The sequence below is a fragment of the Lissotriton vulgaris genome, chromosome 4_1 (assembly GCF_964263255.1).
Source record: "Lissotriton vulgaris chromosome 4_1, aLisVul1.2, whole genome shotgun sequence".
Taxonomy (NCBI): Eukaryota; Metazoa; Chordata; class Amphibia; order Caudata; family Salamandridae; genus Lissotriton; species Lissotriton vulgaris.
This window is the reverse complement of record NC_141691.1, coordinates 1888909309-1888981113: the sequence shown is the minus strand read 5'-3', so window position 1 is coordinate 1888981113 and position 71805 is coordinate 1888909309. Positions and strand designations below refer to the sequence as shown.

The window sequence follows — 71805 nt, the reverse complement described above, 5'->3', positions numbered from 1 at the left end:
CACCACATCTCAGCAGGTGCTGCAGCAAGCAGATGGGATCAGGAGCGACTCGCTGACAGCGTCAAACTAGGAGGGGGTCCTTAGGCTACCCGACTGGCGTTCATGAGCAGTCCCCGGCTTCCGCTGGAGATGATCTGTCTCCACCTGTGAGATCCATGCTCTGCTGAGCAAGGTGCAGCCTGAAGTTAATCTACATGGAGGAGCCCTGGTAGACCTGCAGCAACTGTGACCCAGGTGGTAACTGGCCAAGATCACCTGGGTTACTACCTTGACCAGTGCAGTTTCCGACACCGGGTGGCTTTGGGAACACTCAAGGAGGGGAGGAGAATAGGGGCAAGCAGCTGGAAACCTGACATCTGCAGGGTGTCTGCTTTATTTCTAGTGCACAGGCAGCAGTGAGTAAAGCAGAGCAGCATACCTCTTATCTCCCCTTCCCTTACTATTGAGCCCAGAACCAGTCACAGAGGCCCTATTATGGCCCAAGGAAGATGACTGGGGGTGTGGGGGGAGGGGGGTGTAACAGGAGCACACCAGATAGAATTGGACAAATACCCGGTCCCCCAAAGATTCACCCATGGGTGGGGGTGTAGGAGAGTAGGGTCTGCAATCCTATGATCGCCCCAGATTTTTGCTTCACTGGTTTACGACTTCCCTGGCTGTGGGCCTGCTAATCAGACCCACAGCCTAGCTGTTCTCTCACTAAATTGACACGTGTACCTTAGGTGCATTTACCAATTGGTACTGGGCCACCTTATCAGTCCCTGTACACAGGGCATAGGTGTGCCCAGGGCCTACCAGGGGCTGCAGCATGTATTATGCCACCCCTGGCTGGCCATCTAAATCTGACAACTGGCTGCACGACAGCTGGGGCAAGGTGGTGTAATCACCCTTTGCTTTAGATATAGTATACCTATATCTAACCCTAAAATGGACACATGTATTCCTATCAGTCACTCCTATGGCAGGCCTTATCAATCCTGAAGGCAGAGTGCTTGGAATCATGTGAGATGGTGCTCTGGCATGAGCTGAGCCCGTTTGCAGCTTGCGGAACCAAGTCCTAATAGCTGTTCCATGATAACGCGTACCATATACTCTTAAGTGCATTATAATCCTCGCGGTTATTTGCCAACTTTGGTATCGCTTTATCAAAACATGTCGAGTAAGAGGTCATACGAATTGGAATACTAACCCCTCGCCAATTCTGGCAACGGGGTTAGCATTCCACCCTTCTAGAGGGACACGACATGTATGTAACTGAACCCCGGTTAAAGTTAACTCAAGCCTCAGCATCACAAAATGGATGCTGCCACCACAGACACAAGTCTGACCTGCTGCTGGGAGTCCTTCCAGCGAGGAGAGCTTGGACAAAGGGTTTCCTGTCAGGGGCGGTGCTAGCACCATCCCAGACAGGGTTTTGTGTATCCCAGGTAGGCCGGGCTGAGAGGAAGGCGACTGCAAGTGGCACCCCGGTGCTCACTGTACATATGCCGGCTTGAACCAGTTCCAGGGGCACACCAGCCCCTGAGCTGGGGAAAGTCCGGAGAGGGGTGTAACCACCCCCTTCCTGGCCCCACCCATGGGCAGGACCTAGTCGCATGCCAGACCCTTTCTTTAGAATAAAAGTAGGAGCGGGGAGCCTTCCAAATTAGACCTTTGAATCCTGAAACTACTTTCCACGAAAGGAACTCGACTTCTCAAGATTTCTCCCTTGTGACTAAGGAGTAGTCACCCTGTATCAGCAGGCACCAACTAAGTATCTTGCGGTTTTGCTGCTCGTCCTTCCTCCGGAACCAGACCGACCAGCACGACGAGACCCAGACTCTCTGCCATCTCCGACCTCTACAGCACAGCTGAGAACCGTGGGTGCGACGAGACCAGAGGAACCGGCTATCATCAGATCCAAGCACGACCGCCGAGGGACCCTCGAGTGGGTGCGCTGGGGTAAGAGAAGCCCCAAGCAGCACGAGCACCGAAGTCCGACCCCCCCCCAGCATCCACCAGATCTGCGTGGGGCCCTTTTGCTCCTGGGTTGCTTGCCACGTTGTCAGTCACTTGCCCGTTGGCTAGTGACTCTCCAGACGACGTCCTACGTTTGTTTTACTGCTGGTCTAGCTCCTCTAATCTGAAAGAGACACGTTAGTGATAGATTCCTTACCTTAGAATATCCCCAGGCGTCAGACTGGATCCGGAAATTTTTGCGTAGCAATACCCCTGCGCGCTGGTAGGCGTCGTCTGCGGCTCCGCGTCCGTCGTCGGCGTCGTGAGCGCCGGGATGACGTCATCGGAGTATATAGACGGCGCCCATGCGCGCTGACGTCAGTTCTTCTTTTTTCCGCGCCAGCTAGCGCAGATCCGGAAGAAGCTCTACCCCCAGTCACTTTTTGACTGAAAACTTTTTCGATCTTTTTGATCCTCTATTTAGTCGATCCTCGACTATCGGTGCCAGGGATGCCCGGGTTCAAGCCTTGCTCGAAGTGCGGCCGACTCATGTCGGTCACGGACCCCCATCGCCGGTGCCTGAAGTGCTTAGGCCTCGACCACGACGATCGGACCTGCTCCGACTGCCGGGCCCTGACGTCGAAGGCTAGGCGGGAGCGGTCCCGCAAGCGTCTCGAGCTGAGGCAGTCGGCCCCGCGCCGCTCCAGGTCCCGGTCCCACGGGAGGTCGAGGGATAGGTCGCGAGGTCGGAGTCATCGACGTTCCGGGAGTGGACACCGATCGTCTGGTTCCAAGTCCTCAGGTAAGAGGCATGAGAGGTCGGAGCGACACCATCGATCCTCCGACCCGCCCCGTCGCTCGCACGATGCGACCGGGGACTCGGGCGACACCGCCCACGCGGCTCCGCGGGAGTCGCAAGCGTCGCCGCCTGCCCCACACCTTCGGGTCCCTGGGCACGGCGCGTCGCAGGAGGAGGTCGAGAGGTACCTCATGGCCATGAGGGCCCTCCCTCCTCAGTCGGTTCCCGTGGCGCCTTCGGGCCGATCGGCTCCGTCTGGAGGTCCTTCCGGGTCGGGCGCTTCGGCCCCGACGACGTCGGGTGCTTCGGGCCCGGCGCCGCTGGCGACTTCGGTCCCGGCGCCGCGCGACCTCGCTGGATCCGGACCCGGATCCGGGACCCCGCCGGTCGACCTTACGACCTCGCCGGCGCCGTCCCTTCAGGTGTCGTCCCCGGCAGCCGATGTGGTTGCCGACCCCAATGCTTCCTACGGTCCTGCTCAGGAGTCGGAGGGGCGCCGCTGGGCGCCGATTCCGTCGGCCTTCGGAGAGTTCTATCTCCACGAGGAGGCCCTGGCTGTTAATCCTGGTCTTCAGGAGCCGGGTGACGAGGAGCAATGGGAGGGGTCCGAGGACCCTCTGGCACGTGATTGCCAGTCACATCAGGACTGGACATATGAGCTTGGGGAGGCCAGTGGTATTGACACCTCGCCAGACACTGGATTTACGTCGCCCCCGACTGTGGCTTCGGAGGCGGGTTCTGCTTACAGTGTAGTGTTGACGAAGGCAGCTAAGGCCTTAAACCTTCAGCTCCCCGTCGCGGCCGTGAGGACTAATCTCCTCACTGAGGTCCTCAAACAGCAGTCCGGCTCCGCGGAGCCCCTCCTGCCGTTCAACGAGGCCTTGTGTGACGTTCTTCTGGGCACTTGGTCCAAGCCCGCCACAGGCCCCCCTGTGGACAGGAACGTGGCCAGACGCTACCGCCCGGCACCGGGCGACCCTTGCTTTTTGTCCACCCACCCCACCCCCGAGAGTCTGGTCATCCAGGCCTCCAACTCCCAGACCGCATTCCCGTCGGCCCCGCCCGACAGGGAATCCAAGAGATATGAGCAGTTCGGGAAGAAGGTCTTCTCGTCTGTGAGCCTAGGGCTACGGTCAGTAAACACCAACTGTCTCTTGGGCCGCTACACCCACACTCTGTGGGACACGGTTGCGGAGGTGCTGCCACAATGCCCTGAGGAGGTCAGGGCTAAACTCAGCCAAACCCTTGCGGACGGCCGAGATGCAGCACGTTTTTCTATCCGGTGTGGGCTGGATACCACGGACTCACTGGGCAGGGCGATGGCAACGACGGTGGCGGTTCGACGCCACGCCTGGTTGAGGTCCGCCAACTTCTCGGCCGATGTCCAGGCCACCCTCCTGGACATGCCGTTTGATGGCCGTCGCCTCTTCGGCGACAAGGCAGACCATGCGCTGGAGCGTTTCAAGGACTCCAGGGCCACGGCCAAGTCCTTGGGCCTTACGGCCCCACGCCAGCAATCGGGTGCCTTTCGCTCCTTTCGTGGCCACGGAAGGGGCGCCCCACCACGTACCGTCAGCCACGCGCCGCAGAATGTACAGCAACGCGGTGGCGGACGTGGGAACCGCCGTGGCGGTGGTCGGAGACAGCGGCGAGCCCAGTCCACACCTCCCTCAGCAGCCCCTGCCTCAAAACCTTCCTAGTCCGAGTTTTCAGGCCCATGTGACGCCTGTGGGAGGCAGGGTTCGTCATCACCTCTCCCACTGGCATACAGTCACTTCGGACAGGTGGGTGCTGCAAATTGTCCGGAGGGGTTTCTCCCTCCCCTTCGAGTCTTCCCCTCCATCCATGCCACCTCAATGCCACCGTGTGTCGGGGGATCACTTGCGACTTCTGCAAGAGGAAGTTTCGGCCCTCTTGGCCAAGAGGGCCATCGAGCGCGTTCCTGGGCCAGAAGTAGGACGTGGCTGTTACTCCCACTACTTTCTGGTACCCAAGAAGGGCAAAGGGGGCCTACGCCCTATCTTGGATCTGCGGAACGTCAACGGCTTCCTCCGTACGGAGAAGTTCAAGATGCTCACTTTGGCTCAGGTCCTGGCTGCCCTGGACCCAGGAGACTGGATGGTAGCGTTGGACTTGCAGGACGCCTATTTCCACATCCCCGTCCTGCCGGCCCACCGGCGTTACCTGCGGTTCACGGTAGGCCACGAGCACTTTCAGTTTACCGTGCTCCCCTTCAGCCTTACCAGCGCCCCACGGGTGTTCACGAAGGTGATGGCGGTGGTCGCAGCCCATCTGCGCAGGCAAGGGGTGTCAGTCTTCCCCTACCTCGACGACTGGTTGTTGAAGGCGGGCTCGCCCCAGACAGTCGTCAGCCACCTCCAGACTACGGCCGACCTCCTGCACTTGCTGGGGTTCTCCATCAATGTGCCGAAGTCACACCTGTGTCCCTCTCAGAAGCTCCTCTTCATCGGAGCGGTTCTCGACTCGGCGCAGTTTCGGGTTTACCCACCCGAGCAGCGGGTCCGGGATATTCAGGCTCTGATTCCTGTCTTCCGGCCGTTATCCCGGGTCTCGGTCAGGTTGACGCTGCGGCTTCTGGGACTGATGGCCTCCTGCATCCTTCTGGTGCGTCACGCCAGGTGGCGGATGCGGGCTCTGCAGTGGGACCTGAAGTTTCAGTGGGCCCAGCATCAGGGCAACCTGTCCGATCATGTCCTGATCTCGGAGGGCACTGCGAAGCAACTGCAGTGGTGGCTCACGGACCGCGACTGGGTCAGTGGCAGACCCCTCTCCCTACCCCAGCCGGAGCACGTAGTTGTGACGGACGCGTCCCTCCAAGGCTGGGGAGGCCACATGGGAGAGGCGGAGATCAGAGGCCTCTGGTCTCCGGCGGAGTCCCGGCTCCATATCAACCTTCTGGAGCTGCGGGCGATTCGTCTAGCACTGAAGGCATTCCTCCCCTCTGTCCGAGGGAGCGTAGTGCAAGTGTTCACCGACAACACCACCGCCATGTGGTACTGCAACAAACAGGGCGGTGTGAGGTCGTGGACCCTTTGCCAGGAGGCTCTGCGCCTCTGGCAGTGGCTGGAACATCAGGGCGTGACCCTGGTGGTTCAACACCTGGCAGGCTCTCTGAATGCCAGGGCGGACGAACTCAGCCGCCGGTGCATGATGGATCACGAATGGCGTCTGAACTCGGATGTGGCGCAAGGTCTCTTTCGACAGTGGGGAGAGCCTTGGTTAGATCTATTCGCCACAGAAGAGAACGCGCAATGTCAGCAGTTCTGCGCGTTGGAGTTTCCAAGGCGGCACTCGCTCGGAGACGCTTTTCGTCGCGAGTGGAGCTGCGGTCTGTTGTACGCCTTTCCGCCTATACCACTTCTGCCCAGAGTGCTGAAGAAGATCAGGCGCGACCGGGCCCAGGTCGTCCTTGTGGCTCCGGACTGGGCACGAAGGTACTGGTATCCCGAGCTACTCAGCATGTCAGTCGATCCCCCGATTCGTCTGCCTCTTCGGGAGGACCTTCTGTCGCAGCAGCAGGGGACGGTCCTGCACCCGAACCTGTCCAGTCTCCACCTACAAGCTTGGAGATTGAGCGGCGGCAGTTGAGGCCATTTGACTTGCCTCCCGAAGTCTGTGATATCATTCTGGCAGCCAGGCGTCCCTCCACAAAGTCGGTATACGCCTGCCGGTGGAACAAATTTGTGGCATGGTGCACAGCAAAGGCTGTGGATCCTCTCTCTGCACCCCTTTCGGAAGTGCTGCTCTTTCTCCTTTCCCTTGCCCAGCAGGGCTCTGCTCTGGGCACTCTTAAAGGGTACCTTTCTGCTCTATCAGCCTTCTTGAGGCTACCAGATCAACCTTCTTTATTCAAGTCCCCTATTGTGAGTAGATTTCTGAAGGGCATCACACACATGTTCCCTCCTGTCCCCTTCGTGATGCCCCAGTGGGACTTGAATCTGGTTCTCACCTATCTGATGTGTGCTCCCTTTGAGCCACTTCATAACTGCCCTCTTCGTCTCCTTACTCTAAAGACGGCCTTCCTGGTTGCCATCACCTCTGCCAGGAGGGTGAGTGAGCTCCAGGCTCTTTCTTCTTCTCCACCTTTCCTGTCTGTTCATCCTGATAAGGTGGTGTTACGTACACGTCCTTCCTTTCTGCCCAAGGTTGTCACGGCCTTCCACATCGGGCAGTCCATCACCTTGCCCACCTTCTTTCCGCCTCCGCACCCCTCGAAAGAGGAGGAGAGGCTCCACCGTCTGGATCCAAAACGTGCGCTCTCCTACTACCTAGACCGCACTCGCCAATTCCGGGTGGATGACCAACTCTTCGTTGGTTACGTGGGCGCGAAGAAGGGAAAGGCTGTACACAAGAGGACCATCTCCAGGTGGATCATCTTGTGCATCCAAGCATGCTACTCCATGGCGAGGAAGGAGCCCCCGGCTGGATTGCGGGCTCACTCCACTCGGGCCACGGCAACGACAACTGCCCTGGGCCGCGGTGTCCCCCTGCAGGACATCTGTCAGGCAGCCACGTGGGCCTCGCTGCACACGTTCGCAAGACACTACTGCCTGGACAGTCAAGTCCGGAGGGATGGCTTCTTTGGCCGTTCCGTCCTCCAGGACTTTCTGGTGTGATATTGGTTCGCAGACCCACCACCGGGGTTGGTATTGCTGGGGTATCTATTCTAAGGTAAGGAATCTATCACTAACGTGTCTCTTTCAGATGCACAAGTTACTACTTGTGTAACAATATATCTGTAAGAGACATTAGTTAGTGATAGATTCCTTACCGCCCTCCCATCCTCCCCGTTCTGCGAACCGATATTTAGGGTTAAGGTCATCCCCTTTCAGGGCCCTAGTTTCATGGCACCAGTGTTAGTTCTATCATGGCTCTGCGTATCTGGCGCGGAAAAGCTGTTTTATCAGAACTGACGTCAGCGCGCATGGGCGCCATCTATATACTCCGATGACGTCATCCCGGCGCTCACGACGCCGACGACGGACGCGGAGCCGCAGACGACGCCTACCAGCGCGCAGGGGTATTGCTACGCAAAAATTTCCGGATCCAGTCTGACGCCTGGGGATATTCTAAGGTAAGGAATCTATCACTAACTAATGTCTCTTACAGATATATCGTTACACAAGTAGTAACTTGTGCGACTAGCCCTTGTCTCCTCTTGAAGGGAAACTTCCTCGGACCCTCCTGGTCCACTCCAGACGCCATTTTGTGTCACCACGTGGGCTTGCCTTAGCCAAGGCTTGTTGCCTCCTTCAACGGATCCAGCATCGCCAGCAGCAGACATCTGACGTGGGACAGCTTGCAGACCTCCAGCCTGGTCGACATCAGCGCCCTGGTCCGTGCAGCAGCAGAATCAAGTGTCACCTCTTCACCTGGCGTATGACCTCGACCGGTGCCATCCTGGTGCCCACCTAATCACTGGCTAGTGATTTAGAACTCGGTCCCCTCTGCTTACAGGTATCCTTCTTCACTGATCCATCCTTGGATCAGCCCGGAAGATCTTCACTGGTCACCTGCCAGCAACTTTTACTTCAGGCTCCTGGTTCATCAACGAGGATTCCCGATGTCACTTGAACCCTATGCAGCCACAGCCCCTGGGCTAGGTAAACCAAGTACCATGGTGCTCCAGCGTAGGACCACTCTAAGTGTCTAGATCCACTTTCGTTTTTGACCTAGTCAGGTTCACCCGAGAACACTAACTTTGCATTTACTAGCATCCATAGACTTTGTCCCGCATGAGAGTGCACACTCTGCACGTGCACACTCTGCACCCGATCCCCCTAGGCCTCCTGCTCCTAACCTGAAGGTTCAGTAGTGTAGTCCTAGCGATCCTAAAGCCTCTGGATCCAGTTACTTACCTGCTAGTATTTTGCATTCCACTTTTGTAGTATATGGTTTTGTGCCCCTCGGGCATTTGTGCGACTTTCAGTATTTCTTTAAAAGCTTTGTATTGTACTTAGCACCCTGTCCTCATAAAGAGGACAGGGTTGTTGTGTTATAAATAAATATCCTTTTATTTTCATAACAACTTGTGTGGTGTCCTTTCACTTGGCGTTCAAGGGGTATATGTGATGGTATAACATCTGGCTTAACACGCCCTCTAGAGTTTAGCCTAAAGACTGCTCTTGTCCATGCTACTAGGATGCTGGTCTATAAGGTTGATTTACAACCAATCAATAAGGGTCGTTTGGACTGATACATAGTGATCACTAGAGTAGTGAGCACTGCATATCAGGCCAACTTCTCACAGGGGGTGTGAAGGGGAATTCCGATGCTCCCACTGACTGCAATTCAAGGCCTGTGCAACTCCCTCAAACCCAGAATTGACTAAGTCACCGCAGAAGTGGTGTTCATGAGAGCCATTCCACATAACATGGACTCACGTGTAAAGGAAATGGAGAATACCAAGACTGCCCCAAAGGTTTACAAAACAGCCTCGAAATCACAGATCACTGAACTGCATGCCACCACAGTCGCCCTGTAGGCTCAATTGGAGAACTATGAAGGCTGCTCCAGAACAAACATTCGCATAATTGGGGTGCCTGAGCTGGAAGGGCCAGGAGGGACCTGCTAGTTAAAGACCTAATTCTGAAACCGCTGCAGACCAATGACCTTTGCAGTTACTTCTAGGTGGATCAGGCCCACCAACTCCCAGGGATCCAGTCGAAGCTAGGGTCAGAAACCTGCCCAAACCTAGCTAGAATAATCAACTACCAAGGCCATGAGGTCATACTCCAAAGAGCCCACAGAACCCACCACTAACCTACAAAAATGCCACCATTACTTTTTTCCTGGATGTGCAGAGAGATCAAAGAGACCCTTATTGGTTTACAGAGTTAAGTAGATAATACTAATGCTTTGTTGTGGGTGTGTGGGCGAGGAATTAGGCTTATCAGAAAGTAGTGTTAAGCATTTGTTGTACTCCGTGGCAATAAATGGAACACAAGAATGAAGTCGCAACCGATTTGTACAAAAATAGCGAGTCTTTACATGTATTTTGAATGAAGAACTACAGTTAAAAGGTAAGCATGTAATACATTTTAGGACTAAGTAAGGCAAGTACAAGCACTATACAGTTGTGTGCAATTATGCACAAGATTGTCCTAGGGAGAAAAACATAGTATGCAGTAAGATTTAGGGGTTCACCTTCTAGAATTAGAGTGTTAGGGAACCAGGGTTCTATGAGCAGTTTCTTGGGAGCATCCCGGATTCATCTGCAAGCAGGGTGCTGGGAGAGCAAGTACCTGGCACGCTACAAAGGAGGGGGCAACCTAAAAATAGGCTGCATGGGGAGGGGGGAATTGTAGGCAATTCTGAGGGCACTCAAACTAGTGTAGGTCGCAAGGGCCTTGGAACCACGGCAGCACAAAGGTTTCAGAGATTCCTCTGCCAATAGGGCTGGGTGCAGACCAAACCGGTGATCTGTCTGGTGCCCACACCGAGGTGCTAGGGCAGGATTGCTGGGCCACTTAAAGAGTAACTCAGGGCTGCAGACGTCTCAACCGGTGATTGGTCCTCAGGCAGTTGGGAATCCAGCTTTGACTTCTGTAGTCAGTCTTGGGTTGCAGGGCTTGTGATACCTTTGGGTTGGTGCCAGAAGATACTAGAGCCTCCAAATTGGGTTAGAAGGAAGAGTTGATCCTTCAGGGCCGCTGTGCCTTCTCCTGGGCAGTTGCAGCATGGGCTGGGAAGCTGCAAGTTAAGTGTTCGGACTCTGCAATTGCAGTGCCTGCAATGCAGGGGAGTAGCTCCTCTACTCCAAGGGAGTTCTTAGACAATTTACCAAAGTGCTGGAGGGCCCCAGCTGTTTGTAGACGTCTCACGGCAGCAGGATTACTCAGTGTTCTGAGATTGTCGTGCCTTTGGGCTGAAAGTAGGGTTTCGCACCAAAATCTAGTCCAGGCTGTCTTCTCTGGGACCAGCTGTTTTGTCCTGGTGTTCATAGAATCAGAAATTCAAGGCTCAGGGGTGCCATCTAAATACTACATTTAGGGGTGTTAAAGGGAGGTCCCAGGTAGTAGCCAATGGGCTACCTACCTTTAGAATAACTACAACCTCTAAATGCTCACCCCACAGGGGTGGGCATGACCCAGATACGGAATTTTCTCCATCTTCAAGATGGTGGAAAAATGAGCTGGGGAACCACATTGCCTGCCCACCTTAAGGGTGGTGTAGGTTGGCTTGTGACCCTTCTCATCCAACTAATTTTCCTGCCCGTCTTCCTGCTGACAGTGGGGTCAGGACGAGGGGGGTGTGGGGTACCATTTGCTGCTTGCAGGAGAGGTTCTGAGTTTAAAGGCGGCATTGCCTTTGACACTTTCCGCCCTGGCATGCTGTCCCCGTTTGGAGGTCTGCAGCACCACCGCCTAGGACAGCTATTGTTTCTGGCCCTAGAGACCAGAGGCTCTCACTCCATGGGTCTAGAAACCGGTCTAGTAGTGTTAGGCTGGTGAAGACCAGTCAGGACTCACTACAAGTTAGGTTTAAGGGGATCCTTCTAGAGTCCTCTGGGTGCAAATACTAATAAATCTGACACCCGAATCAGTGCAGGTTTTTTTTTTTTAAGACTAGATGATTGGTACCAAACATCCCATAATACAGTGAAGCCATCATGGGTCTGGGGAACAGGTCATGAAGAGTGGCCAGCTCATGCACTCTGTGGCTACCTTTACATTATCCAATAATCAACATGATATTGTAGGGGCATATCATATCTGCTCATGCAGGTACATCCTCACAGGAGACATAGTGCACCCTTCCTTAGGGCCAAGGCCTAGTATAGGGGTGGCTTACCTAAATCCCATGCAGTGTTTGTGGGCATGGCACACAGGGATGTGTGTCATGTCAACTCTTGGGTTCTGTCTTCACCAAGGCATGCAGTCTGCAATGGCAGCATGCATGGTCTTGGTGAGAGGACCCTAAGGTGGCACAGTTTGTCCTGCTACCCTCGGGGGTTCCTCTTCAGTGCCAATGGCTTAGGTACCACAGTACCATTTACTAGGGTCTTACACAGAGTAGTGAAGGGATGCCAATTGGAAAGCAAATGTACCATTTAGGGAAAGAGCTTTGGCTCAGGGGACTTGGTTGGCAAGGACCCTGTGCACTGCTAGAGGAAATTGCATAATTTTCTAGGCAAAAACTAGGGCTAACCATGTCCAAAAGAGGCACTTTCCTACAAGAAAACCCCTCCCAAATGTAAGAGGGTGAGACTAACCTTTCCCTAGAGAACCTAATTCGTCCATGTCCAAGAACATAGAAAGGCCATCTACATTGGCATGGGCAGTCCCAGGTCTGTGTTTCTCTTCAAAGTCAATTCCCTGTAGGTTTAAGGACCACCTTAGCAGTTTAAAATGTCAGTCTGTGATTTACATTAACAGACTGAGAGGCATGTGGTTGGTTTGAACAAGGTAGAGAGTCTGCTTCTTCAGGGACCAAACCACAGTAAAGGCTTCCCTCAATGGCACTCCAATGCTGTTCCTGTGGAGTAGCTTTCTACTGATTAAAGCCACTGGCTGGTTTGGACCTTTGTCATTTATTTGGTATATGCCTCTATCCCATGTTCAGAGAAATCAGTCTGCTCAATAAATTGCTTAGCTTAATCTGTAGCTTTCAGAACAGGTGGAGAGCACATAGTTTCTTGGAATTGTCAAAAGCCCTTTGACAGCTCATTGTCCAGTTCGCCTTCTTGGCCATCATTTTGGAAGCAGATTCTCAGAGGTGTCACAATGGTGCCATAATACAAAACAAACCTCCTATAGTACCAAGTCAATTCAAGGAAGGGTACGACTTAAAACTGGCTTGTTAGAGCCACCTAGTCCAAAATGCTCTGGATCCGGGGCTGGAAGGGTTGTACCAGGCCTCCACCAACAAATTGGCTCAAGTCCATGCCCTATCTGGCACTTGCTTGCCAGGATAGTGAGGTCTGCAGCTCTCAAAGCCTGTGGTATTTTTTCCAAGTTGGATCAGGTAATTCTGCTAGGTGGAGCTAAAGACAGCAATATCAGCCAAATATGCTGCACTAAAGAATTACATTCCAGCAAGGGATTTCTTCACCAACCAGTGGCAGGTACACTTTCCAAACCAAAGGGAATCAGTGAACTGATTATGACCATCTGGGTTGAAAACGCAGATTTGTTTTTTGCTCCTGGAGACAGGCCTATCTGCCAGTATCCCGATATGAGATCAAAAGTACTCATACTTCGCTGCTCCCAACCTGTCAATCAGTATCTGCCCTAGCAATTGGGTGTGCATTGGTTTTAGTCACAGCACTATGGCCTCTACAGTCTACAAAGAACCTCATCAGGGCTCGGCCTACGTCCCACGAAGTGGGCGAGGCTTAAGAGTCCTTTTCTGAGGGCTTCGAAAATTGTACCTACCGAATTCCTGAAAGCTCGTGATTTTTTGCTGGTTTTTTTGCCCGCTGCATGGCAATTGGCCCTCGCATGCGTGTTTTTACAAGAGAGCACGCAATAGGCCACAGGCGTTAAGAGTTACTCCTCCTAGTGCATATTCTGTGCCGACACGCGCAGCAGGAGGGCATATTTCTTCAATTACCAGTCAGGGCCCACGGTAATTGAAGACAGATGCTGGGCGCACGTGCAAGTGGATGGTCTTTTTTGATATAAGGTTCAGCCAAGGGCAACTTGGCTGATCTTTAACAAAGTGAACAAAGACACCTGTGCGCAGCTGACCTCCCAGATTCATGTGAAGGTCAAGGGAAAAGGTTCTAGGGGCATTTTGATTACATTAAGAATCAAATAATGAACACTTTATAAAATCGTAGAAGTGCAGTCTCTGCTTCTGGTAGCAGAGAGGAAATGTTATTCGTTCACTTACAGCAGCAGGAACACAGCAGTACCCATTCAAATCTCTGGAACGTGGAGATCCCGGACTCTAGGCACTGTGGACCGCAGGCAGCGTCAGAGGCAACACCACAGCCTGGGCAGAAGTGTTGGTCTATCAGAGTGCCGGGGCACCAGCTGGCCGTGCACTCCGCAGTTGCTCTGGGGAGGGGCAGTGCCATTAGAAGCGGTCATTGGGTTTCTCCTAAACTGATACAATACCACTCCCTAATTAATCTGTGGCATGAGAGCTCGGCTCGCAAGTAGTGTCTGAAAGGCCTGCGCTCCTAGAACGTGCCTTCACTTGCAGCAAGATGCGGCCCCATGGACTTGAGTGGAGGTGGGTGTAGGAGAGTAGGGTCTGCAATCCTATGGTCACCCCAGATTTTTGCTGCACAACTTTCCCTGGCTGTGGGCCTGCTAATCAGACCCACAGCCTAGCTGTTCTCTCTAAATTGACATCCATGCACTTTAGGTGCACTTACCAATTGGTATTGGGTCACTCTAAGTCCAAATACAGTGTACCATAGGTACCTAGGGCATAAGTGCACTCAAGGCCTACCAGGGGCTGCAGCATGTATTGTGCCACCCGTGGCTGGCCATCTAAACACACAACTGGCTGGTAACACAGCTGGGGCAAGGTGGTGTAATCACCCTTTGCTTTAGATATAGTATACCTATATCTAAACTTAAAATGGACACACATACTCCTATTTCACTCCTATGGCAGGCCTTAACAATCCTGGAGGCAGAGTGCTTGGAATTATGCGAGATGGTGTTCTAGCATGAGCTGAGCCTGTCTGCAGCTTTCGGAACTAAGTCCTTTAGCTGTTTCCATGATAATGCTATACCATATACTCTTGCATTATAATCCTCGCGGTTATTGCTAACTTTGGCATAGCATTATCAAAACATGTCGAGTAAGGTGTCATACGAATTGGAATACTACCCCCTCACCAATTCTGGTGACGGGGGTAGCATTCCACCCTTTTAGAGGGACATGACATGTATGTAACTGTGAACCCCAGTTAAAGTTAACTCGAGCCTCAGCATCACAAAATGGATGCTGCCACCACAGACACTAGTATGACCTCCTGCTGCTGGGAGTCCTTCCAGCGAGGGAGGCTTGGACAAAGGGTTTGCTGCCTTGGGAGGTGCTAGACGGGATTTTGCGTTTTGAGGTAGGACAGACTGAAAGGAATGAGACATGCCTGGGGCACACAAGGTGTCCCTGTGCATACCCTGGTTCAAACCAGTTGCTGGGGCACTCCAGCCCGAAACCGAACAACGCTCAGGTCAAACAGCTCAGCACTGAGGGAGCACTGCATCCTGAAAGAATGCACCAAACTGCTCCTAATAGAAGGTGCTGTAAGGATAAGGAATTCTACTTCTCCCAAAAACCCAGTGAAGACTAGTTACAGTTACACATTTCATACTTATACTGGATGCACAGTTCAGGATCTTCCCAGAATGCAGGGCAGAAAAGGAACCTTAGAGCATGGCCTGAAAACCTTACACTCAGTCTGAGCTTAGCCTACTCTTTAATGTACACAAAAGCATTGTGTAGATGAGGAATAGATACAACCCAAGTAGCTCATGAGAAACAGAACTCCGATACCTTTCAAAACTTCCATTAAAGCATTCCTTTTTTGCTGCAACATCACCAATGTACAGGGCAGTCCTGATGGTAAACATCAAGAAGCTGAATAAGATTCGGCTACAACAGTATTCAATGTAGCTGCAACTTTATTCAATGAAACAGTGCTGTAAGACTTAAAGTTAAGTGCAGTTCATGAATTTAGCATACATTTGTCAAGAGTCAAACGCCTACACTTTATCTTCCCTATTACATGGCCAATTCTCAGCTGCTTCTTCTCATACACAAAACCAAATTGTTTGACCGTCTTCATACCTAAACAAAGATATACATTGTGCAGTAGTCACTATGCAAACTAAAATTTAAATCAAAGTTTAACTAAAATACCTTTAAAGAAAAATAAATAATTGGCATTTATGCTTCTACAATTTTCGGAGTCTTTTTTGCAGTGTTACTAGATTTCCTCTCCACAGCTTTAATCACCCCGACAGCAACAGTCTGCTTCAAGTCACGAGCTGCAAAGCGTCCTGAAATGCAAAATACATCACTGTAAAATAGCACTGCTAAATTAGGAATTCTAGCAACCACCACTACTCCGAAAGGAGTCAAAATAATGTGCTCTTATGCAGAATAGGTAAGACAGCAACTACACCTGCCCCTTAATGGTAGTCACTAAGCATAAATTAAGAATGTTAAAGTACATTTAATATGCAAAATAAGCGCAAAACTGAGCAACCCATACCCATTTTCTCGAGTCTAATGGTGGAGCCACTGGGGCAGTACACTGGAATGTTTCAAAAGCTGGCACAGGAGGATTACCTTTAGTTACACATCCTGAAGCCTCAAGTGGAAAAGACAGCAACTCAGATATACAAGATGCCAAGTTCCAGCTCTGGCTAGGCCTACGCCAGATTGTATGTGAAGGTACTGCACGTCAGTCACCGTTCAAACAAGGGAGTGAACCTTAGTTAAACGCTCTGTATATGGCATTCAAGCACATTCGAACAGCCAGAGGATGAAGCAAGCCTACTTCAGTACCTATATTGAAATGCTTGTTAAACCTGCAGAGGACAATTTAATTGTAGAACATAGTTCCACAAACAAGCCAGTTCCATCTTAAAATGGGATCTTCTGAAGAAGAAAGGATCTGTTTCCAGCAATTCCCTATGGAGTGGAGAGAATGCTTAATAGCGTGTACCAGATGGCATGCTACAGATCAATCCAATTAAAGCAGACTAGTTAAAGTTATGAAAACCTATCCTACACATGCCACTACCAGTATGCAGTTTAGTTTGGCCAGCAATTTCATTTAGACCTTCAATTTGCTATTGCTTCTAGTGCATTCCGACTCCATGCTAGTAAGGCAGACTGGAGACTCCACCGGTGTCAGTGACTTCTCCACGACTAGAAATTCCATTAGACAAGCAGAAGATGAAAAAACATTGAAAAAGGATGAACTGTGCCATACAATTTACTGCGATGTTACCATGTTGCCCTGAATAGTTTACTCAGATGTTAAAGTGCTGCATAATGAAAGATTCCACCATTGCCCCCCAAAACAACTAAAGCATTGCATAACTAGTGAGCCATACCAACCTAAAGGAGGGTAATCATAGAAACGCTCCACACAGATGGGTTTATGAGGAACAAGCTTGACCACTGCAGCATCTCCAGACTTCAACTGAACGGGGTGATCCTCAAGTTTCTTACCAGACCGACGGTCAAGCTTCTCCTCAAACTCAGCAAACTTGCAGGTGACATGAGCAGTGTGACAGTCGATAACTGGCGAGTAGCCAGTCTTTATAAATCCTGGGTGGTTCAAAATGATCACCTAAATTATGAAGGCAGAGGTTACTATATCCTGTATAACAAAAAGGTCAAATTAAACAATCAGCAAGATTTGTTTTTGGAACTGGATTCTTATAATCCATCATAGATCAGACTTAAAATTGCAATTGTAGAATTGCAATTGTAGAATCCAAAACAGATACCAATTGTCCCACAGAAGCAATGTCACATCAAGTTCCAATTCTTAATCCTAGGCTATGTGTTGTCTCCTGCTCAAGTGAATAGCATACAAAGTGTAATTTAGAGCATCAAGGCCTGGCATACATGATACCCCTCCTTTCTTTGCCCACGTAAACTGCAACCAGCTTAGGGAGGGGGTCACCAGATCCCATCACATCCATGATTAGTTTCTAATCAGAATTGAAAGCTCTTACAGAACTAGTTAAGCATATTACTATTGGGATACAATTACAAGAGACTGTCAACCTCCCCTCCACCCACACATTGCATTTTTAACATTACAGCTAGGAATGCCAGCTACCGGTGCAAGCTCCCAGTCCAAGCCACCTGCTAAACACGATTTACTTTGAAAAACACCCTATTTAGGTCTCCATTTGCTGTAGAGAACTACAAAAGACTACCAAGATTAACTGTATAATAACTCAATCCATGATACTAACCTGTGCACTGAAACTAGATGTTCCAGTTGGTGGGTCAGCTTTAGAGTTACCTACAACATTCCCACGCCTTAGGTTTTTGACGGCAATGTTTTTTACGTTGAAACCTACATTGAATCCCGGTAGAGCCATTTGAAGCGGTTCATGGTGCATCTCAATAGACTTAACTTCAGCCGTAAAATTAGATGGTGCAAACGTAATGGTCATGCCTGGCTTAAGGGTTCCAGTTTCAACTTTCCCAACAGGGACAGTGCCAATTCCTAAGAAACAAAGCACAAGTCATCTTTAAAAATGGTACTTTACTTGGCATTCACAGGTTAGGCTTTGGTGACAAGTTATTTAACAGATCCCCAGACTTCTTTAGAACTATGAACCATCATCTTCACAAAACAGTCAAGGATCCAAATTTAAACATGCCATTGTCAATTCCTGTCTACCCTAGTCTCAAACTTTCGAAATCTGTTAACCTCCACATAATTGTGTGAACCTGGAGACCCAACTGAATTATGGGACCCTGGCCTAAGCAATTGTTGGTGTTCTGTAAAATACACAAATTTACAGGACCAAGAATTCAAACAAAAATAAATTTTAATTCCACCAAAACTAATTTTTTGGTAACACTGGAGATTTTCTACAAGTTCCGTTTGATGTGCTTGCACTACTACCACACATCAATGTGATTAAACAACCCCATCCCCCGATTCATCACCCTAATAGCATCTCTACATCAGGGTCATATTTGATGTACATCCAGATTTTTCATGGACCAAGAGGCCATTCACCAAATGGATCTGCCTCACAGAAGACATGGTTGTAACCAATCTATGCATGCTTACAATTATTAAACTTAAAGGCCCCTTAGTAATGTGTAGACCGTACGTTAACATAAGTACCCCTCTACTTCACCCCCCCCCCTCCCTTAGCAGCCACTAAGCATAGGTGATGTCACATCGGTACTTACCTCCTATCTTGTAGACATCCTGCAATGGCAGTCGCAGTGGTTTGTTGGATGGGCGGACAGGAGGTAAGAGTGCATCTATGGCTTCGAGGAGTGTGCACCCCTTAGCAGACCCCTCCTTTCGTTTAATCTTCCACTCTTTAAACCAAGGCATCTGAAAGTGAACAAATGAAGAGCCTCAAATGGAACAAAGTAATGCCAAGACAGTAGGTGTCAGTTGCAAAAACCCACTTTACTATAAATGTCTGCTACGCAAGTCATAAAGGCCAAGAAAAGCCGTGCTTAATACGCACCAAGAGAGCCAGTTGCTGCTTTACCATGAAAGCAGTCTAAAATAGCAATATGCTGCTCCAAGAAAAAAACATCTGAGAGAATTAAAATGGTAGACCCACCCTCCAATACGACATAATTAATGCTTACTGCATCTCAGAGAAACTGCTGCTTTCAGACCCTACAGGTCTCCACTGAAGACTATGGTAAGGAAAATTCTAGCCCTGGCAGAACTAAGATTAGAACTGAAGTAGTGTATCCATTTTGGACTGAGTCACTTGGCGCACACAGCCTTCGGACCCCGCAAACAAAAATATTTTCGGGTCAGATTTCCTACATGGCTGATCAGTTATCAGACAAGGCCCACTCCCAAATGCAAACCAGGGCACTGTAGTAAGACCGAGGGGGCCGCAGATGACTGCAGCCCATACTGTAATTCTGATAGCGCTGGTGCACATGTAGTGCCACCTTCAGAGGGCAATCCCTCATTTGCATAAGAGTGACCCAGTGCCAATGAATGACTGACTGCGTCCACACCATATTCTTGACATGGGTGGAGAGACAAGTATGCCTTTGAGGCGGACTGACCATTCTACCCTTGACAGCAGCCCTCTGGAAGGTGATCCCATAGACGCCCTGCAGGAGGGTGCAGTCACTCACTACAACTGCCTGTAGTGGGTGCTCAGTCAACTCTTTAAAGGGCACTCAAACTGAAATACTGAGCAGCTACTCCACATTTCATAAAATGTGCTGCCCCCAATGCAGTGCAGGTTCACGGCTGAGCTGGGTCAGTGCATTCATTGTCGCCATTTGCGCACCTATTTAAAATGTGTGCTGTGGTGCCAACACTGCCAATCACGAATATGTGCACCTCAGGCGTTCAAGGTAAAAGTGACAGATTTGAACAATCGCAAAATGAGGTTACTACTATTAAGATAAATTATGTCGCTGGACACTGCCCCAGTGAGTAAACAAGCACTTCACCTGTAGGTTATGTAATACTCCCAGTGTTATGAAGACAGTGTAACTAGTTAAGGGACGAGGAGCAGAAAGGCATTTCGGGGGAAATTGGATCATGTCAAAAGAGTAAACTGCCTGGAAAGGTGACCTTCAAGCCACAGTGGAGTGTCCCCATTATAATATAGAAGGCAACGTCTAAAGAAGCAGCCCTTAAGCACCACTGAGGATTAAAGATACAGTAGAAGTAGGGTTATGTGAGCTGTAAGCGATGGCCCAGACCTACAACCACCAACGAAAAAAAATACCCAAAGATATAGTATCAAACAGAATGCAAAACAGCCCAAGACCCAAGGGTGATACGAAAGACTAAAAATGTAACATTTATATCTGTGCCTCTTTACCTTCTTACTAGGTGATGTGATATTCTCTCCATTCCAACCAGACACCGGAACAAAGGGGATTGCACCAGGATGGTAACCTATTTTCTTCAGGTACATGACTACATTTTTGACGACTTCATCATAGCGCTTCTGGCTGTATGGCGGATCAGTCATATCCATTTTATTCACACAGATAATGAGTTGTTTCACTCCCAGTGTGTAAGCCAGGAGGGCGTGCTCTCTGGTCTGTCCTTTTCTGGAAACCCCAGCTTCAAACTCACCTGTGGCTGCGGAGACCACAAGCACGGCAGCATCAGCCTAGGAGGATAAAAAACATTATGAGTGCTAAGCATGCCTAAAGCGGTCAACGCTGCACAAGAAACCAATCGCATTGAGATGGGGTGTTGCACCACTAGTAAACGCTTTGCAATTGATACATCTCTGCGGTGTACAGAGTTTACTGCAGCAGAACATCAAAAAGGATATATTGTACACAAAAGCAGGGTGGAGTGCATAAACTGGACCACAGCTGTAAGAAGATAGCCTAGCGCAGCATTTCCCGAACAGTGCTGGTGGATCAGGACATTCAGAGCAAAAAGATCCATTTAAATTGTGTACATCGGGGCACATTTGTACCTGCTTCAAAGTAAAATGCCAGGCTAGGCAGTCTGACAAATTGCTGCCCATTCTTTTGAGGTGGAATTGATGTTATTTTGCGGGCTGCAAAGAGGGGTTCAAGTGGACTATGACAGTCTTGTAGGGGTAAAGGAGCGAAATGGTAGGCGGTATTTTAACCAACTGTAAATGAACTGTACACATTCAGCAGTTGGAAAATCAAAAATGTAGCTTTTTTGAAATTCTGAAGAGGGCTGGGAACAGACCATAATAGGATCAAGACACTACTTGGTGATCCACAAAAGTCATATTTCCAAACATTTATGCTGGCTTAACCAGTAAAAGTGTCTCTGCAAAGTTAGTGGCGTTTCACTTGAAAAGGTCCTGTCTAGAGTACAATAAACTACCACAGGATGCTTTAGTTTTATGTAAAAAAAAAAAAAAAAAAAAAACACCCCTCATGTTCATTAAAGGAAGGTGCGTAGCAAATGTTTGTCATTCACTAAAGTGTTATAGCCTGTTGGTTTAAGAGACCCAGTTATGCTAGAACTGGTCTGGGACCCTCCCTTAGCAGTTCAGGGTGGATGGTACCTACTGGAACAGACCAAGACTGAGATGCATAAAGCTGGTCAATCTGGAACGGGGCAAAAAATGATTGACTTAAATACTGTCCGTGTGACTGGCAGTGGATTGGGCATGGCACCCATATTTTTTGTTGTCCTTGAGACCCCCACTTAGTTTACTCAAACTTTAGTTTAGATGCTATTGAAAGGTCCACATTTTACTAAATGGTGCAAAAATCTTGTGAAATTTCATTTTGTAACCAGTGTGTTACAAACTCTCAATCCGTTGCCTGAAGTGCGCTTAAATGCAGAACTAATATCAAGAGGGGTAACAGCTGTTGGAAGCAGAGGGTGGTTAAGAGATACCCACGAGATTAGAAACCAGTTTACCTGGGATGTTCCAGTCAGCATGTTCTTAATGAAGTCACGATGCCCCGGGGCATCAATGATGGTGATAGTGAATTTCTGAGTTTGAAACTTCCACAAGGACACATCAATGGTGATGCCACGCTCCCGTTCAGCCTTCAGTTTATCAAGGATCCAAGCAAATTTAAATGAGCCCTTGCCAATCTGTCGAAAGAAAAAAAAATGCAGCAAATTCCATTCTTGGAGTACCAGCACGCACTTTAAACCATCAAACTACTGCCATGCTACACATTCTATGTAATCATTCCCCGGTGAAGTTCAGCTTAGAACCCCACTCAATCAAGACTGGTACTTCTGTATAGTCCTGCAGAAATGCATCTTGCAACTCCCGAAGTGTGCCCGACGGCAGCACCTATCCATCACCAAGTTCTAGTTGCCAAAACCCAGATATCAAAAGCCTAGCCATAGACAGCGGCTGTGACAAACGGAGCCCAGACAAAAGCCTCATCCTTGAGGCTTAGGACACTTATTGGCTAACCATATTACCATCTGAACAGTGGTTTAAATCTCCTACCTAGGTATGCAATGCACACATCTGTCGTCCCATTATATTGGAGATCCAGAATTATGTTGGTAAGGTTTTTAATCGGACAAATTTAGACTTCATTTTAAGTGTCTTGTTTAGGTCCAGCATGCCAGCGAACCCGTCTGCATGACAGATGTTACCCCTCTGCCCAGAGCAGTATCTCCACTCCTGTTATTCGTACATCATTCTCAGGGACACTAGAATTATGCGGCAGGGGAGGGGCCAATTATGCAGTACATAGTCATAGTATTACTTCATTTTCTCTTTTTATACTGGTTAACACTGGGCATAGGTTGAGCCTCGTTACTATCCGTTTAACACCCAAATATAGCAATAAGCAACAGAAAGGTGACAAGCCAACCTTTACAGAGTGTGTACCACCTCTTGGCAACACGTAGGTGCGTTTAGTAGCTTTTGAAACGCTTGAACTAGAAACACTTAGTGCTAAAAATCGGCAGATTAAGCATCAGCTCGATTATATGACAAATCCATAATTATGCGATAAATGGCCATACAATCGCATAATTCTATTGGCCCTGAATCTGAGCAGTCTGAACATTTTAATGAAATCACTTCATGTGGTAAACTCGTTTCACATCTCAAAAACTCGCCGCTATGCCCCAGTTAGTCTCATACGCATTATTTTAAATACAATTAACCTTTCACTGCAGCAGGCTCTTGGTGAAGACTCAACATGCAAGCCACATCTACTGGTTTTGCCTGCCAATGCTTGATAGTCAGTGCTACCTACGTCAAGAGTTTTAAGTGGGCCGGGTACAGCCGGTGCTCAGCACCGGTACTTCTTAAAAGCAGGTGCTGACACTGGTCCCTTTCGGGCTCTCATTTTTGGCCTCACCCTCTGTGAAAAAATAAACTACATCAACTCTGCAACAGTTCCACCCTTCTCTGCAACTTCAAGAGACTAGTTATATCATTCATAATTTTAGAACTGAAGCATTTTCATTAGACACAGCGAAGCAATAGTTGGTGCTTAAAAAAAACGTATGCAATTAAGTCATTAACCGAGCCAATAATCCTGGCTTGTTGTAGATGTCATGTTATTTGTAGGATATATCTGGAAGAAACCACATAAGCAATAAAATACCTGTCGGACGGCCGATTTAGTGTTTAAGCCACACCCTCGATTACTTTGGCCACGCCCCGGCCCTAAGCCCTCAACCACCCGGGGCCTTATTTATGAAGACCTTGCGCCGCCGGTGCGTCATTTTTAAAATGGGAAAAAGTGACGCACCGGTGGCGCAAGGCCTTCATAAATAAGGCCCCCGGTGTTTACTCCCTCACGTAAACCCCAACATACATCCATCCTAAAAGGGACTAGGCATACTATGCCGGTTGAAACACTCCCAGTTTATACAAATGCCGACACCTGTAGTAGATAGGCTGCTGCTCAGATATGGGGTTACTGGTAAAAACATAATTTTGCAGAAAGCAGGTCAAATTGGAACGCAGCCGGCAGGGCCGATAAGCTCCTATTGTGAAGAATGCAACAATTAGCTTCGTAAGTAAGTTGCCCTTCGCTTAACAATAGAGCACCAAAACGCTCCTCGCTGGCCAATAATATACTTCGTTTAATTGACTTTATGTTTATAGCGCCCCCATGTCACTTGGGCAGATATTAAAGCAAGGGAATGATACTAACTCCTCCGATAATGGGGCGGGAGGGTATAAAGATTGCGCTAACAGAGGTAGGAATGCATGGATTCGACTCAATCCCACTTTTCGACTGTTCTGCTAGCATAGAGACGTTTAGGGGTTCTTTTTAGGTCTCGCCTGTCGATGCGCATGCGCATCGAGCAAGGCGAGACTATAGCGAGTTATCCACACTTTATCCACACTGCAAGGAATCGTGGCGATTCCTTGCAGTGCCCGTGACTTTTAAGGTCAATGCGCATGCGCATTAAGCTTATGCGCATGCGCATTGACCTTAAAAGTCACGGGCGCGTGCACGTCCGTGTTTGTTTACCCTTGCCTACTCTCTCTCTCCCCTCTCCGCCCCCGTTCCGCCCCCTCCCCTTCCCGCCGTGTCGCATTTCTCCTCCCCCCTCCTCTCCTCCCCTGCCTGCCTGCCGCATTTCTCCTCCCCCTCCCCTCTCTCCCCTCCGTCTCGTTTCACACACACCCTCTCCCCCGCTCCGCCCCCTCCCCGCCAACACCGCCTCGCGAGCTCGTCATTCCAAACCCACCCTCCCCCGCCTGACCCCAGCGCATTTCTCCTCCCCCTCATTGCTCCTACTACAAGCCTTTTCTAATGGATCATCAGAATCACGTTTGCGACTACTTCTTTCTACGGTGTCGTGCATATTTTCACAGCAGGAGTCTAGCTTCGTTCTGTACAGCGTTATATTTCCCCTGTCCCAGGCTCACTCCTCTGCGGGACGTGGGCGTGTTTCCAGCTGAAAGCGGGCTGGGCTGCCAAGGTACGGGGAACAAGCGCTCCCTGGCACCACATATTGCGATCAGCTGGTATCCCTTTTCCTCCAGAACATGCAGTGACTCTACGCATTGGCTGCAGTTAGATTACCTTTAAGGGCACGATTACCGATGTCGAACATAGACGGCCAGCCATCTTGAGAAGCTATTCTAAACGTAATTGAAAGATTGAGAAAACATCAAAACACGGCTTGGCTAATTCAATTCCTTTCTTAATTAGTGTTGTGTGTATAGGCTACTTTTTATTTATTTTCGGGAGTATCGTTTTTTTGTTGACAAGATTATGTATCTCGGATTACATCATAAAATGTTATTCCGGTCTAGCCACAATAGAGAACCGCATTACACATCTTCCGAGACTTTCTTTTACTTTTAGGTGGTTTTGAATCGGCCCCATTAAAACGGTTAGGCTTTTCACGTAGGCATAGACAGTCGCCATATTTGAGTAGATACGTTTGCCAATAGTTGTCTATCAAGTACTGTATGCAGTTTCTAGTGCTAAGGACGCTGCGCAGCACAAAGTGCATGTTTTCATTATACTCTGAAATGAAGCTTTTATAGAAAGGACGCGCAAGCGATTAAAGTCTGTTTCAAAGCACACTCAACAAAAACGGTCGCCTTGAATACTGTCGTTGGACGGGACCTCTGATTGTGTTCTGTAGTTGCTCTCATGTCCTAGACGCCTAAAGGCATGCTTGACGTTTTTAACCTCCAGCACTTTGCATGATGGGATGTTGAGTCCAGGCTTGCAAGTGTAAAAGCGAAACTGCAAGCCCCAAAATGCAGTTTGCGATCGTCTTGGAATCGGGACAGGCTGACGGCGCAGCAGATGGCGTGGGGCCACTAGACAGTTGGTCATGCTGAATCTAGTGTGCCCGCCTCCCATGGAGGCTGCCATTATGCCTTTTCTCTGGTGCTCTCGAGTCGTCTGCTCCGACCTGCCCCTTCCTCTGGGCCCTGGCACTCGGCGCAACCACGTTCTCCGCCTTTTACTCTTCCAGGCAGTTGCAGCCGTTGTCCCAGAGCACTCCTGTTTTGAGTGGGTGGTCGGTAACTTGATGCCCAGTTGTATAGAAGGGATGTGTTAGTAGGCACTGACTCATTTCCTGGAGTTTCATTAACAGAAGCCGAGAGGAGCTCCGCCCTGCTGTCGCCTCCCAGCTCCTTCTCTCTCTCTCCTCCAAAGGGGGTTATTAGAGCCAGTCTCTCGCTTTCCTGCCTCACTGTGAGTTGGCCTGGCAACAGGGCAGGGAGGAATGCTAGGGCTTTTGTCGGAGTTGACACTTTGGCAGGCTGCAGCAGGGTAAGCGTTTCATTACTTACACCTTATTCTTACTCATTCATGAACAGGGTGGAATTGCGGGCTCAATATGAGCAGGGTCGGTTTACCTGGGCTGTGGGGGATGAGTGTGAATTATTTGCCAAGGTAGCCCGGCGGTTTTAAATGAGGAACCACATCTTTATCAATAACACACCTTTTTCTTTCTGCACAAACAAATTATTTGTCGCGCCGCCAAGCTATAAGGTGCGTATACTTTGAAGGGTCTCCGATTTTAAAGCTATGGATTTTTATATTGGAATACTCTGGTGCGAGTTTACTTTTCCCTTCAAGATAGGAAAGTCTGTACTCTGATAGAGCGCCTTGATGCGAGAGTCTGGAGAGGGACGTCATGTCCTGCTGCCACTACATTGTCTACACCGCTGAATGAACCCTCACTCACCCTCACTCACCCTCACTCACCCACACTCACCCACACTCACCCTCACTCACCCTCAACCCCCCACCCTCACCCTCACTCACCCTCACTCACCCTCAACCCCAACCCCTCACCCTCACTCACCCTCTCACCCTCAACCCCTCACCCTCACTCACCCTCAACCCCTCACCCTCAACCCCTCACCCTCACTCACCCTCAACCCCTCACCCTCAACCCCTCACCCTCACTCACCCTCAACCCCTCACCCTCAACCCCTCACCCTCAACCCCTCACCCTCACTCACCCTCAACCCCTCACCCTCAACCCCTCACCCTCACTCACCCTCAACCCCTCACCCTCACTCACTCACCCTCACTTACCCTCAACCCTTCACCCTCAACCCTTCACCCTCAACCCCTCACTCACCCTCACTCACCCTCACTCACCCTCACTCACCCTCACTCACCCTCACCCTCACCCTCACTCACCCTCACTCACCCTCAACCCCTCACCCTCAACCCCTCACCCTCAACCCCTCACCCTCAACCCCTCACCCTCAACCCCTCACCCTCACCCTCACCCTCACTCACCCTCAACCCCTCACCCACCCTCAACCCCTCACCCTAACTCACTCTCACTCACCCTCACTCACCCTCAACCCCTCACCCTCACCCACCCTCACCCACCCTCACTCACCCTCACTCACCCTCACTCACCCTCACTCACCCTCACTCACCCTCACCCACCCTCACTCACCCTCACTCACCCTCACCCACCCTCACTCACCCTCACCCACCCTCACCCACCCTCACCCACCCTCACTCACCCTCCCTCACCCACCCTCACTCACCCTCCCTCCCTCACTCACCCTCCCTCACTCACCCTCCCTCCCTCACTCACCCTCACTCACCCTCACTCACCCTCACTCACCCTCAACCCCTCACTCACCCTCACTCACCCTCAACCCCTCACTCACCCTCAACCCCTCACCCTCACTCACCCTCAACCCCTCACCCTCACTCACCCTCAACCCCTCACCCTCAACCCCTCACCCTCAACCCCTCAGCCTCACCCTCACCCTCACTCACCCTCAACCCCTCACCCTCACTCACCCTCAACCTCATGCTAAAGATTTACAAAAAAAACCATTAACAATTCTAAAAGCACTAACTCTAATGCTGCGAGACCTATTGCATTTCTAATGCTTGTTTCAGCAGGGGACGGGGCACGGGTCGCGGATCGAGAGCAACGGCTACCCAAAGTAGAAATTACATATTAAAGTTTAAGCAGCTCTCCAATTAGGTTTAATTGAATCTTTGCAAGAGAAGCAAACTGTATTGCAGAGAGCGGCCCATGCAAGCGAGCCCAGCTCGTACCCTCAACCAGGGAAGCGAGCAATGACCGCTGAAGGCGCCGAGACCCGACAGTAGTCTCAGGACACCTCCGCCATCTATTATAAATACAGGTTTTTTCTTTTGGGTGGGGGTTCTCTGCGATATAGCAAGCACCTAGAAGAAATGAAAACCCAAAGAAGGAATTACCCCAACTGATACATATTAACAAAGGCAATTTCTGGCGGGAGACAGCCATAAGAGTTTTTTTTGCTAAATGGGTGTATATATAGAAATCTGCGTCTAAACCTGAACTACAGGCAAGCATGCTAATCGGTCATAGGGCTCCCCCGCGTGCATACAGTTAACAGAACTGCGGTGATTGGCGTTAAGAGTCGGGTACCCCAATCCGCTTTACCTGATTGGCCGCCGCCTCCACCTTCTCCAGTACCCGCGGCTCCAGCCCCCCACACTTGTAGATCATGTGTCCGGTGGTGGTGGACTTGCCGGAATCCACATGGCCAATAATAACCACGTTGAGGTGAGGTTTCGCGGGCGTTTTGTCACCACTCATGTCTGCTGCGCTCTCAATCCGTTCTGCCTTCTCTTCCTCTTCTCGGGATGTCGGGAACTCTGCAGGCTTCCGCGCAGCTTTTATTGCCTCTATTCGGGCTAGGTGTCGCTGCTGTACGCGGCCGCGGCCACGCCCACGAGAAAAAGAGAGCCAATCACGGAGGCTACGCAGAGCACAGCTGAGGAAAATAAACTGTCGAGCACAAGAAATGAACCAATGACAGAGGTCAGTGAAGGAAGGTCGTTGGAGCCCAATATACCGGACCCGACTCCATTGGTTTTTCGGCCTAGCGTCCTTGTTTGATCAGTAGATAGTGTCTCTAATCATGTGAGTTAAAAAAAGAACACTAATAGTTCTCAGCTGCGTGTAGCAATTGCCCTTTTAACCCGGAATGGCGTTGTTTTTTGCTTGTGAGTAAAAACCTTTAATAATCTGCATATTGAAAACGCGGTTATTTTTTTGGGGTTGCTCATGTTGTTAGTGAGGGTGTGTGGTTGTCAGTTTCTTAAACCATGTTTTAATTAGAGTTAGGTCATCTGATACTAAATTAAATAGGGCTTTGGGTCGCCCGTCAACTAACGTGAGACCGATATACGCAGAAAAACACAGTTTATGTTATGTTCCCACAGTTTGTTTCTATTTTTTTCTTACCAAGATATGGCTAAGTTCCTTATTGTAGCACTAAGGTTTTTCTCGATATGTTGGGATAGCCTTGATTCATTTTCTTGGTTTACGAATTATTATGTGAGTACTTGGACATATTTTGAACATTAATATCCGTTTTCCATTGAGATGACTTCATATCCAGAGGCATCCACTGAATTGCAGTTGTGTACATGTTCACACTCTTCTTAGCATGGTGGCAGTACCTTTGGTCTAGAAGACATACCCGCCATCATTTCAAGACTAAACGAGGGTGATATTGCCGAACGATATGAACACCATCCGTGGGACTCAGAAAAGAGTTTTATAACTTTGGAGATGTTTTCCTGAGCTCATCGGACAATAACATTGTGTGATGTATTGTGAGGAGCGGTAAACTATATCTGTGCCACCTGGGGAATGATGTCACAATCAGTCTTAAAATCCCAGCAAACATCATTGCAGTCTGGAAAACCTATTGTTACTCATTGTTAGAGCTGCAGGGACTGAGTGATGTGATTTTTTTATCTACACTTGATGGACCCTTTAAAGCACATTTGGCCTGCTGTACTGGTACTAAATGGTATGACGTTAGGTTGCTTCTTTAAGAAAGATTTTTTAAACCACACAGTGCCTATAACCTTGGTTAGCAGTGGATAGAGATTAAAGTACCTCCTTTATGTAGGGCCCATACTCTTTACTTTAATACACATTGGACCAGTGACAACGGACAGAGCTTGATGCAAATAATTTTAAAGACGCTGTAACCCATGGGCTGGAAAATTCTCAACTGACAGGCTTATCAGCTGGTGGTCTAGAACGTCAGCTGATACATCATAACACTGTAGGCATGCGCTATGGTAAAGGTGCCCAGGGGATGGGAAAGAGTAGGGGGGAGGGATTAGAGGGAGACCTACCTTACAACACATCTCCTTCCCAAAGGTGGGAAAAGGGAGGGGGAAACCTAAACAACTGCAAAACAGTTAAGCATAAGATAACACTTTCAAGTACATTTCCTTTTAGATCTGATAACCCTGCAGGTAGTTGTAACCAGCGACCCATTGCTAATAACACTCAAAATCCTTAAACCAACATGGTTTCGCAATTGCACGTCCAGTCCTGGTTGTGTTGATTTCACTGTTGGTCTCATTTACCGCAGACTCACTGTGGCATGACTGAGCCTCCCTCATACCTGCATCACTGGTAACTACACTCTCATCTAGGGTTGCCTCAGCAGGTGCCACATTCACACCTTGGGTCTGGTCATCCACACTGTGGGTGTCTACATCCGAATAAACACCATAGGTGTCTACTTCAAAATCAAAACTGTGCACATCTCCCATACTCATATTTCTATGCACACCATCCTCCTCAAGTTCTGGGTACAAGTCTGCCACACCTTGGTCCAACCGCACACGCTTTCTCTTACTCCTAGAGAGTGCAGAAAAGTGCCATACCTTACCGTCGCTCAGCAAAGCTGAATTGCACAATATTTTCTTTGCCTCCAAGGGGTGGGTGTAGCGACTCTGCCCTTTCTCTATGCAGGGCCGTTTCTAGGTCTTTTGCCGCCCTAGGCGAGAATTGAGAAATGCGGCCCTCTCCCTTTTACTACCATCACTCTCTCCCCCTGTCATCCAGGCTAGAAGAAAAACCCATCAAACATTAAATACAACTGAAATTCACAACAAAATAAACACTGCAAACTGGACCGGCTGTTGGATGGCTCAGCTTGTGCTCTGACTCTCAACCAGACTGCATTGGCATTGCCTATCTTCATTAATTTTCTGACCCCTCTCACCCAAGACTGAATTGAAAATGGCTGGAGTGGCTTAGTGGGCGAAAAAAAGGATGAATTTGGATGATGCACCATTTAATTACCAGTGGCTGAATTTAATAGAAAGATCCCACCAGTGCCTTTTTTGTTTTTCCCTGTGAGATGTTCTGAGTATGATGGGTATTCCCAGACCTAGAACTCATGCTCAGGTTGCAGTATGACTTAAGCTGCTTCTCACTGAGGAAGGTGGCCCTTTAAGGCCAACACCAGTGCGGGGTTACTTGTGTTCTCATATAGGTGGGATCTGACCTATTAGTTCAGACTGGACTGCTCCTAGTAGAACATGACTATGTATGTTTTGAATACATCTGGCCTCAATCTGAATGGGCATTTTGGGCTATTTGATCAATTGGTTTCAAACCCTTATTTGTTTCCAGCGGATGAGAATAATTCAAACATTTCATTCATAAACTTTTTCTTTAATGATGTCTTGGCTATGATTAAATAAATATACTCTTGAAAACTGGGTAATGTTTCTGCTGGAAGGAGAATTGCTTTGTTGGATGTCTATATTTTTAAAGGCATTATTAGTACCTGTGGAGAGTGAAAAATTGTTACCCGAGGAAATTGTCTTTATGAAGACCGTGCAGAAAACACGTTCCTTTTAGTACTTGCACCTCGAGGCCTGGGCGTCCACAAAGGTACAACGATTTGGAATACAGATTGTCACTCCCACTCACGCCTTTCAGTCTACCTTAATGAGATTATAAGGGAAAGGTTTCAAAGACATGTTTTTTCTCTTTCACTAGTTGAAAGGGAATCATTGACCCAGTTTGGTATTTAAGCAATTTGTGTTCACTTTTATCATACACTTATCAAATGCAAGAACTTGTAAAAGCAAATTTGTACTCAGAAATATGCCCAAGTCTGAAATTCTTTCACAGGCGTGTGCATTTAATATACAATCGGTTTATTTTAGTTTTCATTTTTAGATTGATAATATATATTTTTTAGAATGTGAATTATGGAAGCATTTAACAGAAAATGCCACGTCTACCTTATCTAGATTCAACAAAAGACCAGGAGAACATCACACTCCCTGTGACCCCAATAGCATCACAGGGTTGATCTCTTGTACAACTCTTCACCTCTCAGCATCTTCCTATTGGCTACAGAGGCGCTAAGGTAAGTACAATGGCTGGCACCTATAGAAAGTAAACAAGATTTTTGGGGCAGCATTAGGAGTGTTCATTCGAAAGAAGCTTGCGATTCCTGTTACTGTCAAGTCCACTGAGAGGTCCTCTGTGCCTCAGGATTGGTTGGCTACTAGCCAAGTCAGGGGTGCCTGAAGGTACCCCTGACTCGGCTAGCTATTAAATCAGAGTTAGTACCAAGGGCCTGATACAAGGAAGGTGACAGGTCAGGACAGGTGAAAGGAGACTTGAAATAATTAGTTTGAAAGTTACTACTATTTCCAGCCCAGCTCCAGCTCCAAAGAACCTCTGTATATTACGTGCTAAATAGTCCATATTTTCCTCAGCATCTGGCATAAACTCATAAATAGCAAGTTCTGCATGTTCAAAAGGCACCTTCGCTTACGAAATAAACAGATATAAAAATACATTTATGCTGTTTGTCCCTCACAGCAGTTTTTCAGACCTTTACTTTTTTGGAACTATATTGCTGCCCTTTTAACACCATCATCATGAATTAAATTGAGAGCTTGCTTTATTGGATTGCATCTAAAGATAAACGTGTATTTAAGCAGTGCACATATATTATAGAGTAGTTGGTGATTTGATGCTGTCGATCTAGTCCTTCTCATTTCAACATGCAGCCCTGACTCCTTTTATACTCAAACCCACGCTGACGAATTTACCAACACCTGCAGGCCGAAAGAACATGGAATTTTCATCTATATTTAACCTCGTGCATATATCTGTATAATGAATAGCTGGCTATGTTTTTTCTAGAAATATTCAACTGATATCACTGTATCCTATGTACATAAAACAGGCAATCAGGTGCTCAGGAAGCAGACAAAACAAGAGAACTGCATCGATCAACTAAAGCCAGTTAGTTACTTGAATGGCCAGTTTCAGCATATCATGATTTCAAGTAAAACAGTTGTGCAATCTGCCGGTTTGAGAGCAATTAGCCCGTGCTGAAGGAGGGAAACGTTAATGCCTGCAGGAACACATGGTGACAGGGTCATGTTTAATATGTGACGGTATTCTGTTGCCAGGGTATCTCGGTTAATTATCAAAGTAATTTTGACAAGATTGCGTGTTTTTTCCTTGAACTGTAGATTAAACCCACTTGCTGAATGTACAGGGGATTCCAAAACTTTTGCCGCCCTAGGCCGCCTAGTCCTGCCTAATGGGAGAAACGGCCCTGTCTCTATGAACCCTGTGCGTCTTATTCTAACCATGTCACCTACCTCTAGTGATTCTGGTTTGCATTTCGAATCGTGATGCTCCTTGCGACTTTCTTGTGAGCGCAACGAGTTCTCTTTCACGGTCTCCAGAAACCATTCAGCCCCCCTGGCTGTTTCCAGCGATCCAACATTGTCTTTGCACATGGGTGTCCTACCTCATTAAGACAAATGGACTTGAGCCCATACATGCATTTGGAGTCACTCTGTACACCCACACCATTTTGAACAATTCATTTTTCCAGGCTAAACCAATATTTTTTACCAGCTGCACGATGCCCTTGACGACACAGTTGAACCGTTCCACCTCACCATTTCCGGTGGGGTGGTACACAGAGGTGGTTTTGTGCATTATGCCATTCCTATCCTTATACTTTTTGAAGTACGGATATTTTCCTACATTAACAGACTGAGAGGCCTGTGGTTGGTTTGAACAAGGTAGAGAGTCTGCTTCTTCAGGGACCAAACCACAGTAAAGGCTTCCCTCAATGGCACTCCAACGCTGTTCCTGTGGAGTAGCTTTCTACAGATTAAAGCCACTGGCTGATTCGGACCTTTGTCATTTATTTGGTATATGCCTCTATCACATGTTCAGAGAAATCAGTCTGCTCCATAAATTGCTTAGCTTAATCTGGATCTTTCAGAACAGGTGGAGAGCACATTGTTTCTTGGACTCTTGCACTTTTTAAAAAAACCACTTGTATGCTTGTGTTCTGGCCACTTTTACCTCACCTGCACTGAAAAGCGCTGCCCTCACGCGCCAAGCAGACCCTCTGAGGCACTCCTGAGACAGCGGCAACCAGCGCTGAGACAGGATCGTCAAACACACCGCCATCGGGGTTCGTAGGCGAGCCACGCCCCCTGCGAGGCCACGCCCACCCAGGAATCGTATATAAACGCTGATAGCAGCGCAACAAACATCACTTTGTAATCTCCTCTGAGGCGGAAAGCCGGAGGACGGCACTTTTGCTCTTTTTAAAAAAAATCACTTGTATGCTTGTGTTCTGGCCACTTTTAACCTCACCTGCACTGAAAAGCGCTGCCCTCACGCGCCAAGCAGACCCTCTGAGGCACTCCTGAGACAGCGGCAACCAGTGCTGAGACAGGATCGTCAAACACACCGCCATCGCGGTTCGAAGGCGAGCCACGCCCCCTGCGAGGCCACGCCCCCTACATTGCCATAAATGTGTCGGCCACACAAGCGCAGCGGACGAGCGCAGCGGGAGCGCCGTTTGCGCGCCGAAGGCGCGCCTAAGGCAAGCCCGTCTGCGCCCGTCCGCGACCAGCCGGGCCTAGGGCCAAACGCTATGCCTGTCCCCACTGCCACAAAGGTAAGCTACTCGCGGAAAGAGCTACTCAGCCTAAGACCCACTAAAAACAATACTTGTCTTGCACTTCATGACCCTACTGTCCCTTTTTCCAGCTGCAACAAATGCATACCAGGAAATTTAATACTACCGAAATCTCCGGTTTCACCCCCAGTACTTATAATTTCTACCCTCAACTGCAGATCGCTTCCTAAACATGCCTTGCTCATTAATCATCTCATTGTCGACCTCAATCTGGACATACTTCTCCTCACAGAAACGTGGATTACAGAGCATTCCAACGCAGATATAGTTCTTGCCCTACCCCGGGCTTCCTTATCATGTCTCAACCACGCCCTCTAGGTAGAGGAGGTGGATTAGCCATAATCCACAGAGACCACTTCACCTGTCGAATCAAAGACTGTGCGATTCAGGACTCTGAGAGCTGTCTCTTCACGATTCACCTTTCCTCGACTAACTCCCTGTCAGGCCTCCTGGTATATCGGCCGCCTGGCCACTCTGGCCCCTTCACGGCCGCCCTTTTGGAAACGGTTTCCTCCTCGGCACACCTGACATCCAACTTCCTTATAACAGGCGACTTAAACATTCATTTCGAGGATCCTCTTTGCGCAGGAGCAGCCGACCTTATCGGCGAACTAGCGGCCTTTGGTCTGCTCCTTGCTAACTCTGGCCCAACACACACGAAAGGGCATCTTCTCGACCCGGTGTTTTCCAACATCCCCTCCCTCCTTTTTATCAATTCTCAACCTCTCCCATGGACGGACCATTTTCTGGTCACGACCCACCTCCCTGGAGCATTCAAGAAGCCTCAAAAACCCCCTACTTTCACCAGAGACCGAGCGTGGGCCAGACTCTCGGTGGAGGACTGGTCCATAGCCCTGGACGCTTCGACCCCTATCCTCACGGAGGACTCCACTGCCGACTCACAAGTCAGAGATTGGATTGTATCCTCTCTCGACAGTATCATCCCCATAAAAAAAAAATCGGGAGATTAAAAACAGGATAAAGGGCCAGGCCCCCTGGTACACCTCTGACCTCCGTGACCTCCGCAAAAAATGCAAAAAGGCTGAGAGACAGTGGAGAAAGGACTGGCTCCACAGTAACAAAGATAATTACAACAGTACGGTAAGACACTATAAATCGGCTATCAAACTAGCCAAGGCAGGATATTATGACAAAAGAATACAAAATGCCACTAATTCGGCGAAAGAATCCTTCTTGATTGTCAAGGAACTCCTCAATATTCCCTCGGCACCCGCTGATTCCCACGCCCCTCCGGACAGAAGCAACGACGTTGCCTCCTTTTTCGACTCAAAAATTTCGCGGATACTGGACTCTCCCCACCATCACCTCCCATAATTTTGATGATACAGAGGCCTGCACTTACAGCCCACGGCTGTCCTCCTTTAGAGCAGTCTCCCTCAGTGAGGTCATCTCCACGTTAGCCAAAATGAAAAGTGGCTCACCCCTTGATCCGGCCCCGACCAGACTTTTAAAATCTGTGTCTCCCAGCATATCCCCTACCATCAGGGATCTCATTAACATCTCCCTCCTCCAAGGCGCAGTGCCTCCCAACTGGAAAAACGCGGTCGTCAAGGCCTTGCTTAAAAAGCCCCACTTGAACCCGGGCGACATGACCAACTACAGACCTATATCACTCCTTCCCTGTATCAGCAAGTTGGCTGAGAAACTAGTCAGTTCGCAACTCTCCCAATTCCTTGAGACCAACAAAATCCTGCGTCCATCCCAAACAGGCTTTCGGCCCGGCCAGGGCACGGATACAGCCCTCCTCTCAGTCATCGAGGAGTCAAGGTGCATTCTGGATTCAGGAGGATCAGTGGCAGTGATCCTCCTGGACCTCAGTGCCGCCTTTGATACGGTTGATCAACGCGTCCTTTTACATCGCCTGGCCAGGGCAGGAATTGTGGGAACTGCACATGCTTGGATTGACTCCTTTCTATCTGGCCGTTCATTTCAGGTGTGGGACGGCAACTCTCGCTCAGACCCCCTACCACTCACTTGTGGAGTTCCCCAGGGGTCTTCGCTTAGTCCCACCCTGTTTAATGTCTATATGGCCCCTCTGGAAGACGTCGTGACCCCCTACGGGATAAAAATAGTAAACTACGCTGACGACACCCAACTTGTCGTCTCTCTCCCAGCTAGATAAACACCCAGATAACCTGCTGAACTGTCTCCAGGACATTTACACCTGGATGTGCAAATCCTCCCTGAAGCTAAACGGTGCAAAAACCGAGGTTATGCTTCTGGGCAACAAATGGTCCTCCATCCCTCCCTCGGTTTGGCCGGACGCCTTTGGTGAGATACCCACACCAAAGACAGAAATCAAAATGCTAGGTGTCTGGCTGGAACCGACCCTCACCATGAAGACCCAGGCAACCAAGACCGCTGGAACATGTTTTGGCCTTCTGCGGTCAATCCGCAAAATTCTCCCCCTCCTTCCCCCCCTGTCCAGGAAACTCCTGGTTCAAGGGCTCATCTTAGCCCGGATTGACTACAGCAACGCCGTTTACCTCGGCGCCCCGGATTTTACCTTGGCCAAACTCCAACGTGCACAAAATGCTGCGGCAAGGCTCATCATGAACCTTCCTCCCAGAGCCTCTGCCAAACCGGCCCTCAGGGCTCTGCACTGGCTTCCGGTTCGCCAGCGAGTGGAGTTTAAAGCCTTGTGCACCAGCCATAAACTCATCAATGGTGCCGGCCCAGCCGCCCTGAAAGACCTAGTCGCCCCATACAAAGCCCCAAGAACACTGCGTTCTGACGATGAACATCTGGCCATCGTCCCAAAATTTAAAAAGGCTCGGACCGGTGGACATCGCTTCTCGGTCAAAGCCTCTTCAGGTTGGAACGCACTCCCCTGCAATCTGCGTCTGGAACCCTGTCACGCCCTGTTCCGAAAAAAACTAAAAACCTTTTTATTCCCCAAATAGTTCTCCGGCCCTTCCTCCTCCTGGTTCTTACAACTCTATAGCGCGGGGATGCCCTCGGGTCACCAGGCGCTTTATAATTAATAAATAGTCAAAAGCCCTTTGACAGCTCATTGTCCAGTTCGCCTTCTTGGGCATTATTTTGGAAGCAGATTCTCAGAGGTGTCACAATGGTGCTATAATACTGCACAAACCTCCTATAGTACCAAGTCAATTCAAGGAAGGTACGACTTAAAACTGGCTTGTTAGAGCCACCTAGTCCGGAATGCTCTGCATCCGGGGCTGGAAGGGTTGTACCAGGCCTCCACGAACAAATTGGCCCAAGTCCATGCCCTATCTGGCACTTGCTTGCCAGGATAGCGAGGTCTGCAGCTCTAAGCCTGTGGTATTTTTTCCCAGTTGGATCAGGTAATTCTGCTAGGTGGAGCTAAAGCAGAATAGGCTGCACTAAAGAATTACATTCCAGCAAGGGATTTCTTCACCAACCTTTCAAAAGTGGCAGGTACATTTTCCAAACCAAAGGGAATCACAGTGAACTGATTATGACCCATCTGGGTTGAAAATGCATATTTGTTTTTTGCTCCTGGAGACAGGCCTATCTGCCAGTATCCCGATATGAGATCAAAAGTACAAATACTTCGCTGCTCCCAACCTGTCAATCAGTATCTGCCCTAGCAATTGGGTGTGCATTGGTTTTAGTCACAGCACTATGGCCTCTACAGTCTACAAAGAACCTCATCAGGGCTTGGCCTACGTCCCACGAAGTGGGCGTGGCTCAAGTCTTTTCTGAGGGCTTCGAAAATTGTACCTACCGAATTCCTGAAAGCTCGTGATTTTTGCTGCCAGCTGCATGGCAATTGGCCCTCACGTGTGTTTTTACACGAGAGCACGCAATAGGCCACAGGCGTTAAGAGTTACTCCACCTAGTGCATATTCCGTGCCGACACGAGCAGCAGAAGGGCATAGTTCTTCAATTACCAGCTGTCAGGGCCACGGTAATTGAAGACAGATGCTGGGCGCGCGTGCAAGTGGACGGTCTTTTTTGATAAAAGGTTCAGCCAAGGGCGACTTGGCTGATATTTAACAAAGTGAACGAAGACACCTGTGTGCAGCTGACCTCCCCGATTCATGTGAAGGTTAAGGGAAAAGGATAGAGGAGCATTTTGATGCCATTAAGAATCAAATAATGAACATTTTAAAAGGAGCAATTGAAAAAGTGCTGTCTCTGCTTCCGGTAGCGGAGATTAAATGTTATTCGTTCACTTACAGCAGTACCCATTCAAATCTCTGGAACGTGGAGATCCCAGACTCTAGGCACTGTGGACCGCAGGCAGCGTCAGAGGCAACACCACAGCCTGGGCAGAAGTGTTGGTCTATCAGAGTGCTGGGGCACCAGCTGGCCGTGCACTCTGCAGTTGCTCTGGGGGAGGGGCAGTGCCATTAGAGAGCTGTCATTAAGTTTCTCCTAAACTGATACAATACCACTCACTAATTAATCTGTGCATTTACCAATTGGTTTTGGGTCACTTGTAAGTCCTTGTACAGTGTACCATAGGTACCCAGGGAATAAGTGCACTCCAGGGGCTGCAGCATGTATTGTGCCACCCCTGGCTGGCCATCTAAACACACAACTGGCTGGTAACAAAGCTGGGGCAAGGTGGTGTAATCACCCTTTGCTTTAGATAGAGGAGTATGTTTCCATTGTAGGGTTAGATATAGGCATACTATAAGTCACTCCTATAGCAGGCCTAACAATCCTGGAGGCAGAGTGCTTGGAATTATGTGAGGTGGTGCTCTAGCGTGAGCTAAGCCTGTCTACAGCTTTCGGAACCAAGTCCTTTAGCTGTTTCCATGATAATGCTATACCATATACTCTTGCATTATAATCCTCGCGGTTATTGCTCTCTTTGGCATAGCATTATCAAAACATGTCGAGTAAGGTTCCGTACGAATTGGAATACTACCCCCTCGCCAATTCTGGCAACGGGTAGCATTCCACCCTTTTAGAGGGACACGACATGTATGTAACTGAACCCCGGTTAAAGTTAACTCGAGCCTCAGCATCACAAAGTTGATGCTGCCCCCACAGACACTAGTATGACCTCCTGCTGCTGGGAGGCCTGGACAAAGGCTTTCCTGCCTTGGGAGGTGCTAGCACCACCCCAGACAGGATTTTGTGTGTTTAGGTAGGGCAGGCTGAAAGGAATGAGACATGCCTGGGGCACACAAGGTGTCCCTGTGTATACCCCGGTTCAAACCAGTTGCTGGGGCACTCCAGCCACAGCGCGAAACCCGACAACGCTCAGGTCAAACAGCTCAGCACTGAGGGAGCACTGCATCCTGAAAGAAGGCACCAAACTGCTCCTAAGAGAAGGAGCTGTAAGGATAAGGAATTATACTTCTCCCAATAACCCAGTGAAGACTAGTTACACATTTCATACTTAATTGGGTGCAAACTGATGCAATCAGTTCAGGATCTTCCCAGAATGCAGGGCAGAAAAGGAACCTTAGAGCATGGCCTGAAAACCTCTTTAATTACACTCAATCTGAGCTTAGCCTACTCTTTAATGTACACAAGCATTGGGTAGATGAGGAATAGATACAACCCAAGTAGCGCATGAGAAACAGAACTCAATACCTTTCAAAACTTCCATTAAAGCATTCCTTTATTGCTGCAACATCACCAATGTACAGGGCAGTCCTGATGGTAATCATCAAGAAGCTGAATAAGATTCTGCTACAACAGTATTCAATGTAGCTGCAACTTTATTCAATGAAACAGTGCTGTAAGACTTAAAGTTAAGTGCAGTTCATGAATTTAGCATACATTTGTCAAACAAGAGTCAAACGCGTACACTCTTCCCTATTACATGGCCAATTCTCAACTGCTGCTTCTCATACACAAAACCAAATTGTTGGACCATCTTCATACCTAAACAAGGATACATTGCGCAAACTAAAATTTAAATCAAAGTTTTTGAAACTAAAATACCTTTAAAGAAAAAGAAATAATTGTCATTTATGCTTCTACAATTTTCTGAGTCTTTTTTGCAGTGTTACTAGATTTCCTCTCCACAGCTTTAATCACCCCGACAGCAACAGTCTGCTTCAAGTCACGAGCTGCAAAGCGTCCTGAAATGCAAAATACATCACTGTAAAATAGCACTGCTAAATTAGGAATTCTAGCAAACCCCACTACTCCGAAAAGACAAAATACTGTGCTCTTATGCAGAATAGGTAAGACAGCAACTACACCTGCCCCTTAATGGTAGTCACTAAGCATAAATTAAGAATGTTAAAGTACATTTAATATGCAAAATAAGCGCAAAACTGAACAACCAATACCCATTTTCTCGAGTCTAATGGTGGAGCCACTGGGGCAGTACACTGGAATGTTTCAAAAGCTGGCACAGGAGGATACTTTACCATTTGTTTACCTTTAGTTACACATCCTGAAGCCTCAAGTGGAAAAGACAGCAACTCAGATAAACAAGATGCCAAGTTCCAGCTCTGGCTAGGCCTATGCCAGATTGAACGGTGACTGACGTGCAGTACCTTCACATACAAACAAGGGAGTGAACCTTGGTTAAACGCCCTCGGTATACGACATTCAAGCACATTAGAACTGCCATAGGATGAAGCAAGCCTACTACAGTACCTATATTGAAATGCTTGTTAAACCTGCAGAGGACAATTTAATTGTAGAACATAGTTCCACAAACAAGCCAGTTCCATCTTAAAATGGGATCTTCTGCAGAAGAAAGGAGGATCTGTTTCCAACAATTCCCTATGGAGTAGAGAAGGCTTAATGGCGTGTACCAGATGACATGCTACAGATCAGTTACGCCCAACTAAAGCAGACTGGTTAAAGTTAAGAAAACCTATCCTACACATGCCACTACCAGTATGCAGTTTAGTTTGGCCAGCAATTTCATTTAGACCTTCAACTTGCTATTGCTTCTAGTGCATTCCGACATTTAGACTCCATTGTAGTAAGGCAGACTGGAGACTTCACCTGTTCCAGTGACTTCTCCACGACTAGAAATTCCATTAGACAAGCAGAAGATGCAAAAACATTGAAAACTTCCAAAAGGATGGACTGTGCCATACAATTTCCTGCGATGTTACCATGTTGCCAACCAGGACCTCAAATGCCCTGAATAGTTTACTCAGATGTTAAAGTGCTGCATAATGAAAGATTCCACCATTGCCCCCAAAACAACTAAAGCATTGCATAAATAGTGAGCCATACCAACCTAAAGGTGGGTAATCATAGAAACGCTCCACGCAGATGGGTTTATGAGGAACAAGCTTGACCACTGCAGCATCTCCAGACTTCAACTGAACGGGGTGATCCTCAAGTTTCTTACCAGACCGACGGTCAAGCTTCTCCTCAAACTCAGCAAACTTGCAGGTGACATGAGCAGTGTGACAGTCGATAACTGGCGAGTAGCCAGTCTTTATAAATCCTGGGTGGTTCAAAATGATCACCTAAATTATGAAGGCAGAGGTTACTATATCCTGTATAACAAAAAGGTCAAATTAAACAATCAGCAAGATTTGTTTTTGGAACTGGATTCTTATAAATAATCCATCATAGATCAGACTTAAAATTGCAATTGTAGAATCCAAAACAGATACCAATTGTCCCACAGAAGCAATGTCACAAAGTTCCATTTCTTAATCCTAGGCTATGTGTTGTCCCATTTCTTAATCCTAGGCTATGTGTTGTCTCTTGCTCAGGTGAACAGCATACAAAGTGTAATTTAGAACATCAAGGCCTGGCAAACATGATACCCCTCCTTTCTTTGCCCACGTAAACTGCAACCAGCTTAGGGAGGGGGTCACCAGATGTTATGTTACGGAATCTTGTTAGGCGCATGGCTACCCTAGCAACGGGGCGTCCCAGCGCTTGCGGACATGCCTACCACTAATGCGACAGGGTGTATTAGATGGATGCAAACAACCAAGTTTTTATAAGTTTGCTAAATAACAGATGATTTGAGGTGGCTCGAGCTTTTAAGGGGATGGAATTCCAAAGTTTAGGGGCCAAATACCTGAAAGAGCGGCCACCAGCTCTGCTCCTCCGTATCTTAATGATACGTGCTAAGAAAAGGTCTGCTGAGCGAAGTGCGCGCGTAGGGGTGTAAAAGGAGCATAGTCCTTGAAGAGTTTGGGGGCCGGCGCTATACAAGATTTTATGGGTAAGACATAGGGTTTTGAATTGAATGCGTTGCTTTATAGGAAACCAATGTAATCGCCGAAGAAAAGGGGAAGTGTGACAGGTTTTGGGCAGAGCAAATAAAACACGAGCAGCGGCATTTTGCGCTCTTTGCATCCTATTTATTGTAGTCGTGTTGGATCCTAGCATGAGAGAGTTGCAATAGTCCAGGTGAGAAAGGACTGAAACCTGGACTATGAGTTGACGAGTTGGGGGTTCGGAGAACCCCAAGATCGGTCTGAGAGAGTGCAGGCGCCCGTAGCAGATGCCCGCCACTTTTTTGGCATGGGAGTCCAAATTGAGAGTTGTCAAGCATCACTCCTAGATTTTTTACCAGCTCCTTGGGTATGGGAGCTGGTCCCAGCGCAGGAGGCCACCAGTGCTCATCCCATGTCTGTGTGCCATTGCCAATCAGAAGTAGCTCTGTTTTGGAGGAGTTTAATTGAAGGCAGTTGTTCGATAGCCATTTAGAAATGGCCAAAATGTCTTCTTGAAACTTCATTTGGTCTGTCACATTGTTGTTGAAGTTAAAGATAAGTTGTGTATCGTCCGCATATGATATTAATTGTATCTTACGTTCCCGGGCCATCACGGCCAGGGGGCGGACGTACACATTAAACAATGTGGGACTGAGCGCAGACCCCTGAGGCACCCCACATTCAAGGGGGAGCCTACTGGATGATTAGTTTCTAATCAGAATTGAAAGCTCTTACAGAACTAGTTAAGCATATTACTATTGGGATACAATTACAAGAGACTGTCAACCTCCCCTCCACCCACACATTGCATTTTTAACATTACAGCTAGGAATGCCAGCTACCGGGGCAAGCTCCCAGTCCAAGCCACCAGCTAAACAAGATTTACTTTGAAATACGCCCCATTTAGGTCTCCATTTGCTGTAGAGAAAACTACAAAAGAATACCAAGATTAACTGTATAAGAACTCAACCCATGATACTAACCTGTGCACTGAAACTAGATGTTCCAGTTGGTGGGTCAGCTTTAGAGTTACCTACAACATTCCCACGCCTTAGGTTTTTGACGGCAATGTTTTTTACGTTGAAACCTACATTGAATCCCGGTAGAGCCATTTGAAGCGGTTCATGGTGCATCTCAATAGACTTAACTTCAGCCGTAAAATTAGATGGTGCAAATGTAATGGTCATGCCTGGCTTAAGGGTTCCAGTTTCAACTTTCCCAACAGGGACAGTGCCAATTCCTAAGAAACAAAGCACAAGTCATCTTAAAAAAAAAAAATTGTTCTTTACTTGGCATTCACCGGCTATGCTTTGGTGACAAATTATTTAACAGATCCCCAGACTGCTTTAGAACTATGAACCATCATCTTCACAAAAAGTCAAGGATCCAAATTTAAACATGCCATTGTAGATTCCTAGTCTACCCTAGTCGTTCTTAAACTTTCGAAATCTGTTAACTTCCACATAATTGTGTGAACCTGGAGACCCAACTGAATTATAGGACCCTGGCCTAAGCAATTTTGTTGGTGTTCTGTAAAACACACATTTACAGGACCAAGAATTCAAACAAAAAAAAAGAAATTTTAATTCCACCAAAACTAATTTTTTGGTAACACTGGAGATTTTCTACAAGTTCTGCTTGATGTGCTTGCACTACTACCACACATCAATGTGATTAAACAACCCCCTCCCGCGATTCATCACTATAATAGCATCTCTACATCAGGGTCATATTTGATGTACATCCAGATTTTATGGACCAAGAGGCCATTCATCAAATAGATATGCCTCACAGAAGACATGGGGTAGACCGTTCGTTAACATAAGTACCCCTCTACTTCATCCCCCCCTCACTTAGCAGCCACCAAGCATAGGTGATGTCACATCGGTACTTACCTCCTATCTTGTAGACATCCTGCAATGGTAGTCGCAGTGGTTTATTGGATGGGCGGACAGGAGGTAGGAGTGCATCTATGGCTTCGAGGAGTGTGCACCCCTTAGCAGACCCCTCCTTTCGCTTAATCTTCCACTCTTTAAACCAAGGCATCTGAAAGTGAACAAATGAAGAGCCTCAAATGGAACAAAGTAATGCCAAGACAGTAGGTGTCAGTTGCAAAAGCCCACTTTACTATAAATGTCTGCTACGCAAGTCATAAAGGCCAAGAAAAGCCGTGCTTAATATGCACCAAGAGAGCCAGTTGCTGCTTTACCATGAAAGCAGTCTAAAATAGCAATATGCTGCTCACAGAAAAAAGATCTGAGAGAATTAAACTGGTAGACCCACCCTCCAATACGACATAATTAATGCTTACTGCATCTCAGAGAAACTGCTGCTTTCAGACCCTACAGGTCTCCACTGAAGACTGCTGTAAGGAAAATTCTAGCCCTGGCAGAACCAAGATTAGAACTGAATTAGTGTATCCATTTTGGACTGAGTCACTTGGCACACTGCCTTCGGACCCCGCAAACAAGAATATTTTCGGGTCAGATTTCCTACATGGCTGATCAGTTATCAGACAAGACCCACTCCCAAATGCAAACCAGGGCACTGTAGTAAGACCGAGGGGGCCGCAGATGACTGCAGCCCATACTGTAATTCTGATAGCGCTGGTGCACATGTAGTGCCACCTTCAGAGGGCAATCCCTCATTTGCATAAGAGTGACCCAGTGCCAATGAATGACTGACTGCGTCCACACCATATTCTTGACATGGGTGGAGAGACAAGCATGCCTTTGAGGCGGACTGACCATTCTACCCTTGACAGCAGCCCTCTGGAAGGTGATCCCATAGACGCCCTGCAGGAGGGTGCAGTCACTCACTCAAACTGCCTGTAGTGGGTGCTCAGTCACCTCTTTTAAGGGCACTCAAGCAGAAATACTGAGCAGCTACTCCACATTTCATAAAATGTGCTGCCCCCAATGCAGTGCAGGTTCACGGCTGAGCTGGGTCAGTGCATTCATTGTCGCCATTTGCGCACCTATTTAAAATGTGTGCTGTGGTGCCAACACTGTGCCAATCACGAATATGTGCACCTCAGGCGTTCAAGGTAAAAGTGACAGATTTGAACAATCGCAGAATGAGGTTACTACTATTAAGATAAATTATGTCGCTGGACACTGCCCCAGTGAGTAAACGAGCACTTCACCTGTAGGTTATGTAATACTCCTAGTGTTATGAAGACAGTGTAACTAGTTAAGGCACGAGGAGCAGAAAGGCATTTCGGGGGAAATTGGATCATGTCAAAAGAGTAAACTGCCTGGAAAGGTGACCTTCAAGCAAAAGTGGAGTGACCCCATTATAATATAGAAAGCAACGTCTAAAGAAGCAGCCCTTAAGCACCACTGGGGATTAAAGATACAGTAGAAGTAGGGTTATGTGAGCTGTAAGCGATGGCCCAGACCTACAACCACCAACGAAAAAAAATACCCAAAGATACAGTATCAAACAGAATGCAAAACAGCCCAAGACCCAAGGGTGATACGAAAGACTAAAAATGTAACATTTAAATCTGTGCCTCTTTACCTTCTTACTAGGTGATGTGATATTCTCTCCATTCCAACCAGACACCGGAACAAAGGGGATTGCACCAGGATGGTAACCTATTTTCTTCAGGTACATGACTACATTTTTGACGACTTCATCATAGCGCTTCTGGCTGTATGGCGGATCAGTCATATCCATTTTATTCACACAGATAATGAGTTGTTTCACTCCCAGTGTGTAAGCCAGGAGGGCGTGCTCTCTGGTCTGTCCTTTTCTGGAAACCCCAGCTTCAAACTCACCTGTGGCTGCGGAGACCACAAGCACGGCAGCATCAGCCTAGGAGGATAAAAAACATTATGAGTGCTAAGCATGCCTAAAGCGGTCAACGCTGCACAAGAAACCAATCGCATTGAGATGGGGTGTTGCACCACTAGTAAACGCTTTGCAATTGATACATCACTGCGGTGTAGAGTTTACTGCAGCACAACATCAAAAAGGATATATTGTACACAAAAGCAGGGTGGAGTGCATAAACTGGACCACAGCTGTAAGATAGCCTAGTGCAGCATTTCCCGAACGGTGCTGGTGGACCAGGACATTCAGAGCAATAAGATCCATTTAAATTGTGTACATCGGGGCACATTTGTACCTGCTTCAAAGTAAAATGCCAGGCTAGGCAGTCTGACAAATTGCTGTTCATTCTTTTGAGGTGGAATTGGTGTTATTTTGCGGGCTGCAAAGAGGGGGTTAAAGTGGACCATGACAGTCTTGTAGGTGTAAAGGAGCGAAATGGTAGGCTGTATTTTAACAAACTGTAAATGAACTGTACGCATTCAGCAGTTGGAAAAGCAAAAATGTAGCTTTTTTGTAATTCTGAAGTGGGCTGGGAACAGACCGTAATAGGATCAAGACACTACTTGGTGATCCACAAAAGTCATATTTCCAAACATTTGTGCCGGCTATACCAGTAAAAGTGTCTGCAAAGTTAGTGGCGTTTCACTTGAAAATGTCCGTCTAGAGTACAATAAACTACCACAGGATGCTTTAGTTCAAAATAAAAAATAAAAATCCACCCTCATGTTTATTAAAGGAAGGTGCGTAGCGAATGTTTGTCATTCGCTAAAGTGTTCTAAAAAGCTTGGGAAGCAATGGCCTGTTGGTTTAAGAGACCCAGTTATGCTACAACTGGTCTGGGACCCTCCCTTAGCAGTTCAGGGTGGATTGTACCTACTGGAACAGACCAAGACTGAGATGCATAAAGCTGGTCAATCTGGAACGGGGCAAAAAATGATTGACTTAAATACTGTCCGTGTGACTGGCAGTGGATTGGGCATGGCACCCATATTTTTTGTTGTCCTTGAGACCCCCACTTAGTTTACTCAAACTTTAGTTTAGATGCTATTGAAAGGTCCACATTTTACTAAATGGTGCAAAAATCTTGTGAAATTTCATTTTGTAACCAGTGTGTTACAAACTCCCACTCCGTTGCCTGAAGTGCGCTTAAATGCAGAACTAATTTCAAGAGTGATAACAGCTGTTGGAAGCAGAGGGTGGTTAAGAGATACCCACGAGATTTGAAACCAGTTTACCTGGGATGTTCCAGTCAGCATGTTCTTAATGAAGTCACGATGCCCCGGGGCATCAATGATGGTGATAGTGAATTTCTGAGTTTGAAACTTCCACAGGGACACATCAATGGTGATGCCACGCTCCCGTTCAGCCTTCAGTTTATCAAGGATCCAAGCAAATTTAAATGAGCCCTTGCCAATCTGTCGAAAGAAAAAAAAATGCAGCAAATTCCATTCTTAGAGTACCAGCACGCACTTTAAACTATCAAACTACTGCCATGCTACACATTCTATGTAATCATTCCCCGGTGAAGTTCAGCTTAGAACCCCACTCTAAAATGAAGACTGGTACTTCTGTGTAGTCCTGCAGAAATGCATCTTGCAACTCCCGAAGTGTGCCCGACGGCAGCACCTATCCATCACCAAGTATCCACAATAATCTAGTTGCCAGAACCCAGATATCAAAAGCCTAGCCATAGACTGCGGCTGTGACAAACGGAGCCCAGACAAAAGCCTCATCCTTGAGGCTTAAAACACTTATTGGCTAACCAGATTACCATCTGAAAAAGGTAAACAGTGGTTTAAATCTCCTACCTAGGGATGCAATGCACACATCTGTGGTCCCATTATATTGGAGATCCAGAGTGCATATGTGGGTTAGGTTTTTAATCGGACAAATTTAGACTTCATTTGAAGTATCTTGTTTAGGTCCAGCATGCCAGCGAACCTGTCTACTGGGTTTGCCTGCTTATGCTTGATATCAGTACTACCTACGTCCAGGGTTTTAAGTGGGCCGGGTTCAGCCGGTGCTCAGCACCGGTACTTCTTAAGAGCAGGTGCTGACACTGGTCCCTTTCGGGCTCTCATTTTTGGCATCCCCCTCGGAGAAAAAATAAACTACCTCAAATCTGCAACAGTTCTACCCTTCTCTGCCTTTGATGCAACTTCAAGAGACTAGTTATATCATTCATAATTTTAGAACTAAAGCATTTTCATTACACAGCAAAGCAATAGTTGGTGCTTAAAAAATAACTTAAGTCATTAACCGAGCCAATAATCCTGGCTTGTTGTCATGTTATTTGTATGATATATCTGGAAGTAACCACAGAAGCAATAAAATAACTGTCGGGCGGCCGATTTAGTGTTAAAGCCACACCCTCGATTACTTTGGCCACGCCCCTAAGTACTCAACCACCCGTTGTTGTCTCCCTCATGTAAACCCCTACATACATCCTTCCTAAATGAGACTAGGCATACTATGCCGGTTAAAACTCTCCCAATTTATACAAATGCCGACACCTGTTGTAGATAGGCTGCTGCTCAGATATGGGGTTACTGCTAAAATCATAATTTGCAGAACGCAGGTCAAATTGGAAAGCACCCGGCAGGGCCGATAAGCTCCTATTGTGAAGAATGCAACAATTAGCTTTGTAATTAAGGTACCCTTCGCTTAACAACAATTAGAGCACCAAAACGCTCCTCGCTGGCCAATAATATACATAGTTTATTTGAGTTTATGTTTATAGCGCCCCGTGTCACTTGGGCAGATATTAAAGCAAGGGAATAATACTAACTCCTCCGATAATGGGGCGGGAGGGTATAAAGAATGCGCTAACAGAGGTAGGAATGCATTTTCTAAAGCCGTGCAGGTGTTTACGATCTGATTGGACTCAATCCCGCTTTTCGACTGTTCTGCTAGCATAGAGACGTTTAGGGGCTCTTTTTTCAGCAGGGGACGGGGCGCGGATCGAGGGCAAAGGCTACCCAAAGTAGAAATTACATATTCAAGTTTAAGCAGCTTCTAATTAGGTTTAATGGAATCTTTGCAAGTGAATCAAGCTGTATTGCAGAGAGCGGCCCATGCAAGCGAGCCCAGCTCGTACCCTCTAACCAATGAAGCGAGCAATGACCGCTGAAGACGCCGAGACCGGGCCTTAGTCTCAGGACACCTCCGCCATCTATTATAAATACAGGCTTTTTCCTTTTTGGGTGGGGGTTCTCTGCGATATAGCAAGCACCTAGAAGAAATGAAAACGATGCAGTGTATTTTACCCAAAGAAGGAATTTCTCCAACTGATATATATTAACAAAGGCAATTTCTGGCGGGAGACAGCCATAAGAGTTTTTTTGCTAAATGGGTGTATGTATAGAAATCTGCGCCTAAACCTGAACTACAGGCAAGCATGCTAATCGGTCATAGGGCTCAACCGCGTGCATGCAGTTAACAGAACTGCGGTGATTGGCGTTAAGAGTCGGGTACCCCAATCCGCTTTACCTGATTGGCCGCCGCCTCCACCTTCTCCAGTACCCGCGGCTCCAGCCCCCCACACTTGTAGATCATGTGTCCGGTGGTGGTGGACTTGCCGGAATCCACATGGCCAATAATAACCACGTTGAGGTGAGGTTTCGCGGGCGTTTTGTCACCACTCATGTCTGCTGCGCTCTCAATCCGTTCTGCCTTCTCTTCCTCTTCTCGGGATGTCGGGAACTCTGCAGGCTTCCGCGCAGCTTTTATTGCCTCTATTCGGGCTAGGTGTCGCTGCTGTACGCGGCCACGCCCACGAGAAAAAGAGAGCCAATCACGGAGGCTACGCAGAGCACAGCTGAGGAAAATAAACTGTCGAGCACAAGAAATGAACCAATGACAGAGGTCAGTGAAGGAAGGTCGTTGGAGCCCAATATACCGGACCCGACTCCATTGGTTTTTCGGCCTAGCGTCCTTGTTTGATCAGTAGATAGTGTCTCTAATCATGTGAGTTACAAAAGAACACTAATACTTCTCAGCTGCGTGAAACAATTGCCCTTTTAACCCGGAATGGCGTTGTTTTTTGCTTGTGAGTAAAAACCTTTAATAATCTGTATATTGAAAACGCGGTTGTTTTTTTTGGGTTGCTCATGTTGTTAGTGAGGGTGTGTGGTTGTCAGTTTCTTAAACCATGTTTTAATTAGAGTTAGGTCATCTGATACTAAATTAAAGAGGGCTTTGGCTCGCCCGTCAACTAATGTGAAACCGATGTCAAAGAGACCGATATACGCAGAAAAACACAGTTTATGTTATGTTCCCACTGTTTGTTTCTATTTTTTTCTTACCAAGATATGGCTAAGTTCCTTATTGTGGCACTAAGGTTTTTCTCGATATGTTGGGATAGCCTTGATTCATTTTCTTGGTTTACGAATTATTATGTGAGTACTTGGATATATTTTGAACAATAATATCCGTTTTGCATTGAGATGACTTAATATCCAGAGGCAACCACTGAATTGCAGTTGTGTACATGTTCAAACTCTTCTTAGCATGGTGGCAGTACCTTTGGTCTAGAAGACATACCCGCCATCATTTCAAGACTAAACGAGGGTGATATTGCCGAACGATATGAACACCATCCGTGGGACTCAGAAAAGATTTTTATAACTTTGGAGATGTTTTCCTGAGCTCAATGGACAGTGACGTTGTGTGATGTATTGTGAGGAGCGGTAAACTATATCTGTGCCACCTGGGGAATGATGTCACAATCAGTCTTAAAATCCCAGCAAACATTATTGCAGTCTGGAAAACCTATTGTTAATTACTGTTAGAGCTGCAGGGACTGAGTAAAGTGATGTGATTTTTTTATCTACACTTGATGGACCCTTTAAAGCACATTTGGCCTGCTGTACTGGTACTAAATGGTATGACGTCAGGTTGCTCTTCGTTAAGAAAGATTTTTTAAACCACACAGTGCCTATAACCTTGGTTAGCAGTGGATAGAGATTAAAGTACCTCCTTTATGTAGGGCCCATACTCTTTACTTTAATACACATCGGACCAGTGACAATGGACAGAGCTTGATGCAAATAATTTTAAAGACGCTGTAACCCATGGGCTGGAACATTGTGATTTTTTTTCTCCCAAACTAATATTTGCAGCCCCTCAACCAGGCCAGGGCTTACCCTCCTGCCTGCCTATCTAATGAAGAATACACGCTGTAGTAGTTCAAAGTACGTTTATTCTTCCAGTAGTAACAGCCCATCAGGCAGGAGGCAGACAACTTAGTGACCACAGCGTGTGGACTCCTCACCACAATTTTCAACTGACAGGCTTATCAGCTGGTGGTCTAGAACGAACGTCAGCTGATACATCATAACACTGTAGGCATGCGCTATGGTACAGGTGCCCAGGGGATGGGAAAGGGTAGGGGGGAGGGATTAGAGGGAGACCTACCTTACAACACATCTCCTTCCCAAAGGTGGGAAAAGGGAGGGGGAAATCTAAACAGCTGCAAAACAGTTAAGCATAAGACAATAAACACTTTTAAGTACATTTCCTTTTAGATTTGATAACCCTGCAGGCAGTTGTAACCAGTGACCCATTGCTAATAACACTCAAAATCCTTAAACCAACATGGTTTCGCAATTGCACGCCCAGTCCTGGTTGTGTTGATTTCACTGTTGGTCTCATTTACCACTGACTTGTGCAGACTCACTGTGGCATGACTGAGCCTCCCTCATACCTGCATCACTGGTAACTACGCTCTCATCTACGGTTGCCTCAGCAGGTGCCAAATTCACACCTTGGGTCTGGTCATGCACAATGTGGCTGTCTACATCTGAATAAACACCGTAAGTTTCTACGTCAGAATCAAAACTGCACATTTCCCATACTCATATTTCTATGCACACCATCCTCCTCAAGTTCTGGGTACAAGTCTGTCTCACCTTGGTCCAATCGCACACTCTTTCTCTTACTCCTAGAGAGTGCAGAAAAGTGCCAGACCTTACCGTCGCTCAGCAAAGCTGAATTGCACAATATTTTCTTTGCCTCCAAGGGGTGGGTGTAGCGACTCTGCCCTTTCTCTATGAACCCTGTGCGTCTTATTCTAACCATGTCACCTACCTCTAGTGATACTGGTTTGCATTTGTGTTTCGAATCGTGATGCTCCTTGCGACTTTCTTGTGAGCACAACGAGTTCTCTTTCACGGTCTCCAGAAACCATTCAGCCCTCCTGGCTGTTTCCAGCCATCCGGTGTTTTTAGAAGAACAAGGGAACCCCATAAAGCGAACCTGGGGTAGGAACGTACTTTTTAGAAAACAATGGTTCAAGGGTGGCCTAGTAAGGTCCTCAAAAAGAATAATATAGCGAACAATTAATTAGCGCTAGGGAGCTTTGGGAGTAGGTTCATATGAAATAGTTTTTATTTTCTTTCTTTCTTTGTATATACAATTTTCATAACGTTTTTCAGGTGCTCAAATAAGTGGTAGGGTGCAGAACGTGACATGAGTGAACATAGTGAAAAAACGGACTCTCACACAACAACAAGGTTAAAAAACCACATGAATATATACAATGGAGTGGGGGTATTTCCTTGGGTAGGTCGACGTTTCGATCTGTATGAATTTCAGATCATCATCAGGACTGAAGAGCTTCCTGAAATTTAGTATATAAGGATAATTCAATACGTCAGGAGAAAGTTGACTGAATTATTGAGGCGTTTTAGACTGTGTGGAAAACGAGTTAATTTTGAAGGTCCAAGTAGCGCTCAGTCTGGTAGGAATCATAGAGGGTCCTACATGAACTCGTTAATCTAAAAACGTGGTTGTTCTATCAGTCCGAGTAGCGCTCTGCTATTTGGAAGAGGGTCCTACTGGTACTCAGAGTATGACAAGCGGAACTTTTCTAATGGAGTCCGCGTAGAATCTGCAATTATTGTGTAGACAACATAGTTACCACAGCGTGTCGACGCCTCACGACAATTCTCAACTGATAGGCTTATCATCTGGCATTCTAGAAAGCCAGCTGATACGTCATAACGTTGTAGGCACGCACTATGGTACGGGTGCCCAGGAGAGGGAGGAGAGGGAGACCTACGTTACAACCGCCTATCCCTAACGGGTTCTATGTAGGCTGCTGAAAAGCCCAGGGGGAATGTCATTTGAATCTGTCTATGAAGGACAAATGTACTCTGTCCTGCCTAAATAAATTAAAGTATGACTATGGAAATGGTGCTTGCTGTATCACTCCAATACTCTGCACCTTACCAGAGCAATAGATGTTTCTGTTTACCTTTCTGAGTGCATCCTCTATTGCGCTGTGCTTAAATGCCCCTCTCCAAGCACTATGCTGTGTAAACACGGCCTAAACAGAGGACATGCCGGACTGTAATGACTGTATATGCAACCTATCCGCTGGAGGTGTTGTTTGTCCCTCTGCAATGTGAAGGGGAGATGCTTGTCGACATTGTGTTGGCATGTATGTTGACGCATTGTTCAAGTTTACATACAGACTGCATGACAATGTACATTGTGACTGTTTGGGTGGAGCAGACTATTTGATGGGAGACAGTGGACTTTTGGACTACATGACGGATGTGTGGTTGTACACGTACATTTTTGTCTCGCAGTTTCCTGCTATGTCAGATGTGATTGGCCATTTTCTACGCAGAAGCGGACCCAGTTGTGTCCTCTGTTCTGCAGTGTAAGTGTTGCACTTGATCCAGCGCTCCTACTAAAATTCTGTATAAATGGTGTCACCATCTACCACCATACTTACCAATCAATACCAACGGATATTTTTAGACGGATTTGCTATATAACTGGCTATCTCAAAAATAACGTCGCCCACGTATAATCCTAGCAATGCGCATACAATAGACACTCCATTGAGTGTGCGCGCAACCAGGAAGCACCGTTAATAGAATCGCTGCTCTGCACTCAGGATTCGAGCAGCCAAGCAGCGAGACACTCAGACGCCACCGTAGCGAAGCCGAAACGCCAGGATTAACTCCAGGCGACCCCTATAGCAAATCCGTCTGTCTACACAATAATTGCAGATTCTACGCGGACTCCATTAGAAAAGTTCCGCTTGTCATACTCTGAGTACCAGTAGGACCCTCTTCCAAATAGCAGAGCGCTACTCGGACTGATAGAACAACCACGTTTTTAGATTAACGAGTTCATGTAGGACCCTCTATGATTCCTACCAGACTGAGCGCTACTTGGACCATCAAAATTAACTCGTTTTCCACACAGTCTAAAACGCCTCAATAATTCAGTCAACTTTCTCCTGACGTATTGAATTATCCTTATATACTAAATTTCAGGAAGCTCTTCCGTCCTGATGATGATCTGAAATTCATACAGATCGAAACGTCGACCTACCCAAGGAAATACCCCCACTTCATTGTATATATTCATGTGGTTTTTTAACCTTGTTGTTGTGTGAGAGTCCGTTTTTTCACTATGTTCACTCATGTCATGTTCTGCACCCTACCACTTATTTGAGCACCTGAAAAACGTTATAAAAATTGTACATACAAAGAAAGAAAGAAAATAAAAACTATTTCATATGAACCTACTCCCAAAGCTCCCTAGCGTTAATTAAATGTTTCCAGTCATCCAACATTGTCTTTGCAAATGAGTGTCCTACCTCTCATTAAGGGAAAGGGACTTGAGCCCGTACATGCATTTGGAGTCACTCTGTATGCCCACACCATTTTGAACAATTAATTTTTCCATGCTAAACCAATATTGTTTGCCAGCTGCACTATGCCCTTGATGACACAGTTGAACCGTTCCACCTCACCATTTCCGGTGGGGTGGTACACAGAGGTGGTTTTGTGCGTTATGCTATTCCTATCCTTATACTTTTTGAAGTTGTCAGCCATGAACTGGAGCCCATTGGCGCTTATGATGAACTTGGGTAAGCCCTCCCTTATGAACATCTTATGAGAAATTTGGTGAAGCTGCAAGAGTCAGTTTTATGGAGTATGCCCACCTCAGGCCATTTTGAGAAATGATCTACCACCACCACAATGTGCACCTGATCATCCTGCTCCCTTATGGTTCCAATTAAATAAATGCTAATTCTCTCCCAGGGCATTTCCGGGCTGGATAGGGGGTGTAACATGGGTCTGAAAGGCACCTGTGACTTATCTGCGTTCTCACATTTATTGCCGTCCCTCACTTTTCTTTCAATGTCAATGCCACATCCTGGCCACCAGTATCACAGCTGAACCCTACTCTTGGTTTTGCTTATTCCTAAGTTCCCTTCGTGGCAAATCTCTAAGATCCATCGTCTTAAGATTTCAGGGGGTACTACCTTTCCTTGTCTCAAAACTAGGCCCCCTTCCAATGACAATTCGTCTCTGAGGTCCCAGAAGAGTCAGAGTTCCTTGCGGATTTTCCTCCTTTCTGGCCAACCACCCTGTATCATTTTGCTTAATTCTTGCAGCGTTTCATCATTATCTTGTGCTCTCGTCCACTCATCCTTGGAAATCCCTGGGAATTCTTCGATGATATTGGCCATACAAAACTCCTCACCCTCGTCCTCAACACATTCATTCATGGGGAGGGGCAGACGGCTCAAAAAGTCCGCAACAACATTCTTGGTACCTGGGAAGTACTGCACATGGAAATCAAAATCCAACAATCTCACTGACATGCGGGCTAACCTGGGTGAGGTTGCGTACAACCCTTTGGTGGTTAACACTTTGGTAAGAGTCTTGTGGTCGCTTCTCAACAACACTTTCTTGCTCCAGACAAATTGTCGGAAGTGCTCTAGACCCCATACACATGCCAGAGCTTCACGTTCGATAACAAAGTACTTCTCCTCCGTGGGAGTCAACAAGCGTGAAGCTATGCAATGGTTCCTCATTGCCATCCCTGTTCTTCTGGGTGAGTACCGCCCCAATGCCCCTCCCGCTGGCATCTGTGGTGACTATGCTTGGCAAGCTGGGATCAAACCACTGCAAGGCAGGGGTGTTGCAAACATTCTCTTCGAGAGAAACAATGCTTCTTTGACACTCAGGGGTCCATTCAAATTTGTTCTTATTTTTTAACAATTGCCTGATTTCATACGTTTTAGTTGCAAAACACTTAACAAACTTGGAATAACACTCCACCAACTCCAAGAAAGAATGTACCTCTTCTTTGTTTTTAGGCACAGGATCCTTGCTTATGGCACACAACAATTCTGTTGTGGGTCTGCTACCGTCTTGTGTCATCCTGTGGCCTAAGTATGTCACCTGTTTCTGTGAGAACTTACACCTGTAGTCCACTGTCAAACCTTTTTCCTGCAATTTGTGCAACACATTACATACATTAAGGTCATGCTCCTCTTTGCTCCTACCCATCACCAAAATGTCATCTTGAAAGATCAGCAGACTCTCATAACTCTTGAATAGCATATGCATGAGCCTCTGAAACATAGTGGCTGCTGATGCTAACCGAAGGGAGCTCTCTTAAATATGTAACACCCGAAAGGTGTTTTGAATGTTGTAAGTGCTCTGCTCTCAGGGTGCAGGACACCTGGTGATAGGCTGCCGTGAGGTCGATGGTGGAGAACCACTGCATGTGTTTCATATGAGCCAGCATCTCATTAATCTTGGGCAGGGCATGCTGATCCACTTGGATGCTCTGATTGAGATTGCGCAAATCAATGCAAAGTCTTAATTTGCCATTGGCCTTTCTTACTGCGACCAATGGCGAAACCCACTCGGAGGATTCAGTGGTTTCTATAATCACAGCTGTGAGCAACGCCTCAAGTTGTTTTCCTACTTCATCTCTCAATGTAAAGGGTATGTTCCTTACTATGTGTATGCATGGTTTATCATTTGCCTTAAGTTATATTCTATGCTTAAACCCTTTGAGTTTCCCGTTATGACCGTTAAACATTTCGGGAAATTTCTTCGACATCAGCATGCCTGGGTTATCTTCTGCCTTTGTGACTAGTACTGGTTCTGGGCTGTTAGAATCCTTGGTGATACCTAATTTCCCTTGATCCCTCCAGCCCAAAACCGAGGGACCGGTGACAGACACATACAAGTCCTGGCCCAAAGTGTGTGCAAACTTTTCATTCCACACATCCTTATTAACTATGTCTGAATGCGCCAATATTTCTATGTCCACGCCCCCTATAGCCATGCTGCATATGGGTTTCTTCCTTTTCCCGTCACCCGTGTCTATGTTAAGCACCTGGGTTTCCACCACATTGAGAACATGCATGTTAATGTCAGATTCGTCGGAAGAATCAGAATCATACTCCTCCTTCTGCACAGCTAATTTGACTCTATTGTTAGCTTTCTTCCTTCTGCAAACCTTTGCGAAATTCCCTATAATGCCACAATTGCTACATTTCTGTGAGCATGCGGGACACCTTTTGAGGTTAGCCAAATGTTCAGTACTACCACATCTGTAAAAATGTCTTGAGTGCCGATGCCCTCGTGAAGTTCTGGAGCTTTGACAAATCTGTATTTCTCCACCTGTTGTTGGGTGAAGGCTGAGATCGATGCTTCACTCCACTAATTCTTGGCACTGTCGCAGGTTCCTCTAGCTTAGATTTGCTTTCGGCCATAACTGCTTTTGCGCACCTACCAGTTAATTCAGCTGTCTTAACTATATCAATAAGTTCCTGTAGAGGCTTCTCACCTTTTGCCCATAATGAGTCTTGGATGGCAGGATTGGACGAGCACATTGTAGGAAGGTGGATATCTGACTATGGTTGCCCCCAACTTTTTGCCTGGTGTTTTGCCGGTTTTTCGACTTAGTTGACCTGGGGCCCTGCTATTCAGGACCCCAGGCCCACTGCTCTCTCTGTAAAATGGATTCCATGTACTATAGGTACATATTTAATTGGATACTGAGTCACCTTATCAGTCCCTGTACAGTGTACCTTAGGTACCCAGGGCAAAGGTGCACCCAGGGCCTACCAGGGGCTTCAGCATGTATTATGCCACCCCTGGCTGGCCATCCAAATCCGACACAACTGGCTGATCAATCAGCTGGGGCAAGGTGGTGTAATCACCCTTTGCTTTAGATATAGTATCCCTATATCTAAACCTAAAATGGACACATATATTCCTATCAGTCACTCCTATGGCAGGCCTTATCAATCCTGAAGGCAGAGTGCTTGGAACTATGTGAGATGGTGCTCTGGCATGAGCTGAGCCCATTTGCAGCTTGCGGAACCAAGTCCTAATAGCTGTTCCATGATAACGCTATACCATATACTCTTAAGTGCATTATAATCCTCGCGGTTATTGCTAACTTTGGTATAGCATTATCAAAACATGTCGAGTAAGGTGTCATACGAATTGGAATACTACCCCTTCGCCAATTCTGGCGACGGGGGTAGCATTCCACCCTTCTAGAGGGACACGACATGTATGTAACTGTGAACCCCGGTGTAGGAAGGTAGATACCTGACTATGGTTACCCCCAACTTTTTTTTGCCTGGTGTTTTGCTGGTTTTCCGACTTAGTTGACCTGGGGCCCTGCCAATCAGGACCCCAGGCCTACTGCTCTCTCTCTAAAATGGATTCCATGTACCTTAGGTACATTTCCAATTGGTACTGGGCCACCTTGTCAGACCCTGTAACTCAGGGCATCGGTGTACCCAGGGCCTACCAGGGGCTGAATCATGTATTATGCCACCCCTGGATGGCCATCTAAATCTGACACAACTGGCTGCACGACAGCTGGGGCAAGGTGGTGTACTCGCCCTTTGCTTTAGATATAGTATACCTATATCTAACGCTAACATGGACACCCGAGTTCCTATCAGTCACTCCTATGGCAGGCCTTGACAATCCTGAAGGCAGAGTGCGTGGAATCGTGTGAATTGGCGCTCTGGCATGAGCCGAGCCCGGTTGCAGCTTGCGGAACCAAGTCCCAATGGCTGTTCCATGATAACGCGTACCACATATTGCTAACTTCCGTATCGCGTTATCAAGACATGTCGAGTAAGGTGTCATACGAATCGGGATACTGACCCCTCACCAATGCTGGCGACGGGGTTAGCATTCCACCCTTCTAGAGGGACACGACATGTACGTAACTGTGAACCCCGGTTAAAGTTAACTGAAGCCTCAGCTCCACAAAATGGATGCTGCCACCACAGACACGAGTCTGACCTCCTGCTGCTGGGAGTCCTTCCAGCGAGGAGAGCTTGGACAAAGGGTTTCCTGTCCGGGGCGGTGCTCGCACCATCCCAGACGGGCTTTTGTGTATCCTGGGTAGGCAGGGCTTTACAAGAAGGTGACTGCGGAGTGGCACCCCGGTGCTCACTACGCATCTGCCGGCTAGAACCAGTTCCAGGGGCACCCCAGCCCCTGACCTGGGGAAAGTCCGGCATGGGAGAGGGGTGTAACCACCCCCCTTCCTGGTCTCACCCCTAGGGCAGGACCTAGTCGCGTACCCACCCCTTTCTTTAGGATAAAGGCAGGAGCGGGGACCCTTCCAAATGAGATCATCTTTGAATCAAGAACTACTTTCTACGAAAGGAAATTCAAGACTCTTCTCAAGATTTCTCCCTTGTGGCTAAGGAGTAGTCACCCTGCATCCGCAGGCACCATCTAAGAACTCTGCGGTTTGCTGCACGTCCTTCCTCAGGAATCCGACTGCCCAGCTCGACGAGAACCGGCTTCCCTGGCACCTCTGACCTCTACCCACATCGTCAGCTCAGCTGAGATCCGTGGGTGCGACGAGACCTCGAGGGACCGGCCATCTTCAGAACCTGCACGATTTCTAAACCAGCACGACCGCCGAGGGATCCTCTGGTGAGTGCTTTGGGGTCCGAGAAGCCCCGACCCTGAGCAGCTCCAGCACCGAAGTTCAGCCTACCAGCATCTCCACGATCTGCGTGGGGCCCTTCTGCTTTTGCCGCTCATCACGTTGTCTGGCTACTAGACCGCTGGCTTGTGGCCTTCTCGACGACGTCCGACAACAACGCTGTTGGTCTGGTTGCTCCAGACTAACCTTTGCTCCCTTCTGAAAGAGGAGCACCCCGGACCCTCCTGGTCCACTCAAGACGCCATTTTAGGTCCACCACGTGGCCCTGAATATGCCAAGGCTTGTTGCCCCAATCCTGGGCCCAGCGACGCCGACAGCATCAACCTTCGTGGGACAGCTCGCACCTCCATCCTGGTCGCCGACAACGCCTCCTGGTCCGTGAGACTGCAGAGCCTAGCGTCGCCCACTCACCTAGTCGAGGTGACGATCATCCGGTGCCCTCCTGGTACCCTCTGACTACTGGCTAGTAGTTACGAACTTGGTCCCCTCTGCTTTCAGGTGTCATCCATCTCTGATCCAGGCTTGGATCTCTACGAACTATCTCCACGGGTCGCCGGCCAGCAACTCCTTCCTTCCGGCTCCTGGTTCGTCAGCGAGGACTCCCGACGTCTGTAAAGACTTATGCAGCCGCAGCCCCTGGGCTAGGTAACTTCGGCATTTCGGTGCCCGCATAGCCTCAGTATCTAAGGGTCCAGAGTCCCTGTCGCTTCCGACTTACCTTATCGGGTTCGCCCGAGAACACTAAACTTTCCATGCCCTCGGGCATTTGTGTAGATTGTGCACTTGAAGTATTTTCCTAAGAGTTTTGTTGTGTGCTTAGTACCCTGTCCTCATAAAGAGTACAGGGCTGTTGTGATTCTAATAAATACACTGTTTATTTTCATAACACTTGTGTGGTGTCCTGGCAGGCCTTGACAATCCTGAAGGCAGAGTGCGTGGAATCGTGTGAATTGGCGCTCTGGCATGAGCCGAGCCCGGTTGCAGCTTGCGGAACCAAGTCCCAATGGCTGTTCCATGATAACGCGTACCACATATTGCTAACTTCGGTATCGCGTTATCAAGACATGTCGAGTAAGGTGTCATACGAATCGGGATACTGACCCCTCACCAATGCTGGCGACGGGGTTAGCATTCCACCCTTCTAGAGGGACACGACATGTACGTAACTGTGAACCCCGGTTAAAGTTAACTGAAGCCTCAGCTCCACAAAATGGATGCTGCCACCACAGACACAAGTCTGACCTCCTGCTGCTGGGAGTCCTTCCAGCGAGGAGAGCTTGGACAAAGGGTTTCCTGTCCGGGGCGGTGCTCGCACCATCCCAGACAGGGTTTTGTGTATCCTGGGTAGGCAGGGCTTTACAAGAAGGTGACTGCGGAGTGGCACCCCGGTGCTCACTACGCATCTGCCGGCTAGAACCAGTTCCAGGGGCACCCCAGCCCCTGACCTGGGGAAAGTCCGGCATGGGAGAGGGGTGTGACCACCCCCCTTCCTGGTCCCACCCCTAGGACAGGACCTAGTCGCGTACCCACCCCTTTCTTTAGGATAAAGGCAGGAGCGGGGACCCTTCTAAATTAGATCATCTTTGAATCAAGAACTACTTTCTACGAAAGGAAATTCAAGACTCTTCTCAAGATTTCTCCCTTGTGGCTAAGGAGTAGTCACCCTGCATCCGCAGGCACCATCTAAGAACTCTGCGGTTTGCTGCACGTCCTTCCTCAGGAATCCGACTGCCCAGCTCGACGAGAACCGGCTTCCCTGGCACCTCTGACCTCTACCCACATCGTCAGCTCAGCTGAGATCCGTGGGTGCGACGAGACCTCGAGGGACCGGCCATCTTCAGAACCTGCACGATTTCTAAACAAGCACGACCGTCGAGGGATCCTCTGGTGAGTGCTTTGGGGTCCGAGAAGCCCCGACCCTGAGCAGCTCCAGCACCGAAGTTCAGCCTACCAGCATCTCCACGATCTGCGTGGGGCCCTTCTGCTTTTGCCGCTCATCACGTTGTCTGGCTACTAGCCCGCTGGCTTGTGGCCTTATCGACGACGTCCGACAACAACGCTGTTGGTCTGGTTGCTCCAGACTAACCTTTGCTCCCTTCTGAAAGAGGAGCACCCCGGACCCTCCTGGTCCACTCAAGACGCCATTTTAGGTCCACCACGTGGCCCTGAATTTGCCAAGGCTTGTTGCCCCAATCCTGGGCCCAGCAACGCCAACAGCATCAACCTTCGTGGGACAGCTCGCACCTCCATCCTGGTCGCCGACAACGCCTCCTGGTCCGTGAGACTGCAGAGCCTAGCGTCGCCCACTCACCTAGTCGAGGTGACGATCATCCGGTGCCCTCCTGGTACCCTCTGACTACTGGCTAGTAGTTACGAACTTGGTCCCCTCTGCTTTCAGGTGTCATCCATCTCTGATCCAGGCTTGGATCTCTACGAACTATCTCCACTTGTCGCCGGCCAGCAACTCCTTCCTTCCGGCTCCTGGTTCGTCAGCGAGGACTCCCGACGTCTGTAAAGACTTATGCAGCCGCAGCCCCTGGGCTAGGTAACTTCGGCATTTCGGTGCCCGCATAGCCTCAGTATCTAAGGGTCCAGAGTCCCTGTCGCTTCCGACTTACCTTATCGGGTTCGCCCGAGAACACTAAACTTTCCGTGCCCTCGCGCATTTGTGTAGATTGTGCACTTGAAGTATTTTCCTAAGAGTTTTGTTGTGTGCTTAGTACCCTGTCCTCATAAAGAGTACAGGGCTGTTGTGATTCTAATAAATACACTGTTTATTTTCATAACACTTGTGTGGTGTCCTTTCACTTGGTGTTCAAGGGGTATATGTGATGGTATAACAGCTGGCTTAACACGCCCTCCAGAGTTTAGCCCGAAGACTGCTCGTATCCACGCTACTAGGATAGCTGGTTTAAGGTTGACTTACAACCAACCACCATAAGGGTCGTTTGGACTGATGCATAGTGATCACTAGAATAGTGAGCACTGCATATCAGGCCAACTTCTCACACCCGGTTAAAGTTAACTCGAGCCTCAGCATCACAAAATGGACGCTGCCACCACAGACACAAGTCTGACCTCCTGCTGCTGGGAGTCCTTCCAGCGAGGGAGGCTTGGACAAAGGGTTTCCTGCCTTGGGAGGTGCTAGCACCACCCCAGACAGGATTTTGAGTATTAGGTAGGACAGGGCTGAAAGGAATGAGACATGCCTGGGGCACACAAGGTGTCCCTGTGCATACACCGGTGTAAACCAGTTCCTGGGGCACTCCAGCCCCAGAGCTGGCGCAAGACCGGACAAAGGATAGGGGGTGTAACCACCCCCCTTCCTGGTCCCACCCAGAAGAGGGACCTAGTCGTAGTACAGCCCCCTTTAGCCGAATAAAGGTAGGAGCTGGTCCCATTCCAAATTAGATTATCCTGATCAACTCTACAAGAAGAAACTCTGGACTTCGACGTTCTGCTCCACAGAAGACTGAAGAAAATCTCCCTTGTGGGCAAGGAGTGTCCACCCTGCACAAGCAGGCACCATCAGCGTACAGCGGCTTCCCTTTGTCGTCTTCCTGCAAGGATCCAGACTTCAGAGCCCGACGAGACCCGGATTCCCAGACCTCTCCGACCTTAACCTACATCTGCAGCACAGCTGAGATCCGTGGGTGCGACGAGACACGTGGGACCGGCCATCTTGGAAGAAGCAGCACTTCGCTCCAGCATGACTTCAGAGGCATCCTCGTCCAAGTGCTTTGGGGACTGAGAAGCCCCGACCCCGAGCAGCTCCTGCACCGAAGACCAGCCCTCCAGCATCCACGAGATGTGCGTGGGGCCCTTCTGCCTGTTTGCTGCTCGATGCGTTGTCTGGTCACTTGCCGGCTGGCTTGTGACCTCCTAGACGACGAACTCCGACAACTTTGCTGCGGTCTGGTTGCTCCAGACTGGCCCTTGCTCCCTTCCAAAAGAGGAGCACCCCGGATCCTCCTGGTCCACTCCAGACGCCGTTTCCACTCACCGCGTGGGTTGCCTTTGCCAAGGCCTGTTGAACCCGAATCCGGAGACGACACCGCCGACAGCGAGAGCCTGCGTGGGACAGCTCGTGCCTCCATCCTGGTCGTCGAAGACACCACCTGGTCCACGTGGCTACAGAGACAAGCGTCCACCTTCACCTGATCGAGACGACGACACCTGGTTCCACTCCTGGTTCCACTCCAGTCACTGGCTAGTGACTTTGAATATTGTCCCCTCTGCTTTAAGGCTTTTCTCTTCGCTGATCCACCCTTGGATCGCACAGGACATCTTCCTCCTGACCGCCTGCAGCATCTTTTCCTCCAGGCTCCATAGACTTCAACGCCGGAACCCGACACGACTTGGCACCTATGCACCCGCAGCCTGTGGGTGAGGTAAAACGAGCATTTCGGTGCTCAAGGGTAGCTTGACTCTCCTAGTGTCCAGTTCCACAGTCGTTTTAGTCCTATCTAGTCAGGGACGTCTGTACTCACCTTATCTTTAAAACTGTACTGTCCATAGACGTTTGTACGCATCTCGCGTGTGAGTTCACACTCTGCACACGCGTTCCGTGGGCCTCCTAGTACTTACCTCAAGTCACATTCCACTTACTTAGTATATGGTTTGTCGTGCCCCTAGGGCACCATTGTAAATCGTGCAACTTAAACATATTTTTCCTAAGAGTCTGTCATGTGCTTAGCCCTCTGACCTCATAAAGAGTTCAGAGGTGTATGTTAGTTAATAAATACCTGTTTATTTTCATAACAACCTGTGTGGTGTCCTTTCACTTGGTATTCAAGGGGTTATATGTGGTAAAACAGCTGGCTTCACATGCCAATAGAGTGTAGCCTAAGACTGCTTTGTCCATGCTACCATTAGGATAGCTGGTCTATAAGGTTGACTTACAACCAATCACCAAAAGGGTTGTTTGGACTGATACAAGGTGATCACTAGAACTAGTGAGCATCATATATCAGGCCAACTTCTCACACACATGACAATCTGATCTCATGACATCATCATGTAGATCTCCCCAACGACATGTCAGAACCAAATTCTTGAGAACAGCAACGTAATCCTCTACTGACTCGTCCTTGCCTTGTTTCCTGTGGTAGAATCTGTACCTATCGACTACAATGCATGCTGCAGGCTTGTAGTAATTGTCTAAATCTTCCAATGCATTCAAAAATTCATCCCCCTGACCACTTTAGCATATTTTCTTATTTAAGCAATTGTAAACTTTAAGCCCCCCAGCTCCTAAGCAGTGCAACAATATTTTCTTTTTCTTCTCCAGAGTTACATCGTCCTCCTCATCATGAAATTTGGAAATATAATTGGTGAAATATTCTCGCCACACCTCCCATTTCACTACAGGTTCCCCAGCAGCGGGCATAAACGCTTGCAGTGATGATAAATTGAACAGATATCCTGAAGCCATGTTGGAGGAACATGCATTGAGTAAGCAAGTGTCTCAGGGAACAATGCACCCTAAGATATGAGTGTGGCTTAGGTGGAGCGGGGCGAAGAGTTATACAGATGCCCCCGTAGTAGCAGGGGAAGAGACAATGCCCAAGATGAGGAATCTTCTACAGCAGGAGGCCAGAAACCTCGACAAGGGGCTGGCAGGTTCAGCCCAAAATGCTATCCTATCTGCCATTCTAATGAAGATTACATGTTGTAGTAGTTCAAAGTAAGTTTATTCTTCCAGTAGTAACAGCACATCGGGCAGGATGCGGACAACGTAGTTACCACAGCGTGTCGATGCCTCACGACAATTCTCAACTGATAGGCTTATCAGCTGGCATTCTAGAAAGCCAGCTGATACGTCATAACGTTGTAGGCACGCACTATGGTACGGGTGCCCAGGGGAGGGAGGAGAGGGAGACCTACGTTACAACCGCCTATCCATAACGGGTTCTATGTAGGCTGCTGAAAAGCCCAGGGGGAATGTCATTTGAATCTGTCTATGAAGGACAAATGTACTCTGTCCTGCCTAAATAAATTAAAGTATGACTATGGAAATGGTGCTTGCTGTATCACTCCAATACTCTGCACCTTACCAGAGCAATAGATGTTTCTGTTTACCTTTCTGAGTGCATCCTCTATTGCGCTGTGCTTAAATGCCCCTCTCCAAGCACTATGCTGCGTAAACACGGCCTAAACAAAGGACATGCCGGACTGTAATGACTGCATATGCAACCTATCCGCTGGAGGTGTTGTTTGTCCCTCTGCAATGTGAAGGGGAGATGCTTGTCGACATTGTGTTGGCATGTATGTTGACGCATTGTTCAAGTTTACATACAGACTGCATGACAATGTACATTGTGACTGTTTGGGTGGAGCAGACTATTTGATGGGAGACAGTGGACTTTTGGACTACATGACGGATGTGTGGTTGTACACGTACATTTTTGTCTCGCAGTTTCCTGCTATGTCAGATGTGATTGGCTATTTTCTACGCAGAAGCGGACCCAGTTGTGTCCTCTGTTCTGCAGTGTAAGTGTTGCACTTGATCCAGCTCTCCTACTAAAATTCTGCATATATGGTGTCACCATCTACCACCATACTTACCTATCAATACCAGGCCCATAAAAATAACAGAGCAGCTGAATCATGAGGCGAATGAATCTAATATGTTATTTAAACTATCTACAATAAACAAGACCAGCTTGTCATTTAATAAGTTTATTCAAACATATTCTTGGAAAACGTAGGCTTTGGAACTTTATTAAACAAGTATTAGAAAATGTCATTAAGAAAGGTTTATACAGCATTTATAAAGAGAGCTTGTTTCAAGAAATATTAATCATTAACAGAAATAAGTGAAAAAGAGCAAATCCAAACCCTAACTATTTCCCTGTCTCTACCCTCATTGCCTGAAAACAAAGTCTTTTAAAAGTCTCCTTTCCTTACGTGCGTTCGTCGGTCAGCAGAACACGACCCTCTGGAATCAAGAAGTGTAGGCAAAAAGTCTGCTCCTTGAACTAATTCTTATACCCTAAAACTAAGGCTAAACTAACTATTTTCACATTCCAACAGCTGAATTCTGGCTCCCCATTGGCTGAATCACCTCATGCCACAGTAAATTGTGACAGCTTCCACCTCAAGTCCGGGCTTTTTTACACAAAGCCATTGTTCATGCACAGAGTCCTGGCGGCACTTCCTTAGGCTGCTACAATTTGTAGCAAAGATGTTCATGTAGTGCACAAAAATGTCGCGACTCACATCCTGGCCTTGAGCCTGTCCGTTCTGAACTTCTCGTGGGCACAATAGCAAACCTCTCCACAGAGTGCCTTTTGCAGTTCTTTTCAAAAACTTTTCACAATAAAAGTTTATAGGCTTCTCATCTTTTTCAAAATAAGTTTTTCTCTTGTGGCTTTTCATCAGCAGGCCTCTTTTCAGAAAGCGTCATTTTTCTGCGCCACTTTAACTTGCGTCACTGCGCCACTTTAGCTTGCGTCACTTTTTCAGAAAGCATTATTTTTCTGCAGCCAACTCTATATTTCTTTTGTAAAACTATTATTTAAACAAACACAAAACATCAATTAATTAAAGAAATGACATTTGTTCTGTAACCCACCCCCTTTGCTAAAAGTTAACCCATTAATTATGTTACTTAGCAAAAGCACATTAAAGCAGCATATATTACCTTTGATGTACCAATCCGATCTGGAACTGCATTTGTCACAGAAAAGACAAGACAAAAGCACATTTAAAAATCACATGCTATTATTTTTTACAGCAGCAGTTAGTATATGACAAAGACAATAGACAATAATTATTGTATTATTTCTTTTGCATTTTGCACAAATAAGCATAATGTTAGTTCCATATGTTCATATTGCACAGTTTATTCTAGGTTGATTTAATAACATGCAGCAAACATATTAGTTCTATTAAAACATTATGGAAGTCTGACTTCACAAGCCTGAACAAAATATTGTTCATTAACCCGCTCCATCAACTCCCTCATCGGGTGATTTAAAAATCACCAAACAAAATCCAAAAATGTTACTTAAAATTTTATCCATTGAACATGTTTCAGGCTTACTCAGGATTAGTATTTAAACTCTAATTTCATCTATATTTCTGCAACTCTCATATTAAGTCCTACAAAATGCTAAGTTGGATCTTTTTCACCTTTGAATCCCCAACCCCCAATTAATTTATAGGTATCTACATTTTGAATTGCACCAACAAAACAAATATCAATCTGAGTATTATAAAACAAAACAAAAACAAAAATTAAATTTTTGAAAAATTATTATATAGTAATATAGTATATACCCCCTCTTTTTTTTTATTCTAAAACATGTTTTCTTCGACCTTGCGTCTTACATAAAAGTGTTTTCCAGCTAACACAATTTCTTCGACCTTGTGTCACCTAACACAATTTCTTCAGCCTTATGCCAAACATATAATTAATCTACCCTTAACTGTAATTAAATCTCAATCTTTGTCACTATTTTCTTCCAAATCTTCCTGACTACTGCTGCTCACTCCAACTATTGGTGGAATAATCAAGTAGGCCCACTCTGGAGATTTATATTTTTGATTAGGCTTCAATGGTCTGTTACTTTTTCTGTTTATAACTTCAATTTTCTTTGCAACTTGACCCTTTTTGTCTGTTTCACCTTTCTGACTCGTTATTTCATGGACTTGCTCCTTCGATTTGTTGACCAATTTGAATTTCAAATCTTCTTTAGGCCATATATCGCCTTTTCTTAAGAGCTTCTTTTTCGGCTCTACTTCATTACTTTCAGCTTTCCAAGCTCTTTTTCTGAATTTTCTTATTTCTGATTCTTCATCACTATCTTCTGAGTCAGTTTCAGAGATTTCAATACTGTATCTAGGAACTTCTTTACTCGGCAGTTTCACTCCGTTAGGAACAACATCTCTGTAGCTGGTACTTGGCAATTCGTCCTCCTCTTCCGGACTTGCTTCTAGCTTCCCAGTTCCAGAATTTTCGTTCCTGTTTTCAGAGCTTCCAATCTGCCTTTCAATACTCTCCTGATCTTGAATCTCTTCTGACACAGTTTCTTTTTCAGATCTTTTTCCTAGAACATCTTCATCATGTTCTGAATCAACAACGAGAATTTCTAGATCTTTTTCATTTGATGCTTGATCTGCATCAGAATTTTCTAAATGTCGACTTCTCTGTCGATCTTCAGAATCTGGATCTTCAGGTTCTTTTTCTTCTGAATCTGAATCTGCTGTAGTCTCGTCACTGTCTTCGTCAGGGTTATCAGGTGCAGGTGGTACACGAATGGTGTGGCTTGCATGCACCCACCTTTTCAAGCCCCTGCACTTGACAGCATTAGTTGTCACTAAAATCACTTGCCTTGCTTTCTGCCACCTGGGTACCAAAGAGTTCCTTCTCCGATGAACCTTTGTTCTGACCCAGTCTCCTGGCAAAAGATCATGAGCCTGCTCCTTTTCTTTTGAAATCACATCTGTTCCCACAGTAATTGTGTCACTTTTTCTTGTTGGAAAAGCTTCTACCCATTTTGAAAATAAACAAATGAAGACTAGAACATATCTCAGTTTGTTATGTTGGGGCATTTCAAAGAAATCTATTTGAATACTTGTAAATGAACCACCCTCCCGGCCTGTGGTTCCCAAACTCTCAATTGTCTTTTGACCTGGATTGTATTTCTGGGATGTCAAACATTTTTGACAAAGTGACCCCGCAACTAATCTGAACTTCGAATTGTACCATGTTTCCGTGAACAGTTGAATCATTGTGTCTCTTTCTAAATGACCTGGACCATGATACATCCGTGCCATGTCAGCAATCATGCAATTGGGCACAACAGGTCTGCCATCTTTGTAAACCCAAATTTCATCTTCCTCTCGCTGTCTGCAACCTTCTTTGAGCCATGTGTTTTTCTCCTCATCATGTAATAGTTTTAATTTTTGCCATGTCTGAATTACAAAGATTAATATGAGAATGCTTGAAACATGTTCTCCACATTTTTCCCGATTGATTGCAACCCTCTGCTGAGCACAGAACTTAGCAATGGTACCTGCGTGCTTATTGCCTTTAGAGACATAATTATTTTTCTCTCCATTTACAGCATTTTTTATCACTGCCATTTGGTCAAGAAGCTCAATTTCTTTATTGAAGTCTGGCATGCCCCGAACAGGAGCTTCACTCAAACTCCTTTTAAATTGCTCAAAGGCTTCAAGTTCAGTTTTTGTCAGGACAATTGGGCCTTTCACATCTGCTTTTGTCAATCTTTGCAATGGCTTCGCAAATACTGAGAAAGCACTAATCCATTGACGACAGTATCTAACCATGCCTAGGAGCATTCTTACTTGTCTTTGTGTCTTTGGGGGTTCCACTGCCTGAATCATTTTGATTCTGGTTCCTTTTGCAATTCTATGTCCAAGATATTTAACCTCTTTTTTACAAAACTGCAATTTTGCAGGTGACATTTTGTGTCCCTCATCTGCCAATCGATTCAAAAGTTTAATGGTGTCTGTTACACAGTTGTCTTTTGTTTTTGCTGCTACAAGCAAATTAACTATACATTGGACCAATGTTGATTTACCAAGTAATTCTAAATCTTCTAAGGTCAATTCATTAAAAATAGAAGGACTCTCAGTGAACTCTTGAGGAAAGCAACACCATGCTAAAATTCTCTCTTGGAACCTGAAAGCAAAAATTGTTTGACTCTCTGGGTGCATTGGGACCGAATACCACTCAGCATCATGTGATATCTGACAAAGGATTTCTGCTGGGTTCGGCACAATAGGACAACAAGGGATAACTGTCTCATTAACCTTTTTCAGGTCCTGTACTATTCTGTACGTTACATCTGGAAATGGCGGCGGAGGTATCTCATTCTGCTGAATCATCACCTGTCGCTGTATTTGTAGCTGTTGATTCAGTAACTGTTGCTGCTGATTTATCTCATTCTGCATCTGTGGATTTTTACACTCTCTTACAAAAGCTAAATACGCTTTTTCCTTCTCCTTTTTCTTCGTCCATTTTGTTTTCCATTTATTCTGATTACCCCATTTTCTCAAAGCCCAAATTAAATCTTTTACATAGGCAATTCTACCTGTATTGTCCAGGCTTTCAATCTCCTTTTCAATGAAATCCATTCTGTAATTTTTCTGAAACAGTTTTTGTTTTCTCAAATCAATTTCTAAATCAAAAGTCATTTCTTCAACAGCATCATACTTATTTTTTGTTTTCCAAGTAATGCTTTTGCAAAGAAACATCAATTCATCATCCTGATATGTTTTTAATCTGTCTGTACTGATTGTACCATATATTAATTCTTCTAAAACAACCTTTAATTTTGACTCATCAGGATGTGTCAAATCAATCAAGTCAATATCAGAGTCCTCACTAGCTGGAGCTGGAGTCATTACTCTCTCTTGCTGAGTTGAAATCATTACTGGCTGACTTTCAGGTACATTAGAATAAAGTTTTTCAGGAAAATTTTGAATTCCAGAATTTAATGGGACC

The 71805-nt window shown here is 47.2% G+C and overlaps 2 protein-coding genes across 3 annotated transcripts; both read right to left on the bottom strand.

Annotated features, from left to right (window-relative positions):
- Positions 1–15327: 15327 nt before the first annotated feature.
- On the bottom strand, positions 15328–28567 carry LOC147724678 (elongation factor 1-alpha-like). The gene is made up of 7 exons (XM_086966219.1): positions 28257–28567; positions 21798–21977; positions 20251–20547; positions 18623–18773; positions 17665–17921; positions 16793–17027; positions 15328–15723 (listed from the first exon to the last, which is right to left on the bottom strand). The coding sequence occupies exons 1-7, from the start codon at positions 28410–28412 to the stop codon at positions 15611–15613; spliced, it is 1389 nt and encodes a 462-aa protein (XP_086822345.1). The 5' UTR covers positions 28413–28567; the 3' UTR covers positions 15328–15610.
- On the bottom strand, positions 15505–50366 carry LOC147724677 (elongation factor 1-alpha-like). Of its 2 annotated transcripts, XM_086966217.1 has the most exons (8): positions 50061–50282; positions 47807–47986; positions 46257–46553; positions 44630–44780; positions 43718–43974; positions 41792–42026; positions 40513–40667; positions 15505–15572 (listed from the first exon to the last, which is right to left on the bottom strand). In XM_086966217.1, the coding sequence occupies exons 1-7, from the start codon at positions 50214–50216 to the stop codon at positions 40555–40557; spliced, it is 1389 nt and encodes a 462-aa protein (XP_086822343.1). In that variant the 5' UTR covers positions 50217–50282; the 3' UTR covers positions 15505–15572; positions 40513–40554. The 2 variants fall into 2 exon arrangements, with proteins under 2 accessions (XP_086822343.1, XP_086822342.1); XM_086966216.1 differs by lacking the exon at positions 15505–15572 and having other exon boundaries at positions 40048–40667; positions 50061–50366.
- Positions 50367–71805: the final 21439 nt, after the last annotated feature.

Excerpts from the sequence above, each read along its gene's own strand:
- LOC147724678 (XM_086966219.1), bottom strand. The coding sequence starts at position 28,412 with ATGAGTGGTGACAAAACGCCCGCGAAACCTCACCTCAACGTGGTTATT. Across the intron at positions 20,548-21,797 it reads TGCTGACTGGAACATCCCAG|GCTGATGCTGCCGTGCTTGT; the intron begins GTAAACTGGTTT and ends TTATCCTCCTAG. Across the intron at positions 15,724-16,792 it reads CTATGATTACCCTCCTTTAG|GACGCTTTGCAGCTCGTGAC; the intron begins GTTGGTATGGCT and ends TTTGCATTTCAG.
- LOC147724677 (XM_086966216.1), bottom strand. The coding sequence starts at position 50,216 with ATGAGTGGTGACAAAACGCCCGCGAAACCTCACCTCAACGTGGTTATT. Across the intron at positions 44,781-46,256 it reads TCACATCACCTAGTAAGAAG|ATGCCTTGGTTTAAAGAGTG; the intron begins GTAAAGAGGCAC and ends GTTCACTTTCAG. Across the intron at positions 42,027-43,717 it reads CATCTAGTTTCAGTGCACAG|GTGATCATTTTGAACCACCC; the intron begins GTTAGTATCATG and ends TTCATAATTTAG.